Below are 70,966 nucleotides of genomic sequence, written 5' to 3'. Positions count from 1 at the left end.
CCGTCTGGGGGGTCACTGACGCCGCCCCGTCTGGGAGGCGGGGGGGGGCACTGACGCCGCGCCGTCTGAAGGGGGTGGTAGTGACGCCCCGCCGTCTGGGCAGACTAGGGCCAGCCAGGGCGGAGGGTCGTCGACTCCCTGTGGGCAGACTAGGGCCAGCCAGGGCGGAGGGTCGTCGGCTCCCTGTGGGCAGACGAGGGCCAGCCAGGGCGGAGGGTCGTCGGCTCCCTGTGGGCAGACGAGGGCCAGCCAGGGCGGAGGCTCGTCGGCTCCCTGTGGGCAGACTAGGGCCAGCCAGAGCGGAGGGTCGTCGGCTCCCTGTGGGCAGACGAGGGCCAGCCAGGGCGGAGGGTCGTCGGCTCCCTGTGGGCAGACTAGGGCCAGCCAGGGCGGAGGGTCGTCGGCTCCCTGTGGGCAGACTAGGGCCAGCCAGAGCGGAGGGTCGTCGGCTCCCTGTGGGCAGACGAGGGCCAGCCAGGGCGGAGGGTCGTCGGCTCCCTGTGGGCAGACTAGGGCCAGCCAGGGCGGAGGGTCGTCGACTCCCTGTGGGCAGACGAGGGCCAGCCAGGGCGGAGGGTCGTCGGCTCCCTGTGGGCAGACGAGGGCCAGCCAGGGCGGAGGCTCGTCGGCTCCCTGTGGGCAGACTAGGGCCAGCCAGAGCGGAGGGTCATCGGCTCCCTGTGGGCAGACTAGGGCCAGCCAGGGCGGAGGGTCGTCGGCTCCGTGTGGGCAGACTAGGGCCAGCCAGGGCGGAGGGTCGTCGGCTCCCTGTGGGCAGACTAGGGCCAGCCAGGGCGGAAGCTCGTCGGCTCCCTGTGGGCAGACTAGGGCCAGCCAGAGCGGAGGGTCATCGGCTCCCTGTGGGCAGACTAGGGCCAGCCAGGGCGGAGGGTCGTCGGCTCCCTGTGGTGCCAGCCGTTTTTTGCCTGGCCCAGTTTCTGCCCGGCTGTCCCCGTTCCGCGGGGCGCCGTGTGTGTTGGGGCTCAGCCCAACGTCCCGGCGCGTTCCAACCGCACCCTCTCGCAGCCTGCTCTGCCAGTATCCAGCTCCCTCCAGCTCCTGGCACTGGACTAGATACATAGACGTTACGGACTACGGAGGCCCGTGAAACTGTCTCGCCTCGCCCGTCGCTCGTTGTTTTCACCGGATGTGTCATCCAGTTTTTAAAAAATTTTCTCCTCGGGCTTTCTCGGTTTGTTTGCACTGCCAGTCCCGGTTAGCGCGCTGGCCGGGTGGGCGGCTCCGGTGGCTCCGTGTCTCTCCCCGGGGGGCCCACTGCTGATGTGCTGTGTTTTTTGCTCCGTTTGCCAGTTCACGTGGGCAGCGTGCGTCAGACAGCCTCCATCGTGCGGATGTCACAGGACAACCTGCGCACCGGCGACAAGGCCAGCGTCCACTTCCGCTTCATCAAACACCCCGAGTACCTGAAGCCGGGCCAGCGCATGGTGAGTACCCCAGACCGGGCCGGCGGTACCCCAGGCCGGGCCGGCGGTACCTGTACCGGGCCGGCGGTACCTGTATCGGTCCCGCGGTACCCCAGGCCGGGCCGGCGCATGGTGGATGGTCGCACCGGCGGCCGGACATTGTTGGGCTCTGTTGAACAATGTCTTCTTGTCTGTTTGGTCAAATGCTACCTTGTGGAGAACACAGAAAAACATAGGCGGAGCTGCCTGTGCAATTGGCGGGGAGGCTGCCCATGAATCGTGACTTTTGCCGCCACCAGCATTGATTTAATCATAATCATCATTGTGTTTCTCAGCTTCTGTCGCCATTATAAAAACGACTTTGATGCTTGAGCTGACCTTATGCCAAGGTGATGATCTGGACAGAAGCGTCATCTCTTTGAGTTCCTGTTACTGGGACAGCCACCCTGTATAGCGGTGATTGCTAAATCGCGTTCCAATGCGCTGATTAGTTTAATAACAAAGATTGGGGCAAGATTGATTGACAAAGTAAAGAAAATCGGTCCAGCGAAAGTAAAGATTGACAAAGATTGAATTGTATGATTGATGAATACACTCAGGAGCATGGAATGAGGTAATGCTTTTGAAGTGGGCTACGTCCCGGGCATTTGTCATTTATTCTCGGTGCGCTGGGTGATGTATGGTCCCCACTGGCAGCGGCGGCGGCTCCCAACTTGCCGCCTTCAAATCACCCCCATCTGTCATAATCGCCGGCGACCGGCGAGTTTTCGGCCAACTCATCCGGCCAACTCGGCCCGGCCGCCAAAGTCGCGCTCAGCCGCCCGGCGCGGCCCAAATAATAAAATAATTCCCACCAGAACCGGGTGCTTCATCAGACATTTAAACGATGACATATTCGGCCGTCCTAACGTATGTTCCGGCCCGAAACAAATCTCGAACACTCTCCCCTCTCCCTCTCTCTTTCCCCGCTCCCCGCTCTAGTTCAGACTATGATTAAAGACAACCCCTGAAGAGCTGTAGTCGCTGAACAGGAACCGTCGCGCTATTTCTAGGAAGGCAGAGAATAATCTAACAGGTATCGACACCACACACCAAACAGGACATCCATGTTAATCACAGTGTGTTTCTGCTGTGACCCTCTGTGTATCTCGCTGGGGCAGCTCCCACTGCCGCAGCAGCAGACCGGTGCTGTCGTCTGACCCGCGCCGCCCGGGTCAGCTCCCACTGATGACCCGCGCCGGCCGGGTCAGCTCTCACTGATGACCGCTGCTGTCATCTGACCCGCGCCGCCCGGGTCAGCTCCCACTGATGACCGCTGCTGTCATCTGACCCGCGCCGGCCGGGTCAGCTCCCACTGATGACCGCTGCCGGCCGGGGCAGCTCCCACTGCTGACCTGCTGTCGTTCGTCTGACCCGCGCCGCCCGGGGCAGCTCCCACTGATGACCCGCGCCGGCCGGGTCAGCTCCCAATGATGACCCGCGCCGGCCGGGGCAGCTCCCACTGATGACCGGTGCTGTCATCTGACCCGCGCCGGCCGCCCGACTACCCAGGTGTTCCGGGAAGGCAGGACCAAGGCGGTCGGCAACGTCACAAAAATGGTACCCAAGGCGCCGGCCGGCCAGCAGCAAAAGCAAAAGTCTCAGAAGGCCCAGCAGTACCACCACCATCAGCAGCAGCAGCAGCAGCAGCAGCAGCAGCAGCAGCAGCAGCAGCAGCAGCAGCAGCAGCAGCAGCAGCAGGTAGGGCTGAGGGGAGCCGAGAGCCGGCGCGTGTGCCCGCGCGGGTCACTCGGCGGGTGTGCCCGCGCGGGTCACTGGCGCTCATCCGGCTGGGCGACAGTTGCCCATCGTTTCAGGCTTACATTTGCCTCAACATTTAAGAATGAAGGTGAAGGTCTCAATCTTATGAATGAAAATACTCAATTAGCCCGCTGAGACTGCCTTAAACATTGTTCGCTTTTTTGCACTGAAAGTGACGCATATGCAAAATTCGAGTTTATGCCATGCCATCTCTCCATGTTTTATTGCAGTTGCCACCATGAGCCAATGTCGCGTTAGGACACACATGTCAACGGGAGATGGCCGTTTTGTACATACATTCTGTCCCGGTGATCAATACCTGACCGTCTGTGGCACTGCCTCGGCCCGTGTTGACGGGGCCGAGGCCGCAGCCCCTCCAAAATCTGAAACCGGAATCGGTCCCGCCACAGCGCTTGAAAACGTACCATTTTTTCATAGTCTCTGCTAGCTTCCATTTTATTCTGTACCTATTCAGTTGTGTCTTTCAGTAAAGCTGCCTCGGTTTGACATTCATGGCTGGGCTGTGTGGTGGGTCTCCTATTAATGGTGTGGGTTTTCCTGTCTCATTTCTCAGGTGCTTGTTGTGGAAACTGCAAGTTATGCTCATGATGTAAGGCTTTTCACTGTGGGGCAATTCTTTCCATCCTTATCTTTAGTCTTTCGTCCTTCAATGTCTAAATACATACAGCCGTTGTAAGATTGCTTGTCGTTATATTTTCACAAGCTGCGTTTCCGAGCTGTGCGCCATTGGCACCTCTGCGCAGTGACTGGTCGGCGGGTCCCCCTTTGATGGCCGTCGGTCGGCGGTTGGGCTCCGCCCGGCATTCAGGCCAGTGTTTGAACATTAATTAGCCAGCTGGGCCGGGGTGTGCTGCCGGTAAAAGTTGGGCGTCGAAGCCCGCCAACTGGGCTGAAAGTATCGCAGCGGGCCGCGCCGGCCGCCGCTCAGAGTCGCCCACTGGGCTGGGCTGTGACGCTCGTTATCTATTGATGGCGCCGTGTGCCGCTAACTCGGTGACGAGGGCCGTCTAATCTGGGGGCACGGCGCCGCCCCCAGAGCCGCCGGGCGCCGCCGCCGCCCCTCACAGCCACCACAGTAAACGGGGCGGCGGCGGGACACGGCGCCCCCAGAGCCGCCGGGCGCCGCCGCCGCCCCTCACAGCCACCACAGTAAACGGGGCGGCGGCGCGCTACTGCTGATACGTTCCGGGTGGGTATGTGTCGGACTAAATGGATAAATTGAACTCGCGCCCGCAGTTGACTTTTACGGCGTTTGAGGGATTGTTCGGAGTCGTTCGTACCCGTTCACCCTCCAACCATGTTATCCCCTATTGAGCCCGATCGTCACCGAAAAAGACGAGTGGTCTATAGCCCCGCCGGTGACCCCACTGTGACGCCACTGTGACGCTCTGTCGTTCTGCAGGCGGACGGCGCCCCGGCCGGCGGCGGGCCCAGCTCAGCTGTCGAGCCGGACCCCGCCGGCTCCGGCTCCGGCTCCGGCTCCGGCTCCGGCGGAGCGGGGAAGAGGCGAGGGGGACGACGGCAAGGGGCCGCACGGTGAGCCAGGGGCGGGGACAGGGGACAGAGAGGGGCGGGAGGGGACAGACAGAGTCACGACAGGGGTAGACATCTGTGTCGTATGGGAGTGGTGTGCGATTAGGACTAGCGCGTGCGTACAAACTCGTCATTTTCGTCATCGTTATCTGAAATCCATCCTATTACCATCTTTCGTCATATTGAATTGAAGGCGTCAGCCGTCTTCCCCGTTCGAGATATCGAGCTGAGGAATTCCGGCCATGTTCCGTCCAATTCCGACTGAGGTTACCCAGTACCCACGGGGCTGGGCTGTTACACTGAGGCAGCGACGCGGAGGGGCGGGGGTAGGGGCTGTCACTGGGCTGCTACACTGAGGCAGCGGCGGAACTTTGACGCTCGCCGTCCGACGGTAGCAGTGTGGTGATGCCCCTATATCGATTATGCGCTGCTCCACCAGGGAGGCTGAAGCCGCACTCAATATAGGATCACTCTCAGTGGGCGCGGTCGGTACCAGAGTTGGAGCCTGTCGGCGACAGGAATCAGCAGCGAAACGGCTGCCAGCTCCCGTCTGAATCCGTCCAGACGTTCTGTTTACTGGATTTTGCCAGGCCATTTTAGTCTTAACCCTTCCTGATCCTTTATTTGCCTGAAGCTCCCCAGCCATTTTGCCTGAATCCGGCTAACTTTGGTCCGGCCACTTGATTTTCCATTGTTGTTTATCGTCCCGTCAGTTTAGCGACCTGGCTGTGTGGGCCCGTTATTCACCCGTTATTGACCTGTGAGCTGTGACCGGTCGCGGCCGGCGGCGGTGGCTGTGTCCCGGCGCCCGGCCCCCCGGCGCGCCGCTGTTTTTCCCGCCCGCCGCTCCGGCCGTAACTTATCGGCGACTTTTCCAATCTGGTCCGTCTTTGATGGTGGCCTTGTGAACTCGGTTCGCCAGTCATAACTGGCACATCGCCGATATTAGGTTATCGCCGCCGCCGGGTTGGGAGCTCGGAGGGACGCGGCACCTCTGCTGAACCAATGGCGCCACTGTGCGCTCCGGCTGTCGGGCTGGGTGCGGCAAATGGAGGGATGGTCTCCTCGACCGGCGGACTATTATTTATTTGTCGGGCTGCTTTTGTTTGTCGTCTCTCTCTCTCTCTCTCTCTCTCTCTCTCTCTCTCTCTCTCTCTCTCTCTCTCTCTCTCTCTCTCTCTCTCTCTCTCTCTCTCTCTCTCTCTCTCTCTCTCCCTCTCCCCCTCCCCCTCCCCCTCCCCCTCCCCCTCCCCCTCCCCCTCCCCTCCCCTCCCCTCCCCTCCCCTCCCTCCCCCCACCCTGGCTGCTCGCTTCTGTCCGTAGTATACCGTAGCGTCGGTGCGTCACACGCCGCCCCGCTGCTCTGTTTCAGGGTGGCCCAGACGCCCGTCGAGGCAGCTGACTGCTAGTGGAGTCCGCGCAGAGGCTACGCGGCGGCCGTGAAGAGGCTACAGCCGGGGCTGTCACGTGGCCCGACCAAAGCACAACGGCGGCGGCGGCGCGTCGTCTGCCCTAACTGCGCTGGACCCGCTGGGGCGGGGGTCGGAGGATACTCTGCCCCAGGCCCGGTGGCCCGGTGGGTGTCCGCCAGCAGTGTGTGTGACCGCCGGGACTGCACCGCTGCACCCCTCTCCTGCGGCGGTGGCCGGGGAAGGGGAGCGCCGCCGTTCGGGGCGGGCTGGGCGGCGCGCCCCGGTGGACTGTGGAGTGGTGGGACGCCGGGGGGCCGCCCGGTGTTTGTTTCTGCGAACCGGACTGAGTGCCTCGGCTGGCTCCCGGCGGCGCGCGCCCGCCGGCCGCACTCGGAGGTACAAAAGGTGGGCGCGGTGAGGTCGGCCCTGGGGCCGCCGGCGGTGTCACCGCAGCGTCCGGCTGACTCCCGCGCCCCGCTCTGCAGTCGGGCCCGCAGTGACTCGGCAGTATGCTGTGTGGCCCGGCAGTTGTACTGTGTGGGGCCCGCAGTGACCCGGCAGTTGTACTGTGTGTGACCCGGCAGTATACTGTGTGACCCGGCAGTTGTGCTGTGCGACCCGGCGGTTGTACTGTGTGTGACCCGGCAGTTGTACTGTGTGGGGCCCGCAGTGACCCGGCAGTTGTACGGTGTGACCCGGCGGTTGTACTGTGTGATAACGGCCGCCGGTCGGGGTGCCTGTGCCCGGTGACGGTCGGGGTGCCTGTGCCCGGTGACGGTCGGGGAGCCTGTGCCCGGTGACGGTCGGAAGCCTGTGCCCGGTGTCGCCTGTGCCTGTGCCCGGCGCCGGGCGGCGGCGGGGCGCGGTCTGGTAGCGGTGGTGTTGCCCGGCGCGGGCGCGTTTCGGAGTATTGTGAGGGTCTGTTTTGGTGGTTGGTGTGGGGCGCCGTCGCTGGCTGCACTGATGTGCCGCCGGCCCGAGTCTGCCTGTCGGCGCGGCAGCCAGCACTGTTTGTAGAGACGAGATTGTATTTTCTGCTGGGAGCCCAGGGATCGAGACGTCTGCTTTTGTGAAGCCAAGAACAATAGACATTTTAGAATATGTTCATTCTTTTAAAGCCTTCGACATTAACCTTTATCTAAGGTAAATTTTTTTAGCAGAAATTATTTGACTATGATTGTTTATATTTCACGGCCTTGAACAGTGAGTTTTGTTTTAGGTAAATCTAGAGACATGTGTTGTTACTTACTTGTTCCAAGTAAATAGCATATATTTGACAGCTGCAATGCACATGTTAAATTATTTTAAGCATATTGGTCTCATATTTGACAGTACCATGTATTCAATCTGTTAAGTTTTAGAGCTGCTTCATTTTGCCGCAATAAACAGCACGCATTAAGGCGGTGCGTTTATGTGAAAGACGAATAGTGATGATATTGTGCCTTGTTTCCAGATTATCCGGTTCCGCGCGGGGTAACCGTGGTAGGGGTACAAAAACGCCCACCCCCTCCCGAGGTCTCTCGCCCACCTCATAATACACCTGTTCCACACATTGTCAACCCAGACCAGTGGAGGCCGGTTACCAGGCCTCGCCAAGTGACTCAACCTCGAATCTCGATAACAATCCGACTGTTCGTCATAGCTAAACCGCTCGTACGATTAACAGGAAACTCGGCGATTGATGATGTTGACAGGACGTAATCCGCGCCGTTATACCGTTATTATTAACCCGTGCCGATCCGGGGATTTTGAAACAGCCCCCTCCGGTTCTTCGCAGATAGTGGTGACCGCCGCACCGTCATTTGCGGCACAGCTGCTCAATGCTCATGCACTTTTTTCTGCACATTTGAAAATGTCAGAACCGGATCTCCCAAGGTCAGGTCACAGTAAGTGACCTTACCTCTGAAAAAAAGAATGCTCGCCATGGCTACACCGTCTTAACAATTACTTTGAAAATTTTAGTGAAATATAAGGGTGACACTACGCATGAAATGCGTATCTCGCAATTCTGACATCGGTTAGCTAAGGTCAGGTCAATTTGCGCCATCTTCATAATCCTTCGCACTGATGGGGGGGGGGTCGAACGACCCTCCCCCCCCCCCACACACACACACTGTTTTTCGCGAATAACTCGCGCAAAAACGGCCGATCGCTACGAAACTTTCAGTGTCCTTCAGTGAATCGTTTTTACACCTACTCTGAAAGTTCCATGACCTTCACCCAAATGACCTTTGACCTGTGAGTCCTGTTTCTCATGTCCGTCAAGACTCAAGACAGCCCATATTCAGCCCAGATTCAGTCCGGATTCAGCACAAATTCGGGACACCTCCGATCAAGCTGAAAATCGCACACAATGTAGGCCATGACATGCCCAATCCACAGTCCAAGTCTTTCGGCGGCATTCCCAGCCGTTTGACCTACAGAGGTCAGCAAAGGTCACGTGGCCCAAATTTGCACAGCAGATTGTGGCCCACCCAGTAGAGCTAGAGCGCTAAAAATGGCACCAATCGATTCGCTAGCATCTAATCTTACTTTCCCAACACTCATTTGACCTCTCAAGGTCATGCAATGACCTAAGGTCATTTGTGGGCTATGTCGAAAATACACTTGCACAGCAGTTTCCGAGTAGAGGAATTGACCGAATTCCAAATCAAAGCACATCATCGTAGTAACTTAAGCCGTAGGCCGTAGTAACTTTCCTTAAAAACCGCTTCTCGATATGTGACCCCGTTTGACCTCGGCAGGGCAAAATGTAACAAATAAACGACACTCCATACGTCGCAGCCCGGATTCAGCCCAGATTCGGGACATCTCCGATCAAGCTGAAACTCGCACACTATGTAGGTCGTGACATGCCCAATCCACAGTCCGAGTCATTCGGCGGCACTCCCAGCCGTTTGACCTACAGAGATCAGCAAAGGTCACGTGGCCGAAATTTGCACAGCAGATTGTGGCTCACCCAGTAGAGCTAGAGCGCTAAAAATGGCACCAATCGACTCGCCAGCATCTAATCTTCCTTTCCCAGCACTCATTTGACCTCTCAAGGTCATGCGATGACCTAAGGTCATTTGTGAGCTATGTCGAAAATACACTTGCACAGCAGTTTTCGAGTAGAGGAATTGACCGAATTCCAAATCAAAGCATAGGCCGTAGTAACTTTCCTTAAAAACCGCTTATTAACCGCTTATGTAAGATTAGATGGATGCTGGCGAGTCGATTGGTGCCATTTTTAGCGCTCTAGCTCTACTGGGTGGGCCACAATCTGCTGTGCAAATTTTGGCCACGTGACCTTTGCTGACCTCTGTAGGTCAAACGGCTGGGAGTGCCGCCGTATGATGACTCGGACTGTAGATTTAGCATGTCATGGCCTACATTGTGTGCGAGTTTCAGCTTGATCGGAGGTGTCCCGAATCTGGGCTGAATCCGGGCTGAATCTGGGCTGAATATGGGCTTTCTTGATCAACATCTGTTTCTCGATGATACCATGTTTGGCCTGAATCGCGATTTGGCTATGTCGGCTCACATTATCCACGCATTTCGAGTCTTTTTGTGATTCCAAATGCTCGAATTTCTGAAATGGTGTTGGTTCCATGCATTATTGTGGATATCAAGGTCAGGTCAAGGTACGGGGCTGGTACGGGGCTGTGCGGTATTAAATTAACTATGCCTAAGTACGGGAGTCTGCTGCAGGGTGCCGCTGCACCTGCCTGGCGGAGAGTCCGCAGCCCGCTGCTGCAGGAGCCGGCCGCCCACACCGGCTGGACGGCGCGGTGGCGGCCGGTGCCCCCGCCCCCGCCCCCGCCGCCGCCGGCAGCCCACGAGCTACTACATATTGGACCGAGTCGGAGCGTCACGAACTCGAATCAACCCCCTGCCTCAGACCGCCGTGTGATTGCCGGCAGAGCTTATCGGCTGCAATCAGCAGTGATATTTCTGGTTGGAGGTTCAAATGATTTGCACGTTCGGAGCAAGTATAAAATCAAGATTCGATATCCAGTTCGTTATCAAGCGTTATCAAGGATGGATGTGAAATATCATTGGAAATAGGTATTCAACATATAAATACACATTCTGTGCAAAGGCAAATTTTCACGACTGAAATTCCGGAGTCATAACCTAAATCAAACGCAGCTCGTTTTACCGCTCTTCAAATTGTTACTTGCAAGTAGCCAAAGGTCGATCTGGACAGAGCTTCCAACTTCAGCCAGCCGTGTTCAGGGCTCCAGCCACTTTAATTTCGGAGGCCAAGACTCGGTCGTATGCAAACGTCGACATCTTCGAATTTCTTTCGCCGCTGGCAAGTACCTCTAGGTGACAAATAGTTCAGTTCATCACACCGACAACTGTGAGAATCATACCAGACTGCCTTATAGGTGCGGTGTAGGTAACGTGGTGAAGTTATGACGTGTCGTCGCTATACTTCCTGGGGAGGACGGCGGCCGGTGATGCGCCGCGGGTGACGGCCGTGGCGGCGACATGAGGGTCACCGTGCTGACCCCGTCGCGGACCAAGATGCTGCTGGAGGAGGTGGACACGCTGAGAGACGTCAAGCGCCAGATCACGGCGCGCACGGGCATTCCGGCCCGCCAGCAGCTCGTCTACTTCAAGGGCCGCCAGCTGAAGGTTGGTCACCTGCCCAGGACGCCGTGAACTGGACGGCCCGCCACCGGCATCAACCAGGCAAACAGCGCAGCAATAGACATTTAATCACACGTTAAATGAAAATCCTAAGTTCTAGCTATTGAGTTGCCTCAAGTGAAATTCCCTAGAAACATGAATGGAATGGCAGATTTTATTTATCTACCTACTAATTTAATTATTTATTTATTTATTTATTTATTTATTTATTTATTTATTTATTTATTTATTTATTTATTTATTTATTTATTTATTTTTTGAATGGCAAAGTCGTGATTTACTGCTCCCAGATAATATTTTAAGCTGCTTATTAAGCGCATTTTAAGCTGCTTGTAGCTAGAAACCCTGCTCTGAGTCGCTGACAGTCGCTTGGCCCCGTGTGGCGCGCAGTGCTGTCGGCAGTCGCCGGGCCCCGTGTGACGCGTTGTGTTGTCGGCAGTCGCCGGGCCCCGTGTGACGCGCTGTGTTGTCGGGTCGGCAGTCGCCGGGCCCCTTATGGCAGTCGCCGGGCCCCGTGTGACGCGCTGTGCCGTCGGCAGTCGCCGGGCCCCGTATGGCTGTCGCCGGGCTCCGTGTGACGCGCTGTGCTGTCGGCAGTCGCTGCGGCGGCCCCTGGATTCGTACTGTGTGCGGGACGGCGCCACCCTCTACCTGGTCAAACGGCTCGGTGTCTGCCGCTGCCTGGCGTGCCGCAACAGCAGGTCAGTCGGTGCCACAGGTCGCCCCAGAGGCGCACCCAGGGGTGGCCATACCGGGGGCAGGGACACCAGCGGCGCGCCCAGGGGTGGGATACCGAGGGCAGGTCGCACCAGCGCACCAAACTAAGGAGAATAAAACTAAAGTCGTTTCTTTACGACAGTTATCTTAGGACTCATCTAGTCATATTTGGTGCGATTTGGTCAAATTTGGCTCATGGTTAGGTAATTCTAAACAGTTTTCAGCTATGGCTGCACTAGTTGCTTATGTGCCCGATTTATTAAGTTATCAGGATTCAGGAATTATTTCTAATATTCGATCAAAACATTTAAATGAATTTATGATGTGAAGATATTTGTTGTAGAAGATACTTTATTAGATTTGGACAAGTTTGGTGCATTCGCCAGATAGTCCGTCGTAAAAACGGCTAATTTTTAACCCTTCACCAGTACTCAGAGTCGCGGTCCGCCGTGTTCCAGCTGACAGTCCGGCAAGCCTTATCTGGCCTGTGTTTGTATTTGTATGTTGGATGCTCACCATGAGTCTAACGCTAGAGTCTGCGGCAAAAGCCTGTGTTTGTGTGATACACACGTCTGAGTTAGGGTGTGCGGCAGAAGTCTGTGTGTGTACATACGTCTTAGTCAGGGTCTGAGGCAGATGTCCATGTCTGCGTGTGTGTGTGTACATCTGAGTCAGAGCCTGTGTCTGTGTGTGCTCGTCTGAGCCGGGGTCTGCGGCAGGTACATCGAGCGGGAGGAGGCGGCGGAGGAGCGTCTGCAGCTGCTCCGGCTGCTGGCCGCCCCTGCTGAGGGCGCCGGCGCGCGCGCCGCGGAGGAGGCGGCCGGGCTGCTGGCCGGCGCCGAGCTGGAGCTCAGCGCCGGCACGCCGGACCGGCCCTCGGACGGCGCGGACGGGCCGGCGCGGGCCCGGCCGGCTGGGATCGCCCCGGAGGACATGGAGGGGGCCGCCGAGGGGAATGACGATGGCGCTGGGGCGGAAATCCAGGATCTAGAGGAGGACGGCGAGGAGCTAGAGGATGCTGACGGCGCAACAGACGATGCTGAAGAGGCTGAGGAGCCGGCGCTGGAGCTGGAGGATGCCGAAGAAGACGGGGAAGAGGCGATGGACGCGGTCGCCGGAGAGACGGAAGACCTGAGTGAGGAGCCCGAGGACGCAGACGAGGAGCTGGAGCTGGAGCTGAGCGGCGAGGAGCTGGAGGTGCAGCCGAGCGGCGAGGAGCTGGAGCTGAGCGGCGAGGACCTGGAGCTGAGCGGCGAGGAGCTGGAGGTGCAGCTGAGCGGCGAGGACCTGGAGCTGAGCGGCGAGGAGCTGGAGCTGAGCGGCGAGGACGCGGACGACGAGGAGGAGCACGAGGAGGCGGCCGAGCCGGAGGAGGAGGAGGAGGAGCCGGAGCCGGAGGACACCGAGGACGAGGCGGCCGCCGAGCTCCCGGAGCCGGCCGCCGAGGAGGAGGACGAGGACGAGGACGCCACCGTGCTGTACTCGCTGGTCACCGGCGGCGGTGCCGACCAGCGGCGGCCCTCCGGCGGCGGCAGCCACCCGGAGGCGGACCCGGACGGCGAGCAGGACGACCCGGAGGGCGAGCGGCGCCCGGACCAGCCGGCCGCCGCGCGCCAGCCGGCCTTCGAGGAGGACGGCGCCAACAGCGTCGGCGAGGAGGAGCCGGACCTGGCCGAGCTGGAGGACGAGGAGCCGGCGGCGGTCTCCGGCGGCGGCCCCCCGGAGCCGGTGCGCGACCTGCTGCTGGCCATGACGCGGCCGACGCCGGCCCCGGAGGACGCCGAGGACTCCCAGGAGGAGGAGCAGTACCCGGAGGACGACCCGCTGTTCGACCCGCCGGACGAGGAGGACCCGCTGCTGGCGCCGGCCGAGCACCAGGAGGACGCCGGCTACATGTCCGGGGACGAGATGGACCGACCGTGAGGCCGCTCAGAGCGGGCCACCGCCCGGCTGGCCGGCCCAGGGCCGCTCAGAGCGGGGCACCGCCCGGCCGGCCGGCACTCACTGCCTAGCGCAGCACCGCGCTTATAACAGTACAAAATCGCACTAACTATATCGCGTCTATAGCAGCACAGAATTACGTTTATAGCAGGGCGGTCCGATACTGCAATACGCGGCGCCTCAACAGCGCGATAGTTGAGGTGCCTGCATCTCTCTCTCTCTCTCTCTCTCTCTCTCTCTCTCTCTCTCTCTCTCTCTCTCTCTCTCTCTCTCTCTCTCTCTCTCTCTCTCTCTCTCTCTCTCTCTCTCTCTCTCTCTCTCTCTCTCTCTCTCTCTCTCTCTCTCTTCTCTATCAGCTGCTGAGAACGGTTTTCAGGAGTAGACTTAAATTACAGGGCTGAGCCTTAGAATAAGGCATAATGAACCTTCAGCGTAACATCTGTGAATTTTGATTTGAGAAAGATTTTTAAACATTTTATATTTCAAAATAATGTGTCTTAGACGTTCATTTTTCGTAGGTGGCTAACAAGCAACGTTCCTGTTGTAATTCTTAACCCTATTCCTGGCGTTGGGGGGGGGGGGGCTTTGTGGCGATTTCGTACTTCCTTTTATTAGAGGTCTTTGTTCCTATTTTATCACGCCTTATTTGATTCATGTTTATTTTCTTTTATTGTTGCTGCGCTCGTGAAAAACAATAGTTTTTTTTTTTTTTTTGCTCAGAAAACCGAGTCAACGTCGATGTTAGAAATTGTTTTTAGTTCAGAGTGTGCGGCCTACTTTCAAACTGCCATGTTCTTTATTTTCATCTCTCAATATAATTTTATCATATTTTATCTATTTGTCTCGGCCGCCACATTGGTGACCCCGACGTGATATGAATTTAACTTTTAAACAGTAAATTATTGATCTTCAAGATTTTATTTATCTATTCAATGTCGACGTCTGTCCTTGGACGCGACATCAAGAATAAGAACGAGGAAATGCCAATCATCGAAACGAAAGCGAAATACGATATTTTCTCATGCAACACGAACCATTATCAAACGATCACCTGAAGAATCGCCGGTGGTTTCGGGCCGCGCCGCACCCATGCCGCGCCGCCTCCCTCCGCACCGGCTGATACCAACGCACCGACCTCAAGCTCGCTTCTCCCAAGAGCGGCTCCGCTGACTTGTGGCCTAACCAAGGTGGATCCAGGCCGCGCTGAGCCACGCCGCCTGCTCCACCGCGGTGCTTCTTATCTTCGTACCTACCTACCTACATACCCAAGCGTTCGTCAACGACATGAACCCATACGTCGCCGCGAAACGCAGAACACAAGTCAGCGAGTCGCAAGTCGCCGTCGCCGGAGTTTCCGGGCTGCGCCGTTTTATCGCCGCTCCCGTCCGACGCGGCAGGCGCTGTGCCGCCATTAATAAGAGCTGGTCTGCGCCCATTCTGGCTGACAATTTGTGATCGATTTTGTTAAGCAATTTACTATACCTTATTTTCTAGCTCCGCTCTGGGGCGGGGAGTGTTGTGGCGATTTCGTACTTCCTTTTATTAGAGGTCTTTGTTCCTATTTTATCACGCCTTATTTGATTCATGTTTATTTTCTTTTATTGTTGCTGCGCTCGTGAAAAACAATAGTTTTTTTTTTTTTTGCTCAGAAAACCGAGTCAACGTCGATGTTAGAAATTGTTTTTAGTTCAGAGTGTGCGGCCTACTTTCAAACTGCCATGTTCTTTATTTTCATCTCTCAATATAATTTTATCATATTTTATCTATTTGTCTCGGCCGCCACAGCTTCAGGAGCCCCCCCCCCCTGAGGTTTTTTGGTTATTTCTCCCAAACGCGTTGAGCTAGGAAGCTCAAATTTTCTGACTTTTCCTAAAAGGCTTCTACGCAACATGTCTGAAAATTTTGAGTTGATCTGACCTCAGGTCAGGTCACCAGAGGCGGTTTGGTGACCCTACCTCAGAAAAGTTTGCAATCACGCCAGAGCTAGAGTTTTTGACCGATCAATTTCTTCTCTTCAGGGTTTAGTTAGGGTACCAGTATGTGCAATTTGTATATCTCGGAATTTTGATATCGGTGACCTAAGGTCAGGTCAATTTCGCGACCTCCCCATTATAAGTCAATGGGGGAAAAATCAACTCCCTGTTTTTACCACTAAAACGGGTCGGAATGGCCCCATATACCATACATGACTTCATATACGATCAACCTTCACTACCTTGAGGTCTGTTTTGCTGTTGGGCAGCTGTGAGGTCATGTGACGTCATCAAAGGTCACCAAAGGTTTTTGGCCAATAACTCCGTACAGGAACAAGATACAGACGCGTGGATGGTCTCTTTGTGTTCAGCTCGTCAAGACGCATCGAATGATATACATGATGACCTCGAGGTCACGTGACCTGAGGTTAACCTTTGACCTTGACCTTTCGAGGTCAACATATATATCATTCGATGCGGATTGACGAGAGGATCACGATGATGCCCTTAGTTTGTTCCTATCTTGACTAACTCGAAAGTTATTCGAGAAAAACTCTCTCCATATCTAGCGCCGCCATTTTGACTTTTTCGACCCCTGTGACGTCATCTTTGACCTGACCTGAAAATGACCTTAGTAAAAATTGTAGATCTTGGCCGTGCGTATCCGATGCCGTTTACCGCTTGTCGCTATCTTGCTTCGTTCTCGAGATCTCAGGGGGGGGGCCGAATCGGCCCCCCCCCCCCCCGCCAGTTTCTTGTCCCGGCGGAGCCCGCCAGGAATAGGGTTAAACCGTAATAAACATGTGACATTGAAACGGTTTGGACTCATATAAGGCACTGTGGTCTGTGAAGCGTACGAATATTTGCGATCGTCAAGCTAGATACCTAACAGCGAATCCTAATCCGACAACCGGAAATCTAAGATCCGGAAGCTGGCGAGTCTCCACCAATTTTCATTCAAATCAAACTAGGTCATCTGATAGAGCGCAACGTCTTGATTTTGAGAACCACGAAGTCTAAGGTCGGCCCGTCACATTAATGAAATTATTGAGCTTTGAATTTTTAGTTCATAGCGATAAGGTAAGTCATAGGTCATAGGATATAGGCTCGGTCCGCCATCATAACGCCAATCGGAATGGTGCCGTGACGTACGCCATAGACGAGGAGTGTCCCAAATAAGGATATCGATAGTAAGGGGAGAGATACAAAATGATTACGGAGGAAGTGGGGGAATGAGGCAGGAACGAACTTTGTAACAACGAACCTGCTGGAAGCCCGGTTACGGATTTCAGACCTGAGGCCAGTTTTACCAACAGAAAAATAGCCGCCTGCTGGAATTTTTTGCCTACACGTAAAGACCGCTTCACATACGGAGCGTAAACGGTAAAGCCCTATCCGCTTACGTGCCAAGCGCATTTACACTCCGTATGTGAAACGGTCTTTAGGCAAAAAATACCTGCAGGCGACTATTTTTCTGTTGGTAAAACTGGCCTCTGCACTCGATTTAAATCTCGATTCGCCATGATTCCTCACTAGTGACTTGGGCTGAATGCGGAAAGTAACTGCTCTTCACTAACCTGCGTATAAGGTGATAATTGACCCCAGTCGTGATCAATCACCGATAACTTACAGCTAAGGGAACATCATAAACGTGTGATGCCCGTGTCTCATTAGAATCGGCTGTAGCGTGCTCTGTATCGGGAAGCGCATGCTGCGCCGCACAGCAGCCGGGTTAAGCGGCACAGTATACCTCGCAGGCGCCTCTCGGCTGTGGTAGTGTGGCGTGCGGGGCGGCTGCCGAGCAGTGCAGCGGTCGCGGATCCTGGTCAGGGGGCCTAGCCGCTCAAACATATACCCTGGCTCAGGGACGTAGCCAAGAGGGGAGGGGCGGAGGGGGCGCCCGCCCCTCCCTTGGGGTTTTCAGGAGGCCCCCCCCCCCAAAAGGATTCAGGCCAACGTGGGCCGAAGGCCCACGTTGGCCTGAATCCTTTCGGCCTGAATCCAACGTGGGTCGAAGGCCCAGTTGGATTCAGAGAGGGCCTCCCTAGAGAGGAGGCCCCCTTAGAGAGGAGACCCCCTGAAGAGAGGAGGCCCTCTGCAAAAAGGAGGCCCTCTGTAAAAAAGAGGCCCTCTGTAAAAAAGAGGCCCTATGTAAAAGAGGCTCTCTGTAAAAAGGAGGCCCTCTGTAGAGAGCAGGCCCTCTGTAAAGAGGAAACCGTCTGAAATCAGAAGGCCCTTTGAAAAGAGGAGGCCCTCTGTAGAGAGGAGATCATCTGAAGAGAGGAGGCCCTCTGTAAAGGAGGACTCCCTAGAGAGGAGGCCCCCTTAGAGAGGAGACCCCCTGTAGAGAGGAGGCCCTCTGCAAAAAGGAGCCCTTTGTAAAAAAAGGGGCCCTCTGTAAAAAAGAGAGAGGAGATCGTCTGAAGAGAGGAGGCCCTCTGTAGAGGAGGACTCCCTAGAGAGGAGGCCCCTTTAGAGAGGAGACCCCCTGTAGAGAGGAGACCCTCTGCAAAAAGGAGGCCCTCTGTAAAAAAGAGGCCCTCTGTAAAAAGGAGGCCCTCTGTAAAAAGGAGGCCCTCTGTAAAAAGGAGGCCCTCTGTAGAGAGCAGGCCCTCTGTAAAGAGGAAACAGTCTGAAATCAGAAGGCCCTTTGAAGAGAGGAGGCCCTCTGTAGGGAGGAGATCGTCTGAAGAGAGGAGGCCCTCTGTAGAGAAGGAGTCCCTCAGTAGAAAGGAGGTCCTCTGTAGGTAGGAGGCCCTCTGAAGAGAGGAGGCCCTTTGCAGAGATGATCAGATGAGGTCCTCTGTATAGGGGAGGTCCTGTGTAGAGAAGAGACTCTGAAGAGAGGAGGCCCTACATAGATAGGAAGCCCTCTGTAGAGAGGAGGTCCCTGTAGAGACTAGAGAGGAGGCCCTCTGGAGAGAAAGACACCCTCAGCAGAGAGGAGGCCCTCTGTAGATAAGAGGCAATCTGTAGAGAGGAAGCCCTCTGTAGATAAGAGGCCCTCTGTGGGCAGGAGGCCCCCGGTAGTCAAAGACAGCGTCGTATATTAAGTACATAGGAGTGGAGGCCCACTGTAAGCAAATTACCTTCTGGCTTCTGTTCCCTGCTACTCTCTATAGAGAGCTCTCATTTCTCACTATAGTGAGAACTGAGAACTCAGGAAACTGTACAGAATAGAATCCCAACCGCGTCGCCGCCCACTGTAGGAAGGTACAGGGGAGGAGGTCCTCTGTAAACAGAAGGCCCTATCCTATGTAGACAAATTATTTGTATAAATGCGCTCAGAGAAATCTTGCCGGGTGCCGTCAACGGTTTTGCCGTCAACGGTTTTACCTGCAGTGGCCGCAAAAACTGCCAAAATAGCCGATATTTTCGGAAACCAGTTTTCGGCAATAACTTTCGTCTCAAAATTTGCACGAACTTCCCTTTACCAGCTCATTGTGTTCCTCTCGTCAAGACGTGTGGAATGAACTATCAACTGACCTTGAAAGGTCAACTTGAAAATTTGGCCTCAGGTCAAGGTCATGACCTGACCGATAAGGGCTAAGTTCCATATCAGTCCATCTGTATCGTCGAGCCAAACACAACTAAGGTGTATTCATCGCTCTAGCATGCCTCTATCAAAAGTTATTCGCGAAAAAGTCAGATACCATTGGTGACCTGAGATGACCTCAGGGTTATAAAAAGGGGTCACGGGTGCCATTTTCATGTTCAGTGTGTCAAAGATACTAGTAATTCAGTGTTTTAGAGTGTTTATAATGACTTCCGTCTAAAAAGGCGCTTTCAATTTAAGATCGCAAAATTGACCTGACCTTATGTCATCAATATCAAAATTCCAAGACTTACATTTTTTCATTTTGTCGCTCTTGTGCATTTGCATCTCTGAAAGTTTCAAAGCGTTTGGTCACTCCGTGTAGCTTTGGCAGACATTGAAACTTTTTATGTAGTGAGGTCATTTGACCTGACCTGGTGACCTGACTTTAAGTGACCAGGGTCTGAAATTTTCACAACATATGTAGAAATGATGTAGGATAATGTGTGCCGCGCCGCCGTTTTTGAGATATTCACGGTAAACTGCAGGGGGTGTTTAACACCCCCCCCCCCCCGGCAGGGCGCGGGTTAATGCATGAACACAGCAGTAGTAATTCGTATTCGTTTCGGGCTACACTGAGGTAAAAAATTGTTAAAAACCAATTTTTTAAAAAATTGGTTTTTAACAATTTTTTACCTCAGTGTAGCCCGAAACGAATACGAATTACTATCATTTACCTGAGGAAGATTAGAAATGACACTTCGTCAATACCTGGGGAACATAGCAGCCCATTTCTGTAATATATAGGTACCTGTGGCTATGTTGGTATTTTTACGATGGATGCAATTACCCAAACCATTTATCAGACCGTGGTGATATTCCCATAGCCATGCTTCGCACAACTCATAATAATTCATTTGACCGGGAAATTAATATATACCTATCCATCGATTGTTTGTTTCATCTACGGCGTAAATGAAGCAAACCACCTGGACCTAGGAAAATTTACTAACGAAACCATGTTTAACTTACAGCAAGTAAACGTGGCATCATTCACACAGAAAAAAAATGATAACCGTATAGTTTCAATCTTGCAGACGTCAGTCAGGTCAAAATCGTGACAAGCCTATTAGAAAATATAATGAACTGTGTCCTGCTTCGAGAAAACGAGTCAAAACCACCCAATTCTTTCTGAATTACGTCAGATTATCTGATCTGTAAACACCCAGGTGGCAGTTACTGACAGGGGCACCGGGAAGGATCATCTGAGGTGAGGTGAGGTCATCAACAGTTTTTAGCCAATAAATCACGACATGATGGGGCTAAATAGTTGTTAGTGTACCAAACCGTTCGCCTGGTCATGACGCGCCGATTGGTACCCAGTGTGACCTTCCCAGGTCAGATTTTGAAGTTGACCTATCTATGTAGGTCGTTATAAACCATGTTATTTGTTATGACCTCTGGCGACCTCAATATTGACCTGACCCAAAAAAGTTGTTTACAAAAGTTGTAATTCGCTCAACGAACTATCAAACGCCGTTGCCGTTTGTCGCTACGATTCGTGCTTTTCGAGTTCTGACGGGGGCCAAAAAGGCCCCCGCCCGATTCAGAGTCTTTCAGAGCCCGCCCGGAATACGGTTAAGCGCTTGAACGATATATGATAATACACCAAGTGTTACTCTGACCGTCATCCAGTATCCACCCATTTCTCGCAGATCCTCTCCCTCCTGCTGCGGTCCGGCCGCCGCCGCCGCCGCCGCCGCCGCGCCGGTGCCAGAGGTTTTTTTTTTGCCAGTTACCATGCCACTCGGAGACTTGTGATATGCGTATGTTTCTTACCGCTGCAGCGGTAAGAATAAAGAAACATACCAGTGCGCTGGCCATATGAAAGCTGAACAAAAGTCTGCATTATGTTGTATATGTAATTATGTAGGCATGAGACCCTCTGTAGAAAGGAGGCCCTTTAGGGAGGAGGCCCTCTGTAGAAAGGAGGCCCCCGGGATTCCTCCGCCCCTCCCTTGGCCAAATCCTAGCTACGTGCGTGCCCTGGCTCAAACCGTCTCCTGACCGGGGGCGACTGGGATTGCCGAGCTGGCATCGCTCTGCTTATCTCTGACGAGTGTGTGCACTGTGCATGCCGTGTTTCATTATAGACGTGAACCTGCAGGCGTTAACACCCTGCAGCCAGTTAGGTTTTGTTCTCGTGTAGGTCGGCTTCAGCATCGCCTTTTAAAATTAAAATGCTTGGAAGGGTAGATATCATGAATTATCTTGTGTCGTGTATTTGCTAGCAGAGTGATATAACCTACCCGTCGTTCTGCCGCAGAGTAACGCACCACCGTTGGTTTTCAGCACAGGTGTATTAATTAGTCCAGTGAGACAACATCAGTGCGCGGCCGCGCACCGCGGCGTCACTGTCAGTACAGCGGTATAACAGACAGCGGGGCAGACAGCGGCGCAGACCGCCAGACAGTGGCGCAGACCCGCCAGACAGTGGCGCAGACCCGCCAGACAGTGGCGCAGAGCCGCCAGACAGAACCGCCAGACAGTGGCGCAGAGCCGCCAGACAGAACCGCCAGACAGCGGGGCAGACAGCGGCGCAGAGCCGCCAGACAGCGGCACAGACCCGCCAGACACAGCCGCCAGACAGCGGGGCAGACAGCGAACGCCGGACAGAGTCGCCACACAGCGGGGCAGACAGCGGCGCCTCTGGACCGCGATAATGAGATGGTGCGTCCACTGGAAGTCTGCAGCATCCCGGCGACATATGGGAGGGACAGCGGCGAGTGCAGAGCCGGGCGGGCTCTGAGGTACATTAAAACAGCACGCTCAGTCGCCGGGGAGGCCGCCAGCGCAGCGCCACCGCGCCCTGGGGAGGCCCTCAGGCCGGGGAGTCGTCCCTTAAAATAGGGGACTTGTGTTGCTCATGGGAGCAGGGCGGCGGACATACGCGAACAACATGGGCGCGAAACACCGCGTCGATTGTGTCAACACCCGAGTTCACAGATAAAACGTCACAACTAGGACGTAAAATAGGTACACACATACAGAGCTGACGTCACAGTCTGCCGTCCTCGGTGACGTGTGGCCGCTGCTGTGGAGGCCGGATGGGCGGTATACAGGTGTACACCATGTGGGGGGCACGGAGGCCGTGATATGTGCATTGTGCGGAAGGAAGCGCGCTGACCCTCCCACGGCGGCTCAGCCGGCCGGCTCGACGGAGCCGCGTCTCAGCTCGACTTATCTCACACTCAGCACTGACCACTATCCATTATAACAATATTTATCAACTGGAAAAGGAAAACGAATTAAACCAGGTAGTTAGGTAGGTACAGGTCTCGCGGGTTTTAGCGGTAGGTTTTGCACCTAGAAAATTTAGTGTACCTACTTTAGGCTATATCTTCGTCGCCCTAAGCTTTTAACTGTTGAAGATGCGATCGACTTGTTGGTTCACAAGCCGGCCATGATCGTGTTGAATAGCTTCATCGTAGATCGATTAGTTTTTTTAGATATAAACGGAAATGTAAAAGTGCAAAACCTACCGCTTCATCTCGCGAGAGCCGTCCCTTAGGAAAGGGGCGCTTTATTCCGTTGTTATTCAGATAGACAGGCTCGTATCATTTGATAGGTATAAACAGGTAGGCCTACCTACTCAATGCTCAGTGCCTACCTACTGCTGAAAGTTACTGATGGAATAACTGCTATGAAATGGTTACCATGTCTGAAAGAAAATGAGGTACAAACTGCACGAATCAAATAAGACGTTCTGTCGAAAGTGTCACTGAACTAGTCATTGTGCTGTCGAGGCGCCCGCCCATGCGAACTGTACCGATTACCGGATATCCTGCATGAGAACAACCACTGATGGACAGAAAACGGGGCGATATGCATCCCTCACTGAATCCTCTAGGTGACCAGAAAAGAAGTGGATAGATAGAAGCGAGAAAATGGTTAGCGCACCTACGTGGAAGTAAACGATCATTGTCAAACGCAGTACATAAATATAAACATACATAAACACATTGACACATTTCATTTTGGTACGATGACAGCACAGTTAGCTATGCCTACATAGACACATTTTGTCAGTTTATCACATGGTCATTCTAAAAAAAAAAAAATACAAAACGCAATCGCCACTGACAATTCAAATGTAGTTATAATAGTATTATACCGGATATACAGGATAAAATGCGTATTTTGTTTTTACTCGTAACATCGTACTGAGCGACGAGCGTTGCGAATAGTATGTAGGGGAGAGTGGGGAAAGATGCCCAGGGTTTTACCATAGTGTAATAAATAACAAGTGAAGACACTTCACCAATGTATAATGCAAACTCATGTAACAACTTTTCTTCAGCTGGAAGTGGGCTATGTAGCTACTCACGCTGCAGTATGACGTAATAAAACGTCATAAAACGTCACTCCCTAAATCATTGAACTGATTAAACGTTATCCTCAGCCTACATCATCGTCTTCCATGCCCCGTCATGATGGATTTTTTAATTGACTTTGACATGAAAACCCACGTTTTTTATTTCACTAAATGAAGGTAAATAATCCCAGTCTCTTACAGAATGCCATGGTACACACAAAATCAGAGGACATCGATGTGCCACAGCCCGATGAAAGTCCTACTCGATCTAACTGCGCTCTAACATGCTGAACATCGTATCAGCCCTCACTCTTATTCCGTAACGTTACTCTCGAGAACCCACTGTTTTTATTGCATGTATGGTCGCTTACTGAATGCATTGTGACAGAACCGGTATGAAAATATTCAAAAACAGAGGACATCATAACACCACCGGCTCCTAAAAAGTGTAGGGTATTTTGACAACGTCTCTAAAACATAACCCATTTTGATCGGTCCTATGAATGACATAGACTCGAGAACCCATGTTTTTTATTGCATTTAATGAAAGAAAATAATCGTATTTTCTTATAAAGTGCGTGAAAATATTCAAAATCAGAGGACATCGATGTGCCACAGCCCGATGAAAGTGCTCTTCGATCTAACTGCGCTCCAACATGCTGAACATCGTATCAGCATTCACTCTATTCCGTAACGTTACTCTCGAGAACCCACTGTTTTTATTGCATGTATGGTCGCTTACTGAATGGAATTTGACAGAACCGGTATGAAAATATTCAAAAACAGAGGACATCATAACACCACCGGCTCCTAAAAAGTGTAGGGTATTTTGACAACGTCTCTAAAACATAACCCATTTTGATCGGTCCTATGAATGACATAGACTCGAGAACCCATGATTTTTATTGCATTTAATGAAAGAAAATAATCGTATTTTCTTATAAAATGCGTGAAAATATTCAAAATCAGAGGACATCGATGTGCCACAGCCCGATGAAAGTGCTCTTCAATCCAACTGCGCTCCAACATGCTGAACATCGTATCAGCATTCACTATATTCCGTAACGTTACTCTCGAGAACCCACTGTTTTTATTGCATGTATGGTCGCTTACTGAATGCATTGTGACAGAACCGGTATGAAAATATTTAAAAACAGAGGACATCATAACACCACCGGCTCCTAAAAAGTGTAGGGTATTTTGACAACGTCTCTAAAACATAACCCATTTTGATCGGTCCTATGAATGACATAGACTCGAGAACCCATGTTTTTTATTGCATTTAATGAAAGAAAATAATCGTATTTTCTTATAAAATGCGTGAAAATATTCAAAATCAGAGGACATCGATGTGCCACAGCCCGATGAAAGTGCTCTTCGATCTAACTGCGATCCAACATGCTGAACATCGTATCAGCATTCACTCTATTCCGTAACGTTACTCTCGAGAACCCACTGTTTTTATTGCATGTATGGTCGCTTACTGAATGCATTGTGACAGAACCGGTATGAAAATATTCAAAAACAGAGGACATCATAACACCACCGGCTCCTAAAAAGTGTAGGGTATTTTGAAAACGTCTCTAAAACATAACCCATTTTGATCGGTCCTTTGATTGACATAGACTCGAGAACCCATGTTTTTTATTGCATTTAATGAAAGAAAATTATCGCATTTTCTTATAAAATGCGTGAAAATATTCAAAATCAGAGGACATCGATGTGCCACAGCCCGATGAAAGTGCTCTTCGATCCAACTGCGCTCCAACATGCTAAACATCGTATCAGCATTCACTCTATTCCGTAACGTTACTCTCGAGAACCCACTGTTTTTATTGCATGTATGGTCGCTTACTGAATGCATTGTGACAGAACCGGTATGAAAATATTCAAAAACAGAGGACATCATAACACCACCGGCTCCTAAAAAGTGTAGGGTATTTTGACAACGTCTCTAAAACATAACCCATTTTGATCGGTCCTATGAATGACATAGACTCGAGAACCCATGTTTTTTATTGCATTTAATGAAAGAAAATAATCGTATTTTCTTATAAAATGCGTGAAAATATTCAAAATCAGAGGACATCGATGTGCCACAGCCCGATGAAAGTGTTCTTCGATCTAACTGCGCTCCAACATGCTGAACATCGTATCAGCATTCACTCTATTCCGTAACGTTACTCTCGAGAACCCACTGTTTTTATTGCATGTATGGTCGCTTACTGAATGGAATTTGACAGAACCGGTATGAAAATATTCAAAAACAGAGGACATCATAACACCACCGGCTCCTAAAAAGTGTAGGGTATTTTGACAACGTCTCTAAAACATAACCCATTTTGATCGGTCCTTTGATTGACATAGACTCGAGAACCCATGTTTCTTATTGCATTTAATGAAAGAAAATAATCGCATTTTCTTATAAAATGCGTGAAAATATTCAAAATCAGAGGACATCGATGTGCCACAGCCCGATGAAAGTCCTACTCGATCTATCTGCATTCTGCGCTCCAACATGCTGAACATCGTATCAGCATTCACTCTATTCCGTAACTTTACTCTCGAGAACCCACTGTTTTTATTGCATGTATGATCGCTAACTGAATGCAATGTGACAGAACCGGTATGAAAATATTCAAAAATAGAAGACACCATAACAGTACCAGCCCCTAAAAGTGTAGAGTATTTAAACAAAGTCTGTATTATAGGAGTCATTTTGATCGGTCTTTTCCTTCACTTTGACTTGAGAACCTATGCTTTTTATTGCGCGAAATGAATGAGAGTTATCGCATGTTCATTGTTCCTATTGAATGCATTATAATATGCAAAATCAGGGGACATCGATGCGTTTCAGCCTGGTGAAATGCCCAGTTAATGAATAGCTGTTTGGCCCATTTTAACACTGCGTCGGCATTTACACAGCTTCCGAACGATATGCCTGATAAGAGAACATGAATTCTTAGGTATTGCGAGCTGTGGGGCCTGTCCCTGTGTTCATACGCTATACCCATTCTGGCATAAAGAAGACATTCTTAGCTTGTAAAGATGTGTAGTAAAAATAGGTATTTGGTCTTCTCATTATGTTTAAGTGATATTTCATTTCAAGTTGCGTGTAGAGGGATTTATTTTCAGTGTTTTGTAGAAAATAAGGGTGAATTAGCTGTTAAAACCAACACTTATATAACTACAAGCTTGGATAGTAGTTTCTTGGGTTACAAGTTTTCACTATAGGGATGAAACTTTTGCACTACAATGACGAAAACGTCATCAATCGTCATCAGATATCGTTGATTTTCTGAGAGAGCACTTCCGGCAGAAGAAAACGCATTACACAAAATAATCGAAGTGTCTTCACTTGTTATTTATTACACTATGGTTTTACTATGTCAGATTTTATTCGAAAATGACGATCGGAAAGCAAAAACTTGGAGTTTCAACGGAAGCAGACATCATTTTTCTCCAAAAATATCACACTTTCGTGCCTGAAATATGATAACTTTTTTTAGCTATTAAGCATTTCCCTGAAGAAGTGAAAGGGGGCATCTTACCCCACAGGGTGGGAAAGACGCCCCCTGGCGTTGGGTAAGATGCCCCCCTGCACTATAAGTGACATAAATGGGCACGTGAATCGCCTGAACGAATCAGCAGTCCCTTCGAGCCTGCAGTAGACACCAAACGTCATCGTAAGGGCCCTCAAAAGTAGTCGTAAGGGGCTTCAGAGGTCATCGTTAGGGCCATCATAGTCCATCGCGGCCAAACAAGCCTCCGTGGTGGCGTTCGGAGACCACTGTGTGGCCCTTATAGGTCTTCATGATGCTTGAGGGCCCTCGAGCCCATCGTGGGGACCTCAGATGCCAGCGCGGCCCGTGGAGCCAACGTGGGAGCCCTCAAAGGATGTCGTGAGGGGCCCTGGAGCCAATAATGGGGCTCACAGAAGCCGTCGTGAGGGCTCTCAGAGTCAGATGCCGCCCAAAAAGTCGCTGTATGGGCCGAGAGACCGGCATGGGAGCACCCGACCGTACTGGACTCTCAATAGTCCCAGATCGGCTTTTGTCTCTAATCACAAGTATGTAATAAATGATTTGACGGGATGCTTGAAGGACAGCCTACGAATTTAGGGGGGCGTCTTTCCCCATCAGGACAGGGGGCATCTTACCCCAAGGTACCGAAGTAACATTAAATCAGTACAATTTGTTAGCCATAAAACTACACCTTGAACCAAACTGTTTGGGACACAGTACACGCATGTTAATGTATCACGACTAGGTATAGCAAGGGACGCAAAAATTATCTACCTTCTTTGATAGTTACAATGTTTTGACACCAAAATATTTTTTGAAAGCAGCAAATAAAAAACATGCAATCACCAGCCAGCCGTTGCCCAACTGAGCTTCGCAAATTTTTGTGCAGTTAACAAGGCAGGCTTCCGCTTTACGCTAAGAACATTAATTTCCAGGTTCGATTCTTTGTTTCGCCGCTAGAGGGGGTGGGGCGTCTTTCCCACCCTGGGCATCTTACCCCACTCTCCCCTAAGTGTCACATTCCGAAAGGTATGAGAGGAAAAAATATCATCAAAATAATGCTAATGAGAATAACCTGTTCAGCTGTCAACACATGGCTTGCCTTGTCTGACCCTGGCTTTCCAGCCGCTTCCAATGAATATGCATCATTATTGCAGATTTTCAATGAATGCCTTGTCGATGCCCTCCGCTGTTCTCCCATTATATCAGACACCGGCACCCTCCCCTGTTCCCCCGTCCCTCCCCCGACCAACCGCAGGAGACCGCCGGCCCCTGTGGGACTCCGTCACGTCAGTAGAAGAGCAGCCGCTGTGTCTCCGCAGCGACAGTAGAAGACGAGCTGGTCACCACGTCAGCAGAAGACGAGCTGGTCACCACGTCAGCAGAATAGGAGCTCGTTACCACGCCAGTAACGCGGAGGAGCCGCCCTCCCTGTCGCCGCCTCTGACCCCAGCAGACCGGTAGAAGAGAGGAGCCGTTTAGTAGAAGAGCAGCTGCTCGTCGTCCTCGCTCTCCATGGCCTGCTCGTCCGGCTGGTTCATGAACTCGTCCTCGTCATCCGAGGAGGTCCAGTGGTCGGCCTCCTCCTTGTGGTACTCGAGCGCGATCCGCGTGCAGAACACGTCCTCGCAGACAGAGCACCTGCCGGGGAGGAACACAGTCCTCACAGACAGAACAACTGCCGGGGGAGGAACACACGTCCTCACAGAGAGAGAGAGCACCTGCCGGGGGGAAATCAGTCCTCGCAGACAGAACACCTGCCGGGGGAGGAACACACGTCTTTATAGAGAACACCTGTCGGGGGAACACACGTCCTTATAGAGAACACCTGTTGGGGGGAACACACGTCCTCACAGAGAGAACACCTGCCGGGGGAACTCAGTCCTCACAGAGAGAACACCTGCCGGGGAAGCACTAAATCGCGTGATTTGGCCTGAATATATCATGATCAAAAGCATGCGCCCTGGTTTCCTCTGTTAGCTTTTTTACAACTCACTTCTAAGACCTCAGCAGAGCCGCCGATAAATTGAGCACCCCTCCGCTCACAAACGGGCATGTTTTTGACTGAGTGGACGGAGCGCAATAAGGCGCGTGATTCGGCCCAATGCCTAGTCTCGGAACACTTTGTCCGCGTTTGCTTCTGGTTCATGAAAAAAAAAATTGTTACATTTGCCACGCAAGTGGTCGGGGCGAGTGTTTGTCACTTATAAAGCTAACTGTAAAAAATAAAAATGCAGTTTCCACTATGAATAACTTGACATTGTTCGGAGCACTACAAACTATTTTCATCCAGCTCCTGAATCATGCCATCCTCGAGTCACCCCATGGTGTGTGACCGGCACAAAGTGACCCCAAGGTGTGTGACTGGCACACTGATCCTGCTGTGTGACCTTGCCGGGCACCGTTACCCTTCGACCGGAAATGGTCGGGGGTTCGGTCACCCCGCGTCAGCCCTTCAGTATATTCCGCGGCGGTGGAGGGGCTCGCCACTGGTCCGAGAAATACCACACTGAGGTCAACTCCAACTCCAACAGGTGTCAGCTCCAACTCCAACAGGTGTCAGCTCCAGTTATTTGTTGCCAATTATAGTCCTCTTCAAGGTCGTTCGAATGAGCCACGCCGGTGTCTCCGGTCGTCGCCGTTGTTCTGTGATAGTTACACGAATTCGAATAAGTACCTATTTCGTCCCAAGTGTCTTACTATCTTTATCTTTTGACTCGTTATTTTATTCCATAACTGTTTGGAATTCTACTGAAGCGTTTTTTCATGAATTGTATGATTATCGTGCTTGTGCCAATTTTAAGCCTCATTAAAGGGACTATCCCACCTTCTAAAATGTTGTTAAAACCAGTTAAATTGTGCCCGACTTTATAGATTGGATGACCAGGAACACGGTTCTGGCATTTATTTTTCATTAAACATCTTAGGCTTCCCATATTCCAAACACAAACTTTCAAATATGTGACGTCACAGCCCAAAATTACCTCCTTCCCCAGGCCACATTACTGTCATAAAGCTGATTCTTTTTACATACTCTGAAGGCACCACAACAAAGTTCAGACCAAGTTTTAAGCGATTTTTCAACGAACAAACCCATTTAAATCAGAATGACTAAACGAGGTGACGTCACACTAACGGTCGCTCCATGTTGAAGATCGGGCCTTGTACAAGGCCCATTTTCAAATGAAGGGAACGAATTTCTTCAACACCAAGAGGCCGCGGGGGTTGCAACCTAGATAGATAGTAGTTTCTAAACCTCGCCGCAAACTTGGCTATCTCAACTCAAACCCCATGTTAAAGGTGGGATAGTCCCTTTAATAGCTGAGCTGGAATATTTTTGTCTTGGACGACATACGCGGGGGCGCGGGGGCAAAGTGGACGGGGTAAAGTAGCCAGCCCCCAATTGGCCATAAATTGTTTCCATCTGGACAAGAAACGTTATTGATGCTAAAATGTATCGTCAGGCGTTTAGTTCGGCCACTTTTCGATTACATGAGTTACCAAAAAATGCAATGCAATGTTGTTGTTTTTTTCTTCGAATGCATTGTTGCATTGTTTAGCTGCAGGTGGGAAGATAACAAATAAACATCCATCATCCTCTTTTAAACCTTATTACCATCGACAACTCTAGTCGCGCATGAGGCACCTATTCTGTTTCTAATGTCAGGGCAGAGACATCGCCGGTGTCCACTTTGCACCGGGGTTTAGGGCAAAGTGGCCAGCATGAATAAGGTGGAAAATTTTGCCAATATCTCCTATAGTGAACGCCTTTAGAGTCAACACGAAGTTGGAATGAAAGGCAATTTAATAAGGAACATGTTGACATAGGAAGAATCTTTCCCAGTTTGAAAATGAAGAGTCGGCGTAGAAACGAACATTACTGTGTCTGCACTGGTTGCTTTTCCCTGGTTTCCCCTATAATGACTTAACCGACCCCATACCGTTAACTCACCCGTAATGGCGTTTCTTCTTCTGGTGGTATCGAAGGTGTGTTCTTGTGACGAAGGTCAGGTCACAGACGATGCATGTGCGGTCATCTTCTGCAATGATAAAATATTCCATCAAAGCATTATAGTATAGTCAGGTCAATAATAGGATGATATCAGTGCTGAAGGCAAGACAAATGAAAGCAAAATCACATAGGTAATAACTCAACATGATTTCAATCATTATCGAATCAAACACTAAACCGTGCAAGGAATGGTACGAACTTAATTTAACACTGAAGAAGAAAATTGATGGATTGATTGTAAAATTTATCAATTGCGTAGGTATTTATTTGACAGAGCAGTAAGACTGCTTAGTTATATGGAGGTAATAGAGCACCGACACCGCGCCAGCAGTGAGGCACAGTCCACAGCAGAAGTAATGTGGGGTTTCAGTCATGGGTATGATCTGCTTCTGAAGCTTAGGAACGATTAGCCAGACTACAATGAAACTTTGAATGTAGCTTACATATATGTATCTTCACCCTTGCAGCTGCAACTTTAGCTATGGACATCTTCTTTTCGATCACTCCGCATTAAACAATCGTCAGTCAAAGCCAACCGTTGAGATTGGTAAAACCCTACATTACTTTAGCGGTGGGCTGTACAGTGTACAGCCCTCTGCAAACTGCGTGGTAGGTATTTTTTTTTTCGAAAAAAACGAGCATAACGCGAATACTATGCTATTGGTCATTCGGAAATCGTGACAGCAAGACGCGCGAGACTTCGCACCTTAACCCTATTCCTGGCGGGGGGGGGGGCCTCAGGAGCCCCCCCCCCTGAGGTTTTTTGGTTCTATCTCCCAAACGCGTTGAGCTAGGAAGCTCAAATTTTCTGACTTTTCTTAAAAGGCTTCTACGCAACATGTCTGAAAATTTTGAGTTGATCTGACCTAAGGTCAGGTCACCAGAGGCGGTTTGGTGACGCTACCTCAGAAAAGTTTGCAATCACGCCAGAGCTAGAGTTTTTGACCGATCAATTTCTTCTCTTCAGGGTTTAGTTAGGGTACCAGTATGTGCAATTTGTATATCTCGGAATTTTGATATCGGTGACCTAAGGTCAGGTCAATTTCGCGACCTCCCCATTATAAGTCAATGGGGGAAAAATCAACTCCCTGTTTTTACCACTAAAACGGGTCGGAATGGCCCCATATACGATACATGACTTCATATACGATCAACCTTCACTACCTTGAGGTCTGTTTTGCTGTTGGGCAGCTGTGAGGTCATGTGACGTCATCAAAGGTCACCAAAGGTTTTTGGCCAATAACTCCGTACAGGAACAAGATACAGACGCGTGGATGGTCTCATTGTGTTTAGCTCGTCAAGACGCATCGAATGATATACATGATGACCTCGAGGTCACGTGACCTGAGGTCAACCTTTGACCTTGACCTTTCGAGGTCAACATATATATCATTCGATGCGGATTGACGAGAGGATCACGATGATGCCCTTAGTTTGTTCCTATCTTGACTAATTCGAAAGTTATTCGAGAAAAACTCTCTCCATATCTAGTGCCGCCATTTTGACTTTTTCGACCCCTGTGACGTCATCTTTGACCTGACCTGAAAATGACCTTAGTAAAAATTGTAGATCTTGGCCGTGCGTATCCGATGCCGTTTACCGCTTGTCGCTATCTTGCTTCGTTCTCGAGATCTCAGGGGGGGGGGGGCCGAATCGGCCCCCCCCCCCCCGCCAGTTTCTTGTCCCGGCGGAGCCCGCCAGGAATAGGGTTAAATTGACATCATCGCCGTATTCATTTTCCATCTAGTTCGGCATCAAAACCCAAAAGTTTATATTTGCCCCCAAAACAAACTTTTGCATTTTGTTGCCACACAAGGCGTTTATCTTGTTAAGTGATAGACCTAATCGAAGGAGTGGAGCATGGCGCATCTATTTGCAGTGAGTTCTGACCGACTGATAGCATAGCCTTTGAGTTATTATCGGTTTTGTCGAATAAAGAATGCCTACCACGCAGTCTGCTGAGGGCTGTACATACACCGTGCAATCCTATGTTCGATATATCATCTCACTTATTAAATATTTTAGTGCCTTGTAGGTATATGCCGTTTAGTAACAGTAATTTTTCCAAAACTAACTATGATAATATTGCAGCTATGGTAGCTATGTCAGCCGCAAAATTCCCCGCCGCCTCCCCCTAGCCGAATCTGATGATGATTTAGATCTATCATCTACCATCTGATATCATTACCTAAAGAATTATAGATACCGGCTCAATGAGACAATGAGACTGAACTCATCTTACCGTCGTCAGTGAGACTGAAGTCCTCTGAGTCGGGGGTGGCGTCATTGGCCGAGTGTCGCGCTGCCGCCGGGGGTGGGGCCGGGGGCGGGAGCCGGGACGGAGCAGCGGCGGCCGAGCCGAGCTCGGTCAGTCCAATAGGGCGGCCATCTGAGCCCAGCTGGCCTGCTCCAACATGGCGGTGGTCAGAGCCGAGCTGGACGGCTCCGATATGGCGGTCGTCGCAGGTGGTGAGTTTGTCGTAGCCGTGCGACGAGCTGCTGATGTTCTCTGAAACGGAGAGCCGAGCGGGCTGCAGGTGACGCACGCCGCATGGTGCTTATTCATCCTCGCGTGCCCGTGGCGGTGCAGTGTGAATAAGCACATCAGGGCTGTGCTATGTAAATATTCACTGAAAAGTTCATCAATTGTGGTGACGTGGTCAATGCACAAATATGGGACCATTACCTACCTACCGGCGTCAGTAAACCCCCAACTGCCAAGCTATGGGCGGAGCTGAAGGCACCGAGCCGTACTGAGCACAAAGAAACTGATGGTGGCGCGGCTGTGGCCTTCAGGAGTCCTCAGCCCTTTGGAAGGCTGATGCCACGGTATATTGGCTGACGCGAGTGAACAGGCGGACCCGCCCGGACCTGGGCAGAAAATCGCTGCCTCTTGTCTGGTGGAGCACTGGAGGCCAGGCGGCGCCGCGGTCAGCGAAGGACTGTCGCCTGTAACCGCACATTACGCAGTAGGTACATACTAACTAGGCATGCGACTGTCTGCATAGCATAGGCGAAGGAACAGGGGGCGGGGGCATAGCTCCCACTTTTCAGCCATTTTTAAAGTAAAATCTTTATTTTTGATTTAACTACAAAACTAAGAGCAGAAAATGATTCAGCAAGGTGAGATGAGCACAAAACTGCAAAGAATTTCTTCATAGGGGTATTGGGGCTCACACAGAGTGCCATTGAAGATCGCCTGACCAGTCGCCGGCAGTCGGCAGCATCCCGCGACCCTATCTCGTCCCGCTGCCGAACGCCTCGCCGGCCGCGCCGGGGCCGCTGTGCCGCGCCCTCTACCCCGGAAAGGTACTCCACTGAAATTATGCATCTGCCCTCAGCCGACTACTGATGAGGGCATCCAGATTTAATAAAAGTCCGTGCATGTCATATCCGCGGGCCCGTTCAGTTTTCCGCGAAGTCGTTGTCTAGTTTCCTATTGGTTTTCGTTCCGAGGCCGCCGAGGCGAGGCTTGGCGGGCCGGAAGCTGCCAGGGAGCAGCCGCCATCCGCCGCTACGACCCCCTGTCGCCTGTCGCTGGGTTTTCGGCGCTGCCAGCACACACACCATCAGCTGCGCCAGTGTAGGCACCAGACTCAAGACTGACCCTATCGGGCAGCTGCCGCCTCCAGCCGGCCGCCGTAACCGGCCTCCAGCGATCGCCGTGACCGGCCGGACTCCAGCGATCGCCGTGACCGGCCGGCCAGTCCAACTGGCCTGCGGGTCAGTGGAACAGTGCCCTTGGACCAGTGACCCCTGCAGTCCGGTAGGCTCTCGGATCAGCGGCCGCCTTTCTCTCCAGGATCAGTGGCCGCTGTTCTCTGCGGGATCCGGCTCGGCGCCTCTCGATCCCCAGCTCGGCTTTTAATTTCGTCGATCGGTTTGGGCGCGGCGGCAGAATTCCGATCAGGGCGGCGTGGCGGGGAGCGGGGACGGCCCCGGCTCACGGCGCGACTGCACCGTTTCCGGGCGCAGCGGGCAGCGGACAGCGGTCCCTCGGTATGGCTCACCATCAGTACCGGGCAGCGGGCACGGCTCACGGTCCCAGCGATACCGGCCCAGCGCTGAAACGGTCCGCGGTATCGAGGGCGGTATCGCACCGCACTGAGACCACTGCAGATCCGCTGCGGAGTCATTGGCCTCAGAAACCTGGGCGGCCAACAAAGTGTTCTGTCCTCACCGCTCGGCCTTATTCTACCGAGGTTTGTTTGTATTCCTTTTATCATGCCATGCTCTCTCTCTCTCTCTCTCTCTCTCTCTCTCTCTCTCTCTCTCTCTCTCTCTCTCTCTCTCTCTCTCTCTCTCTCTCTCTCTCTCTCTCTCTCTCTCTCTCTCTCTCTCTCTCTCTCTCTCTCTCTCTCTCTCTCTCTCTCTCTCTCTCTCTCTCTCTCTCTCTCTCTCTCTCTCTCTCTCTCTCTCTCTCTCTCTCTCTCTCTCTCTCTCTCTCTCTCTCTCTCTCTCTCTCTCTCTCTCTCTCTCTCTCTCTCTCTCTCTCTCTCTCTCTCTCTCTCTCTCTCTCTCTCTCTCTCTCTCTCTCTCTCTCTCTCTCTCTCTCTCTCTCTCTCCTTTACCTGTGTGCTTTTGTGAGTGTTTGTGTGTTATCACTCTGTGTGTTTATCTCTCCTTCGCCCTCTCCGCCGGCGTTCCGGCCGTCCTTTCTGACGCCACCCGCCCTCGCCAGCCACTCGTGGCCCGTTTTCCGCCGCCGCCGCCCGGAGTGATGCGATTACGGCCGTCGCCGCCCGTTCCGCCGTTTGGACAGCGGCGATCGGCCGCTGTCGCTGGGATTTGGCGCGCGCAGCGACCGGCTGCCGCTGACGAGGTGGCAGCACAAATCGAGTGGAATTCGGCCCGGAAATGGGCGCCGCTGATGGCGGAAACGGCGCGGCAGCGGCGATCGCGCCGCCCAACCCGCTCGGCCGATGGTTCTGCAGTGGTGCCCTTCTGCACCACTGCAGTGGTGATCGCGCCGTAATGTTCCTGCCCCAGAGAGCTGCCCCGGTCGGCCGCTGTGGGAAGTCGAACAGTCTGCCTCACTTCTATAGAGGAGACTGCACGGTTCGTCGGAAGGTCATTTCATGCTCAGAAGAAACGAAATATACCATTCGAAAGCTGACGGTGAGCTGATAAAAGTAATTTTTATCAAAATCCTTCGATGACCTTCTTTAAAAATTGCGTTTTTGTAACACATTTTTTTTTTTTTATTCAACGTGCTGTCCCGGCCATCTTTGTAATCATAGACATATTTTTTGAGGTCCGGTGAAAGCTGAATGCCAAAAGAGCAATATCTTTTTAGCGAAACGATATTTTCAAACATTAACCCTCGCCGGCCGAGGGGGGGGGGGCGGGTGCCGCCCCCCCCCCCATAGGGTTTCTTCGCGATAGCTCCGAACACGCTGGCGATAGAGAGCTGAAACTTGGAATACCTGACCTTTGATTCAAGCCGGATCTTTTGACACCAACCGCATTTTGGGTCAGGCCAGGTCACTGACCTATGACGTCATAAGTGAACCTCTGCACGGTCTTCAGATGTCGCAACTTCGCAACGCCCTCACTGCCAGAGGAGATGTCACAGGGAAATGAAACTTGCAGGATCTAGTATCCATTATGAGTCTCACAACTTGTATATCTCGGATTTTTCCTAAAGGTCATATGAGGTCAGGTCATTTTCGTGACCTCACCATTATAAGTCAATGGGGAAAAATGAAAACTGCTTTTCTGGCGCCGGGAACGATCTCCAACTATCTCAAGCACACGGACACAGAATCGTGATTTGATGCACTCCTTGCAAGGTTAGATGCGTCACTTTTGCAATGTTGACCTTGCGTGACGTCATTTATGACGTCATCAAGGTCATATTAGTTTTTCGTCAATAACTCCCGATCAAATAGGGCTAGCGAGTCGGGAAGGCCACCAATGGACTCAGGAAGACCTGCCGAATCGAATGATATGCGATATGACCTCTTCCGACCAACTTCGTGACCTGGAGGTGCTGACCTGACCTTGACCTGAGGTCAACACCCTAAGTTGACCTGACCCGAACAAAAAGTAGATCATTCGACGGCTCGACGCGCCTGAGCGAGGCGAACACGATACTGCCAAAATCGCGGCTCTGCGGCCGTTTTTTGCGAAGTTATTCACCAAAAACTGAACCGTACCTTGGGGCACTTGACCTGACCTCAGAGTTCACCAGTTGACCTAGGACCTTAAAATCGGGTACCAATCTCTGCGTCTCGTAACGGCGCACACACTCGTTTTTTCCGTGACGCGCTAGCTCCACCAGGGGCGAAACGGCGAGGGGGGTCGTCCCCACCCCCCCCCCCTCGGCCGGCGCGTATGTACATATGTAGAAAGCCAATAGGTCCGGCTAGGGTTAACCCGCGCACCGACGGGGGATGGATATCCGCCCCCCCTGAGGTTTTTCGTAGATAGCGGGAAAACTGCGGCGCGTAGCGCCGCGAAATTTGGTACATACGACTATTCTCTTATCAATTTTACACATGGTGTGCAAGTTTGAACCTTATAACTTTTAAGGTCAGGTCACCAGGTCACTTTGAATAACCCAACCTCAAGTCACTTTTTTGCAACTTTGTCACCGTGCCAGAGCTACAGTAGATGTCGGCGGCCTTTGAAAGTCGCAGGATTTTATAAGGTCATTAGTAGCTACAATTTGTATATCTCGGAATTTTGATATCGATGACCTAAGGTCAGGTCAATTTCTCGACCTCCCCATTATAAGTCAATGAGGGAAAATCAACTCCCTGTTTTTGCCACTAAACGGGTCGGAATGGCCCCATGAACCATACATGACTTCATATACGATCAACCCTTACTACCTTGAGGTCTGTTTTGCTGTTGGGCAGCTGTGAGGTCATGTGACGTCATCAAAGGTCACCAAAGGTTTTTTGCCAATAACTCCGTACAGGAACAAGATACAGACGCGCGGATGGTCATTGTGTTCAGCTCGTCAAGGCGCATCGAATGATATACATGATGACCTCGAGGTCACGTGACCTGAGGTCAACCTTTGACCTTCACATTTCGAGGTCAACATATTCGATGCAGATTGACGAGAGGATCACGATGATGCTCCTATCTTGACTAATTCGAAAGTTATTCGAGAAAAACTCTCTCCATATCTAGCGCCGCCATCTTGACTTTTTTTACCCCTGTGACGTCATCTTTGACCTGACCTGAAAATGACCTTTGTAAAAATTGTAGACCTTGTCCGTGCGTATCCCATGCCGTTTATCACTTGTTGCTATCTTGCTTCGTTCTCGAGATCTCAGGGTCATCCGCCCCCCCCCCCCCGTCGGTTCTAAGTTGGCGCAGACCCCCGTCGGTGCGCGGGTTAAAATATATCACGGCGCAACGGGGACCATTGTAACATTCTTGCAGGGGTCAAATATAGCAGGTTATAAGTCAGAGGCCATTAGGTCAAGGTCATTAAATTTTCAAGGTATAGATAAAATATTGCTAGAATTAAGAGAACTATAAGTTTTGTGCCAAATCGGCAGCTTTTTACGCGATTTATTTGCGAAAAACCGAGGGAGAAGAGGTCCATCTAACCCCCGGATAAGTGTGAGGTTTTAAGTTTTTTTTTTTTTCTGAGAAGAACCGTTCTGTTCCAGTCTGGGAAGATGAACAAGTGTTCAACACGTTTGTTAAAGCAAAGTTTTTGGAAAAAAATGTGTTGCTGTAACCATGTTAGTTATAACATGGTAAAATTGTCCCCGGGTGGTGTTACTTTTGATCCCGTATCTGGGGTGAATTGTAACAGCTGAATTGACTTTTTCGGACCACAATTTTGACCCGAAAAAGATGTTATTTCGGAACTGTTTTATTGCATTTAAAAGAAAAGATAATAGTTTCTGAAAATAAAAGAAAGAGCTTATAACTGCAAACGTGTTTGCACCAGATGATAAAATGCAAAAAAAAAGAAGCTACAATTGACCCGGTCTCCCCTACTATTAGGTATTCAATTTGCCGTTTATTCCGCAATGTCAACTGCTCAGGCCGTTTATATGTAAGAATCTTGGTTCATACCACCGGATGTCTGTGAATTTATCTTCAATAGGCCAAAGTATTTTTGGATGTCTTTATCAGGCAGGAGCCGGGCGGGGCCGGGCGGGGGGGGGGGGGCGGGGGCGGAACCGAGCCTTGGGACGGGGGTGGGGGCGGGTGCCGTCTCGGCTCAGTCGCTCGGAAAATAGGTGCCGGCGCGCGCCCAGGCAGGCGCCGCCTCTTTGTCCCAGGCGCGCAGCAGTGCACTCGGCCCCAGCAGGTGGGGGAGTGAGAGGGGCCGGGGTGCTGAATGGGGCTAGCAGACACCCCTGTGGTCTCTGCGGCCGACCTCTGCAGCGGGGCCGCAACATCCCCGCAGTCTGCAGTGGGTGTGTAAAACCACCATAGTGCGCTATTCAACCACTTTCTTTTTCATTAAAAAAAATCCAGGATTCGGCGATCTTTTTTTCAGCCCAGTACCGAGGTGCCTTGCGCAGTGGTGCGGTTGCCATGCCAACAGAACTTATATTGATGAGTGGTGTTCGGTGACCCGCGTTCCAGCGATAACTCATCGCCGTGAAATTACTTGCCCGACAAGCGCAAATAATCGTGGACGGAAATAATAACACGGCGATGTCTATCTAACACATGGAGCTAGAGATTTATCGCTACGAGTATTTGCATGATGAAGCCTAAAGCGGGGAGGCGTCAACTGTTCAGTATTGGTGGTGGGGACCGGGGGGCGACAAAAACCGATCAAAAACGTCAAATCGCGGCAAAAGTGTCATGCGTAATATGGCATCCGCCTTTCCCTCGGCTGGTGAGGGTTAAATACAAAATTAAAACTTGTTTATCAAATAATCAATGACTTGACTGAGTGAATAAGGTCATGTTTAGCGTGTCGGTTACTGCGTGTTGATACGAGGTTCAGGGCTCCCGGCTCGGGCGCCGAGTTGGAAAGGGCGTAAAAGCGGCCCTGGCGCCCCGACGTGTTACCATCCCCGGTACCTAGGGGAGAGTGGGGTAATTTGGCCGCTTTTTTTAGAAAACGATATAACTTAAAATTGACGACACATTTCTGCATTTTCTCAACACTGGCAGGTGTCGTATTCATTTTACTTTACTGGACAGTGAACTTGAAATGATAGAGTAATTACTTATATTGAAATTGTGACGTATTACAAAGGTCTGCAAGACGGCCAAATTGCCCCACTAGCAGGGTTATTTGGCCGGGGGTGTGGGGCAATTTGGCCGGTGTTAGTTTGCGGTCGGGATTTTCTGTTATATTGCGAGTCAGCTTCAGATTCAGCAATGACGTGTGTCCTATGACGCATTTGCCGCATTTTGGAAGTTGACTCAGGGGTCACAGGGGTCAAAATAGCCAAATTAGCGGCTCTAGATGCGAAGACAGTTTTTTACGAATAACTTTTGAAATAATCAAGCTAGGCCAAAACTTCGAGTACCATCGTAATTCTCTCGTCAGTCCGCATCGAAAGATATATGTGTTGACCTTGAGAAGTCAAGGTCAAAGGTTGACCTCAGGTCACGTTGCATATGGTCGCTTGACCTCAAGGTCACGTGATTTCAAGGCCATCATGCATATCATTCGATGCGCCTTGGCGAGCTGAACAGAATGAGACCATTTGTGCGGCTGTACCATTTTTATGTAATGATTTATTAGCAAAAAACGTTTGGTAACCTTTGATGACGTCACATGCTCTTACAGTTGACCAATCGGAAGTAAGGCATCAAAGTAGTCAAAGTTGGTCATGAATCATGTCATTTATGGTACAATTGACCATGAAAACTCGGCCGTCCCAGCATATAGACCATGAGCGCACCGGCCAAGTTGCCCCGCTAGTCCCGGCCAAATTACCCCATGTTGTCATTCTGAAAATTTTTGTCTATAAAGTCATCACGGCTATACGGAATTAGATAAAATTGCTCTTGGAGCCGCTGAACACCCCCAAGAATGGCGCTATAATGTCTGAATTCGTTTTTAGCCCAAATACTACATGTTATACACCTTTGTAAACAGAAGTAAAAGTTACCATTTTCTAATGAAATTAACGTTTTATTAATTTTGAATAAAACTACGAGGCGCAAAGTTTTGACATTTGTCCTCCAGTTATTTCTACCCATGACAAATGAATAGAGACTAGAGCTATTTCACTCACTTTTATTAGACAGCGTACAGGTGGGGGCGGCCAATTTACACCACCGGCCAAATTACCCCACTCTCCCCTACTACCTTCCTGGCGGCGGTTAGATTTTGGAGCCACGAGCGCCCGCAGCTGTCTCCCACACTCCTTTACGCCTCCGACATTGCCCTGGACCCAGGGTGTACCTGACCCGACTTTAAAAGTCAAATTCACGAAATCTAGAAAGGAGCTCATTCCAGTGCCCTGTTACGGCCCACAGCTACATTTCAGTGCATCTCTTACTTTGATGAAGTTGGGGATTTACCACCAGAGTCCAAGTCAGAGGAGTCTCGAGCCTACACAGCTCCGCCTCACTGATTCCCGCGTGCCAGCCAAAGTTGGACGTCCTGCTGGAACGCTGCCGGCCCACTCTGACATCCCGTTTGTCCGCCCACGGCCCAGGATCGGGCTGCGCGGGGTCAATTAAGCCGATCATTCGGCCTCTGCTGCGAACCACAAAGGAGGCGGCTGAAGCCGATGTCATTAGTCGATACGCTATAGTTTGGCTGCTCTCCAACAACAATCCCTTTGAAGCTGACCGTCCAGTTCCTCTCCTTTGCAGGCGAGTACCTATTCAACCCTCGCACTCATATAGGGGGCCGAACGAGCCTCATGCGGTGTCTGAGTGCTACCATATGTCGTATATAGGTACCTATTGTATGTATGTCGGTATGACAGTTACATATTCAAAATACACGTTAAAAAGGAAAAAGGAGGTGGTCCGAGCCCTTATAAGGGCTCGGACTCAGGAGTATGAGTGTCGTGAGTGCACGCTGCTCACTCAGGGACCCTATAGCCCCACAGTGGACTGAATAAGGGCCCCAAGAGATGGGCTGGGCCAAGGCAGTATATACTGCCTCGGCCCAGTCCGGTGACCAAGGGTCACCTCACCAAAGTCCGGTTGTGAGGTGACCCTTGGCGACCCCGCCGGGTAATCGTGATCACCGGACGGTGGCGTCGACCCAACAGGTATGTCAGCAGCTATACCAATAAAATAAATTGAAACTCATCAGTCAAGATGGCCATCCGCTGTAGTGCTCTTGTGTTTTTGAGCAGGTGCGAAGAGATACGTATGCTCGTACTTTCACCCCCTGTATGCGGAATGCAGCTACACACCGTGCTCCTACCTTTGCCGCTGCTTGTGTATACTAAGAACAGCGTGCAATTAGTGACCGTAGGTGAGCGCATACGCCGCAGGCATTACAGTTTTATCGCTCCCGTATTTGCTCCGCTACTCAGCACTCCAGTTTGGCCGCCGGGTGTGGCGGGCCGTGCTCGGCGCTGGGACTGGAGACGCGGCCGGTCTCTCCGGGCGGCGGCTGCTCGACGGGAGCGCGGCCCAGGAGGGCGGCCAGCGCGCCGCGGCCGCGGCACCTGGCCAGCGCCTCCAGCAGCGCGTCCACGGCCGACATGGCCGAGACGCCCAGCAGGAGGCTGACGTAGCCGCCGGCCTCCACCAGGAAGCTGGCCAGCGGGTAGGCGCGGCTCTCGATGCTGACCTCCTGCGGTGGTGCGGCGGCGCGCACCGTCACCAGAGTGCTGTTCCGGCCGGCCGGCCGGCCCGTCTCCGCGTACGAGAGCGTTGTGCTCAGGCGGCGCGCCGTGCAGGCGAGCGGACAGCGCGCGGCGCACTGCTGCAGCCGGCTGCCGAGCTCGGCGTCGGTCCGCGGGTCGGCCGCGCCGGCGGGGCACTCGGCCAGCTGCGGGAAGCTGCCCAGCAGCTCGCCGGTGACGCAGCCGAACGTGTCGGCCAGCAGCCGGTCCCAGCAGGCGGCGCGGCACACCAGGTAGTCGTAGCCGGCGGCCGCGCGGCACGGGAACGTGCGCCGCTCCAGCCGCTCGATGACGTCCGTGCGCACCTCCAGCGCGGTGACCAGCTGCGCGCGCCCGATGCGGAAGCTGCGGTCGGGCCGGACGCCGCGGCCGGCGGTGATGGCCCGCCGGCGCGGGTGCACCATCACCTGGTGCTGCCAGGAGCGGCTGCCGACGGCGGCGCGCAGCACCAGCGCCAGCTCCAGGGCGCCAGCGCCCGCCCAGGTGGTGTTGGTGACGAGTGTGTGGCAGAGCGCGCCGTCGGCAGAGCGGGCCCAGGAGGTCCACCGGCCGACGGCCACCGGCACCGGCCGGCCGCCCGGGAACGGGGCGTCGGCGCCGGGCGTGCACCGCGGCCGGCACTCGGCGACCAGCGCCGTCAGGGGCGGCGCACCGCGCCACACGGCGGCCGCTGACCGGGGCGCCGGCGCCGCCTCCGGCGCGGCGCACACGGTCACACTTGGCAGCTCCACGAGCGGCAGCTGGGTGTAGGTGCGCGCGACGGTGACCGGCTCCTGGTGGAACAGCGTCCACAGCGTGAGCACCTGGTTGGCGGCCACCACGGCCAGACCTGCGGCCAGCGCAGAGCGCAGCAGGCGGCGCGGCGGGCAGCGCGACGGCATGGCCAGCCGCTGCCGGTCTGCGGGACGGCGCGCCGTGTCCGGGCCCGGCGAGCCGCGCACCGACTGGCCGCCGCCGCCGCCGCCGCCGCCGCCGCAGGCCGTCTTTGTCCCCCGCCGCCGGGGCGGCCGTCGCCGCGTCTTTTCAGGAGTCCGACGACCCGCCTGCGTGCTCGCCGACAAAGGCGCCGCGCGAGCGCAAACAGCTGGGCGGCTGGAGGCGGTGGACGCTCCGCTGCTGACGGTGGTGCGGCGGCGCGCAGCGCAAACAGGCGCGCCCGGCCGCGAGCTGTTTGATCGTGCCGGCGCGCTCCAGAGGCGCACTCAAAGAACAGCAGACACGATCGGTATCGTCAAATACCACGCGAAATATTCAGGACTGAGTGATGTTTCTAGAGCATAGGCGCGACACATTTCTTTGCGAACTTTTCCCTGAATGCCGTCACCCAGCTTAGCATTGCATGCCTCCAGTCATTTGACCACAAAGCCTGGATGCCAGCAGCGATGGCCAATGGCTATTTCATGGATGCATCTATTATGTATTTTACAATTACGTCAGTACTGCACACCGTTAGACGTTCCTCCTTTTAGCAAGCTGTCTATTCGGGAGCCCTCCACAGGTCTGTGTTTCTTCACAACCTTGCGCTGTTGTTCCTTTCAGGATTCTATAGTGCCACACCTGCATCTGATTGATTGCGACTACGTAAATGCACACACCATAGAATCAGGATTTATGTCATATGTTGCTATTCACAGTGAAAATTGTGTTAAAAGGTATAGGTAGAAAATCCATGGATACTTAGGTACAATGTAATTGACGTACCGTGAGGTGCGACTATTTAAGACAGTTGGGCTATTTGAGACAGCACTGCAGCGATCTAGGGAAATCGATATAAAATGAGACCATCCGATATTTCTTTGTCATTTTTGTGCAAGGTGGCGTAGAACTTGAACAGGGAATGCTGTGGATAGTCTTTTTTAATTTTCAAGAACTTTTGAAATTAGTCGATGTTTCAATGCCGTTGACTTAGAACCAGTCCATTGATAATCATTCTGTCGTTTTGAAAGTTTTGGGTCGCATCAGTCATCACAGCCCTAGCATAAGGTGATGCAACTTTTTAACTGACCTAAGTGTTGTGTCCTACGAAAACAGAAAAGTTTGATTATATTGGTAATAAAATAGAATACCTAGCTAGGTAGGTATATAAATTTATAAAAGCATTTAAAAAAGTTTCAAAATTTAATTTTGAATTGCATGTTCAAAAATATCCCTAGCGGCCTAGCGTGACCGATTCTCTTCAATTACTTAATAGCCCCACCAGCTGTGGGCCGTGGGGCTATTTGAGACAGGCCTCAGCTGAAACAAAAACTTTCATCAATATCACTCGCTGCACCACAATGCGCCTATATGACAGAGGTCAAAGATAACTGCTTTTTTTGTAAATATTGATATTACTGTTCATTGCTCTGGTGTAGAATAACAAAAAGACGTACACGGTACAAAGCCCTCTCGTCTTCGTCATCAGGGATTGAACTATACAGAAATGAGAAAGGTTACCTACATATCTAAGCGCTGAAGAGAATATCTACAATGGACGAATACGAAGATGAAGACGAAGACGATATAATAGACGAAGACGAGAGGTCTTTTTGAAACCGGTTGGATTTATTAAAATATGCTGCTCTGTGCCTCAATATACGTCTTTTTGTTACATTTTTTGTAGTTTACATGCTATGGGAAATATGAACCATTTTAAAGGGAGAGGCAAAAAAACTGCAAATCCTGCAAAAAAAACTGCAAAGGTCAGGTCAACCGGGTAGGCACATATCCCCGAAAACCAAAACTGATATTCGCAGCCTGTGACACATGTTTTATGGGTAATTTGGGGCGTAGAACACGATGGTTACATTCATTTTATCATATGTGTACGTGTTTGGCTAAAAAAGTTCAATTTAAGAAATGCATGTATCATGGTCGTGAAGTAGTCACGAGAAATTGCCAAGATTCAGTTCAAGATTTTGGAAAATGCGGAACGATAATCAATAATCGAAGATAGCCATTTGATTGTTCATGGTATTGATAGTCTAATGGCGTTTACGGCATGTCTGTATGTCTATTCTGTGATTTTATATGATTTTTTGAACATATGCCGTTTTTGGTCGAAAACTCAGAAATCATGACGTCACTAAAACCTGGATATCTCAAAAAATTTTCCGACCGATTTCTTTTTTTTTTTGAAACTTTGTCACAATAAACTACCATGATCCATCAATTTCCTACAGGTACTCAAAATTTGGCGCGCCTGCGGCGCGCCGTTTTCATGCTATGGCCCGGCGAAAAAAGTGAGGGCGTTTAACGCAACCCCCCCCCCCCCCCAGCAACTCGCGGGTTAACAAGGGTGGAGCTTTTCCAGGGAAGCTGGTGGGGCAAAAAGTCGTCAAACTTACGATGTCCAGTTGTTGAGTTAGATAAAGTGCAACACTGAATCGATTATTTTTATTACAAAGATATTGTTTGACATCAGAAAGACATTTCAAAGCTACCCAATGCGGAAAAGATTGGTTAGCTAATGCAACAAAGTCCTAAAAGTCAGCTAAAGTTGGTGGGGCAAACGCTTATTGGTGGGGCAAAATGGCCACCAACTGAATAGGAAGCTCCGCCCCTGCAATTTAAGCTGAGTGACCCACACTACCATCTAACATGCGAGTCTGCATGTTTTTAGCTTGCGACCGACCTTGCATCGCATTCCAAAAGTTGATTTTGAGTAAACTTTCGATTTTCCTCGCTGCGAGGTCTGCGAGCTCTGCGAGGTTTGCGGGTTTTTCACTGGAGTCGAATTTTGGCTCGTTGCGCCGGTAAGAGCCGTTTTCACGACGGTCTTTCCGGCGAGCGCACCTAATGTGACCAAATCTGCACCTAATCTCTTTTACAGGAAATATCTTCATTTATTGAATTTATTTCAGTGTTTTAATCGATGATGCTCTCTGATAATACGACAAAGCAGGCATACAAATTAGTGTAACCCTAGCTGATGCTATCTAAGAGACACACTGAACCTGATTTGACCAAATCTACACCTGATCTGCACCAGATGTGCACCAAATGTGTACCAGATGGCCGTCGTGAAAACGGTTATTGCGACTATATGTAATTTTCTGAAGGTGTACCGGCTTCATTGCATTCATGAAGTTACCATAAGGGAACGATCTAATCACTCTATGAATTAGTATTATGCCCGCAAACTCAAAACCCGCAAACTCGCAACCCGCAAGCGAGGTCCAGTGTGGGGCGGCCTTAACCCTATTCCTGGCGGGGAGGCCTCAGGAGCCCCCCTGAGGTTTTTTGGTTATTTCTCCCAAACGCTTTGAGCTAGGAAGCTCAAATTTTCTGACTTTTCCTAAAAGGCCTTTACGCAACATTTCTGAAAATTTTAAATTTTTTGATCCCTCAGGTCAGGTCACCAGGTCAACCTAAATTTAGGTCATGAAAAAGTTTGTCCCCTCACCACAGCAAGAGTTTTCGAGCAAATGTCTTTAAACTTCCAGGTTCAAATAAGCTTACCGATATGTGCAACATATGTTTCGGTTGTTGTTATATCCTTGACAGGTCATGACCTGAGGTCACCAATGCTTACCATTACGGTCAATGGGGAAACGATTCAAACTAACATGTTTGGGGTAAAACAACTTATATGCATGAAACATTCATATCGTCTTCATATAATGATAAAAAGTAAAACAAATATGATAAAACACTTCTTTTTATAACAACATGTTTCCCTAGTCATGACGTATCGAATGATATGTTACTCGCCTATACTTGCTCAGGTCAGGTCAACCGTAACCTGAGGTCAAAATTGAGAGTGACCTTAGTAGGTCAAAATACAAACCATTTGTTTCGCATTTATTAGAGAACTGCAACGGCGTTTACCGTTTCAGGCTATCACTAACGGTTCAGAAGTTATTGACGCAAAAGGGATGTTACTAAAAAATACGCTTTTAGATTTTTAACTCCTAGCGCCTCAAATATCAAAAATAGCTTAAATCTGTTGGCAGCTATTCGAAAGGAAATTTCCTCAGCTATCAGCTGCTTTTTTCCGTTTTGCTCTGACTTTCCTAGATACTGAGCTAGACCTCATTCTTTGAAAACTTTGCCAAATCGGAAAATTTTGGCTTTTTGGGGGTCTCAGGTTTTTTTTTCGTTTTTGATATTAAAAAAATGTCTAAAATGTAGTTCACGTTGAGAGCAATCCAATGCCGCTTACCGGATCAAAATCCGTCCATTAGTTTCCGAGATCTCGGGGGGGCCTAATCTGCCCCCCCCCCCCGCCAGTTTCTTGTCCCGGCGGAGCCCGCCAGGTAGGGTTAAGGCCGCCCCACGGTATATGTTATTACCGAGCGAGCGAAGTGAGCGGAGTCTTTCCTTAGGTCTAATCTAATCAAATTATATCTTATCATATCTAATCATAATCACATCTAATATCTATCTAATCATATCATATTTAAGGACCCAATCATATTCAAGACGTTCCTCGCTCGAGCACTTCACAATATTACCAGCCTGAAAAAAAATTATTACTTTTTTATATAAACGATTTTTTTTTTTAAATGCCATCATACGATTTTGATAAAAAATACCTTTGTGGAATCAGCTCTCCGCCAGCTTTCGAGTGGTACCTATATTTCGTTTCTTTTGTGGATGAAATGACTTTCCGACGAACCGTGGCACAGCAGTGCGCGCTCGGACTTTCGGAGCGGGTCCTGCGGTACAGCATACCAGTGCAGGCGCTGACCGCTGCTGCCACCTAGCGACAGTGTCGGTAACGGCGCCGCCGGCCGCGGCTAGACCGGACCGGCCGGCCGGCCGTGCGGACGCTTTTGAGAGGCTTAGGTATATCTCAGCAACCAGTTGACCGATTTACATGCGGTAATTTTTGTAGGGTAGCTTCATTCCTTCTACCAAGTATTGGACTATTCCCGATGCATGTGGGTGACCCCTTATGCACGTGCCACGTGCAAAACAAAACGAAGAGGTGTCAGTTTTGTAATAGTTGCAATATCTCGGTAACTACTGGGCCGCCCGATTGCGCTGATAGTTGGCATGTAGGTAGGTACCCACTAGTTGGTATATATTACGGTATATATTATTGGCAGCGTTCGGAACGATTCACTTTTCAACTACAGTCACGGTGAATAAATCAAACTTATGGCGGCTAGGAAATGTTGATATTGTCCCTGACCGAGTGACTGCAGTTAAATGGTCTGGTCGATGCCCCCCCCCCACCTTTTCTCCTACCCGACGGTTTCATATTGGTGATTTTATGACATGCTTTGCTACAGCAACCCCCGGGGGGGGGGGGCTGGAGCGCTTTACCCCCGCGCCAATTAATAATACTTTGTCACCTGACGCACCGACAGCGTAAGTGACGCAAACTATGTTTGGCAAAAACAGACAAGTAGCTCCCATGAAAACTATGGCAGTACGCTTGCGTGCATCCATTAACCCTCGCCCATGTAGGGGGGGGGTTGGTGCAACCCCCCCCCCTGAGGTTTTTCGGAAATAGTGCGCGCCGCCAAATTTTGGGTACCTTATGGGGCAAACCTTGCGCATCTTTTGATAAAAAAAATTTGACCGGGTCATGTCAGGTCACGGAGTTATGACGTCACAAAGGGAACAGCCTCCGGCCGGATTTTCACAAACTGAGTGCCAACGCCCGAGGTTTCCTGCCGGTGGTACGGACATCGGTTGATGGATCGTGATGAAACTTCCCATGCATGTTAAGGCAAGTATTGGCTATCATATGGTATAAGAAACTTGACCGGGTCAGGTCAGGTCACGGAGCTATGACGTCACAAGAGGAACAGCGTCCGGTACTATTTTTGAAAAGCGCCCGAACCACTATTTTGCTAATTCTTGTCACCTCAATGGGAATATGCAGCAATATTAGCTTCTATAGGGAGCAAATGGACCTTCCAAATCCAAAAATACAATCAGATTTCAAAAGTTTAAATTTTGATTTTTCGAATTTCTGCCGCCGACTGTGACCTTGCCGACTTCCGGCGCTCCCAACGCGCCATTTTTAGAGCTAGGGAAACGAAATACATACCAAACGATAGAGAATTGATCAAGGAACACGATAGTGAAGGTTTCAAGTCGATATCTCCCACCGTTTTGCCGCAATCGCCGCGGAAAGTTGAAAAAAGTCTGTTTTCCGAAAATTTGACCTTTGACCGGTCAAAAGTAGGTCAAATGTTGACCTAGGACCAAAAAATATACCACCAATCGCGAGATCTCGGCGAGAGCAATCCGTTGGTCTTTTCCGCTAAGCTCTACGACGCTCCGTTTTCAAACGCCAAGGGGGGGTCGCACCAACCTCCCCCCCTGCATGGGCGAAGGTGGCAGATCGCCGTTTACGGGCGAGGGTTAAGTCACGAACTCACTAGGTAAAAATGTCGTGAATATTGTATGAAAATCACATAAAACAAAGTTTACCTCAGAGCAGCTCCAACTTCCGGTCAATTCTGCAAAAAAAAAAAAAAATATTGACACAGCAGAAATCCTAATGGACGTGATTCTGGAGAGCCTGTTCATTAGTCGGCAGTAAGTAACTTTTAAAATATGTGATATTGACGTGGGGCGCATTACCCCGGGGGTGCGCGCCGCCCCCGGTCCACCCTATCAGTCTGAAAATGGCACATGTATTGCTTATTTTTATAACCAATGGTTCAACACTTCAAAATATAAAAAAGCTAAGAAATCACCGTATTTTTTTGTGGCGTAATGAGCCCCGCTGATCAGCTTCTTCGGAGAGCTGAGGCCAAAAAGGAGCCTTCCGGTAGTGAAAATCAAGGTAGCACTGCGGGCTGGCGGGCTGGATCGACAGCACCGAGCTGGTGCTCACATGGTGGCGCCACGCGGACTCGGAACGCCGGCCGGGTGGTGGTCGCTGACCGCTGCGCCGCCAGCTGAGCGCTCCTCCCCCCCCCCACCCCCACCCCGGATAAATCGCCCGCGCCGACCGGTCATATAGGGTGAGCACCCCCCCCCCCCCCTGGGACCAATCGCCGGCGGCGATCACCGGCCGTTCAGCTGAGCGGCGGCTCAACGGCCATCGTCAAAATGACACGTGACCACCAGCCGGTATTAGGTCCCGAGCGTAGGACGTGACACGTGACCAACGGTCGGTATTGGGTCAAAGAGCGGCGCAGCTGTGCTCCAGGGGGCACCTGAAGCTGGGCCACGTGGCCAGATGGCGGGACGCCTGCCACTGCGAGCCAAATCAATTCGGAGGCAATTCCAACACCGACCACATTCTATTTTATACGTAGGCGTACTTTCAATATGTTCAACTAAACGCAAGGCTTTATAATAAGTAAGACTAGCAATAGTGATAGAGGCAGTTTCGGATTGCTATAGCTAAGGGAAATTACACGTATATTGTTCATTTTGATAAATGTTTAGTTCAATGAAAAACAATATCGAATTTTTATCTGTAGGGGAGAGTGGGGCACATTCGTGCAAAAAATGGATAAACCCATATATCTGTTCTTTGGTTAGTGCAATGGCAAAATTGTTGATTGTAGTATGGAAAGGAACTATTGCAGATAGTTTTCCTCTTTAAAAGTTATCCTCTAAAATTATTGCTTCCATTTGAAAAAATGACTTTTAATAACTCTGAACATTTGCACGAAACTGCCCCACCTATGGGGCACATTCGTTCAAGAGGTGGGGCACTTCCGTTCACCCTGCAAAGTTCGAGAAATTAGGGGAAGCCGGGGGAAGCCCGGCATAGTAAGCTCTTTTTCATTTTTATTACATACCATACGCGCTGTATAAAATGTTGATATCCTGTTAGCTAGCTAAGTTCATTGGCCGTGTTTTCCCAAAAATTCGGTTTCGTGGAATAAGTATAAGGTTGAGAAAATCGAGTTTTAAAAAAGTGTTGATTTTTCTGGGGTAAGCCCGGCATAGGGGTAACGCCGGCCACCTCTCCAACGCTTTACAACGTGTTGATGAAACCATTATGTGTCTTCCAAATATTGACGGAAAGTGAAATATTAAGGTACTGATTAGCTCTGGACATCTTAGAGTTTATGGCACTACTGGTATTTTAGCTAGCGTCTACCACATATACAGTACAGGTCGATGAAAATCGTGATGCAAAATTGACAAAAAATGTGTCTTTCACAATTCCTTAAAATCTATTTTTCTTTTTACCTTAATGCATCATATTGCATATCATTCGACTCGGCTGATGAAGAAGAACACAACGACACCATTTTTGAAGCTCTAGCTTCATTGTCTGTCGCGTTATCTGCAAAAACGTAGTTTGACCCTAGTTGACCTTAAGTGACATGACTGGCTTTGTCTATGATAACATGTTTATTTTCGAAATTTATCTTTGATCTAGGTGTAAACCAAACCTGCTCAGTACCTATTATCTCATGGAAAACAGTGGTTTAGTGGCATTGCTCTCGGTTGGGGGTAAGCTTGGCCACTCGCCCGCGGTTACCCCAATGTGCTAATTTTTATTTTAGAACAGCGATATTCGAAAAAAATGTCATACTTAAGCCAGCCTGCCTCGTCACCCCTCACTACAAACACTTAAACGGTCCTTACATAACATTCGTATAAATGTCAGTACTGTATGGTATAACATTAACAGTGCAACATATCTCACTTTTTAGCTAAAAACCCTTAAAATATCATTTTTGCGCTATAACTTTAACAATATGCAATTTTTGTTAGCCTTAACTTTTTGCTGGCGTTACCTTAGCTGCCACGCTGAAAGGACAAACAGTTGAGCATTTTATTGTGAATAACTTAGCCGGAAACGGGGTGGCCGGGCTTCCCCCGCGCCCGGGCTTCCCCCGGCTTCCCCTACCGGGCATTACCAGAAATTTACCAAAGGAAATTGACAGGGGGTCATTTCACTTGATTCCTTTCGACAAGAATGCATTGCACAACATATGTAGAAAGAATGGGCTGGCCAACAAGAATGTGCCAACTGCCGGCCTCTGTGACCTCGCCAAGTTCGCGTGAATTGCTCGTCACGACGTCGCAAGCAGTCGAGACTGAGTCAGGCGAGCGTCATTAGAGAAACCTACTACAGATAAAGTCATAAATCGCAAAAACTAACAAAAAAATATACACGAATGTGCCCCCAGGCAGTGCGTACACGAACCTGCCCCACAACGTTATTAGTAATATATTTCAAAATTTCTTTTTGAAAAAATGACACTTTTTCAACAAACAAGTTTGCAGCAGTTCCGTGAATAGAGTGAGCTTCTTCATCCCCAATTTTGAAAAGCTGAACCACATTTCCGAGTCAGGATCACGAAAATGGATAATATGAGAAAAGTTTGGAAAGCTCACGAATATTACAAATTTGCGTTTTTATCAAGCATGACAGCAGGTACAGTGTTGTCTTCTACGGTGAACGAAGGGCGGCAATGATAGACATATTTCCATAATTTACCTTGAGCTCGTGCAGTCACTCGTGTTCCCATAAACTGCTGAAAACGAATGTGCCCCATGCACGAATGTGCCCCACTCTCTCCTATTCGCGTTTACAAAGGGAAAATAGCCTTCAGACCCCCTCCTCTTTCTGAATGCCTAAATGCACGGCAGCAAATGTCCAAAAGGCAAAAGTAGGCAGCTGAATCCTACTTGCAGTACCTCTAGGCCCTAGGACAAGCCACGATTGAGGCAGCCAATCAGGTGCGTGCAAAGGCTTATCTTTTGCAAGCGCATTCTGATTCATTTGATAGATAGGTAGGGGATACCTACTTGAATTTTGCTCAAAGTGGGACTACCTATAGCGCCGAAAAGAAAAACAACCAAAACAGAAGAAGTAAAAAGCCAGTCAGAAACTCTGGCTGTTGAGCTGTCGATTTCTTATTCGATCGTTTCCGCCCACGGCCGACATTTATTCATTTGGAGGGGAACGTCAGCCTGTTTTGTCCACTCTCTCCCGCCCCTGTCGGCTACCGAAGCGGCGTCTCCCCTGGGACAGCTGGGTACGAGCGGCCCCGGAACCCAATCCCGGAGCTCCCACCGGAGCGGACGGCCTACCAACTGCGACCCCAGAGCCGCCGGAACACGTAACCTGTCCAGTGTCCACTGCTGTCTGCTGTATCCCATGAGGCGGCGCGTTTTGGAGGGCTTGGCCGGCCTGGGCGCCGTTATCCGCTCCCTTTTTATTGCATTGGAACTAAAGAGTGACATCAATTTTTTCTCCGATCAATTTTTCCTCCTTTGTAATCGTATGCGCGTGATATCGCTCCTCGTTCGGCGCGGACCAGTTCTGACTAGTTTGGTGGGTGCTTCCACTAACCGGAATGCTTCGCATGATACTGGCCGTAAAGAACTTCCTTCCCGGAGTTTCAATGACTACCCTCAGAGTAGTTTAGCTATAGCGCTGGACAGGCAGAGCTCTCGGCCCGCGGCCGTGAACAGCCAGGTTATTGGCGACTTCTGCTTGCCCGAAGCTGGCCCCCGAGCTGTTCTCTTGGGATAAGAACAACTGTTTGATGTCTCTGCACTGCCATTACCAGGGCGTGGACATCATCCATAGGTACTGTTCAGCTTTATCAAATATCAAGCCCACTTGTTGCAATTTCTAAATAAACGATAAGTGTTAATTAATTGTTGGCTCCCATTTGGCATTGAAACTCCTAACCAAACAAGCGCTGCGCCAGCCTTATGCTCCGATCAAATTTTTATGGTGCCTCTCATAAACGTGCTACGTGAGTCGTGAACGCTCCAGTTCTGAGGTCATTGGTGCAAAACTTTATTAAAATACCTATTTTGTTTGTTTGTTGGGGGTTAGGGGCGCGCCGACGGAAAATAGGTACCTATTTTGTCTTTAAAGCGTGATGACTACGTTAAAGTGATATAGGTAATAGGCTCTTCTGTCATTATCGGTAAGAATCAAGTCAGTCTTTTATTACAAAAAGACTAATTGGGACAGTGGCGCGGGAACCGGGGGGGCTAGGGGGGGGCTGAGCCCCCCCAGCTTTTCGGCTGGGGGGGCTCGTAATGTATTTGAGCCCCCCCAGCTGGAGGAATCGAAATCGGAAATCTACCAACATAATTTCATAGATTCATACATAGGCGTGGGAACCGGGGGAGGGGGCAGTGGGGGAAGCTTGCCCCCACAACTCTGCGGCCGTGGGGGCGGTGCCCCACAACGTTTCATGAGGCCAGGAACCGTCGGGCAGCTTGTCCTCCCCAAATTAGGGGTTGTGGGTCACAAAGGAAGAAAGCATGTAAGTAAAAAATCCATCTATTTCACTGGCTCGGCAACTCATTTGGCAGATTAAAACCTTTACTCCAGGTTGCCAAAACGGTAGTTTCTTCACTCAGCTGAGACGGAATACCTCACTTTTTGAAAATATTTTCGTTTTTTTTTTTGTTGAAAAGGCCAAGGTCTGAAAAATAAGTGGCCTAAAACCGGTGAGAAAACTAGATTTGGGGGTACCCTAGGTTGATTTCTATTATGGTTCAGCCCCCCCAGTCTGGAAGAAGTTCCCGCGCCACTGAATTGGGAGGAAAAATCCAAAACGGTAGCGCTTAGTTTAGCTTCACATATACATTTTATCACAAGCAAGATATTTCAACTAAACATAGCAATGGCATTGGCATCAACATATGCTGACTTCGATATCACCCAAAATTTATTAAATTCGGTACTATTTTAGAAATGGTACGCCCTTTAACCCTCGCCCGCACATGCCATTTTCCCATCCTAGAACGCACATGGGGGGGGGGTGGTTGCCACCCCCCCGCGCCATTTCGTTCCTGTTGGAGATAGAGCTTAGCGGTAAAGACCAAAAAGATTTTTTGGGAAGAGACGAATCCAATGATACCCAGTTTTACCTTCTCAGGTCAGTCATTGACCTTCCAGGTCAGGTCAAACTAAAAAATGTTGCTGTTTTGGGTCACCGTTGGATATCAAGTGCGCTGCTTATCATATACCGATAACGATGCTGTTTTCTGGTGCCAAGCCAGCTAGAACCTCTTTCTCACACTACCCGACCAGGTTTTTGCTGCTGAGGTCATTTCAGGTCAAGTTAGGTCAAGGTCAATTATATGTGTTTGTATGTCTGTGTGTGTCTGTGTGTATACTGATGTGTGCACCGATTGTTTATGTGTCCATATTACATGAAATCATGATCTGAGAAGCTTTTACCAAAAATGCAGTCAAAAAACTTCACAAAAAGTAAATTCCGCTTGCCTAAAACGCAATTATCTTAGATGACCTAGGTTGACCTTGACCTTGACCTTGACATCTGTACATCGTCGAACAACATGTTCCATGATGGGTGGGAGGTAAGACTGGTAAAAAAGGCCGAAATCAAGGTGTCAAAAGCTCACAAGGCCCATAGCCAACGCAAGATGTCGAGAATTGGCCATTTGGGTCATGACATGACCTGAAAAACAAGGTCATATCTCCGAAACCAAAGGTCACAGAAACTTGAAATTTTCAGTGGACATCAAGAAAGGATAGAGGAGTAGCTATACGAAAAATCAGCCTTCTAGCTCTAAAAATGTTGAGTGCAGAGCAGAAAGACTACCTGGGGGGGGGTGGCAACCACCCCCCCCCCCCCATGTGCGGGCGAGGGTTAAGTTTGGAACGCTCTGTTATGGGCCATCTGGTAATTTATCTGTCGGAGTTCGGGTGATCTGCTTCCGTCCGCCGTCATCCACCCCCTGACGAACAGGTCAGCGTCGGCGTCAGCCAACACACGGCGGCGAGCGGAGCAGCGGGCGCGCATCACTCCGCTGTCCATCAGAACATCAAACGGGCGACCCGAGTCAAACCGAGGCGGCTCAGCGGGCGCCGTCAGGGCAGCCACCGGAGCTCAGCACATATCCGGACCACGGCAACACTGCGCCGGCTCGGACGCCCGGGTCGTTAGCTATGCAAACAGCTAATTATCGTGTTCAAACAGCGCGCTGTCGTTCGAACCCGGCGCTAATCACATGCACCATATTACCTTAGCCCGAGAGAGACGGAGCGCGGGCGGGCCATCCCTGACGAAAAACAGACCAGCAACATTGGCACGGTTGTAAAACGATCTATGAACATGCTTATTAAGGTCACAAGCATGCATGTCTAACAAATATAAAACACACTGCGTTGATTATCAATTCACTTGTGAAAATAGTCAGCGTGACGAAACGCAAAGAGCCAGTTGGAGAGACAAGTGATCGAAATAAAAACGGTCATGATTTAACATGATTAACTATATATGTATAGGTATGTATGTATGTATGTATGTATGTATGTAGGTAGGTAGGTATGTATACCTATAGGTAGGTATCTACATATGTGGGCATAAAATCAAAACTCGAAAACGGCTTCAGCTAAAGGGAATGTCATTTGTTTATGAAGCAGGCAGGTATAATCAAATAACCGGACTACTTCGCAAGTCCCGTTCCCGCTCGAAAAGCGGCCGTCCCAGGCCGGTTTTCTGGCCATGTGCGCGCGGTGCCGTTCCAGTCGGGCTCCGCTGACTGCCCGTCACCCCTCCCTCCCCTCTCCTCCCCCGCGGCAGGTCGTTCGTCATCCGCCGACCGGCCATTTGGCGCCGGGCCAGGGCGGCACAAAGACCTCACGGGGAGTCGGCCCTGTGTTGACCCAGCAGTCGGCTCCGGCCAGAAGACGGGGCCGGCGCCGGCGCCGCGGGGCGCCCGGGTTGGGCGCCGCGGGGCAGGCAGGGGGGCGCCGCAGGGGTGCCTGGTTTGGGCGCCCCGCGGGGCAGGTTGGGGACGCCGCAGGGGTGCCTGGTTTGGGCGCCGCGGAGGAGGGGAGGATAGGGCGGAATAGATGGAGAAGGCTGATATCGACGGGCCGTGCCAGGCAAACACAAAAGACGACAAAGGGGCCAGAGACGGACAGGCGACAGACAGGGCCAGAGTCACTCGCAGGCTGCGGCGGGCGGCAGAAAACAATGCCATTTATACGGAAAATAAATACGAACTATGAGCACAAACCATTAATAAATGATCATTCCATGCTTATGGAGTAGCAATTTATCTCCAAGATACATAGGATGCATGTGAGGTAGGTATGTACATAGTACCAGTATAGCGCCTTTTGGGGCGACTAACGGAGCGAGCGAGAGGGTGAGCCTTGCACGTGCGAAATTTCGAGGGGGTACCTCCAACTGACTTGTGCACGGCACCCTACTAACCGGTCTCTAGCAATGTGCCAAATTTGAGCACAATCGGCCCAGCCGTTCTCGAGATCTGGAAGCGGCACCCTGCACGTGCGCACGTGCAGAATGGGTCCCAACTGACTTGTGCACGACACCCTACTAACTGGTCCCTAACCGTGTACCAAATTTGAGCGCCATCGGTCCAGCCGTTCTCGAGATCTGGAAACGACCCCTGCACGTGCGCACGTGCAGCAGCACCCCAACTCTGGCACATGGATATGCAGTGCCTAGTGGGTGCCTACCTACATGCCAACTTTCAGCACAATCGGCCAAGTAGTTACCGAGATATTGCAACAATTACAAAACTGACACCTTTTCGTTTTGCACGTGGCACTGGCCGGACTGCTGGCCGCCCTGGCCGCTGCAGCCCTCCGCCGCTGTGCTCGGCAGGCTGAGGGCCCCGGGCGGAGGGCTGCTAAGGGTGCTCGGCAGGCTAAGACTCCGCTCGCTTCGCTCGCTCCGTAACCAGGTATGTATGAAGCACATACCTAGGTACCTATATATGATAGACTTGTAAAGAAGTGAAAAAGCGAAAAAGGTAACAGACTAATGAGGATTGAAACAATAGTAATTTGTTCGGGTCGGAGCTTACGAGATGTACCTATTTATACAACTTTTCAACGAAGTTAGGTACGTTATTACGGAGCGAGCGAAGCGAGCGTAGTCTTTCCTTAGATTAACGGAAATTTCTGAGTATGAGCGGCCGGCCGGCCGGCCGTGGTCACGCTTTTGCGAGGCTTATATCTCAGCAACCACTTGACCGATTTACACGCGGTAATTTTTGTAGGGTAGCTTCATTCCTTCTACCAAGTATTGGACTATTCCCGATGCATGTAGGTGACCCCTTATGCACGTGCCACGTGCAAAACGAAGAGGTGTCACTTTTGTAATTGTTGCAATATCTCGGAAACTACTTGGCCGATTGCGCTGAAAGTTGGCATGTAGGTAGGCACCCACTAGGCAATGCATATCCATGTGCCAGAGTTGGGGTGCTGCTGCACGTGCGCACGTGCAGGGGTCGTTTCCAGATCTCGAGAACGGCTGGACCGATTGCGCTCAAATTTGGTACACGGTTACGGAGCAGTTAGTAGGGTGCCGTGCACAAGTCAGTTGGGACCCATTTTGCACGTGCGCACGTGCAGGGTGCCGCTTCCAGATCTCGAGAACGGCTGGGCCGATTGTGCTCAAATTTGGCACATCGCTAGAGACCGGTTAGTAAGGTGCCGTGCACAAGTCAGTTGGAGGTACCCCCTAGCAATTTCGCACGTGCAAGGCCCACCCTCTCGCTCGCTCCGTTAGTCGCCACAAAAGGCGTTATACTGGTGATTATGTATGTAGATGCTGCAAATCCCCGTTGTGACGTGTGAGCAGGCATTTGGATCGAGACTAGCAACACACCTGACGCACAAACCTGACGCCGCCCCCGAGTCTCCGCTCCCAACCCCACTCGGCACTCGACACCGAGGGTTCTTTCCAAAAGCCAGGAGCGCTTTGATAGGATTTAATCTGCAGGGTGGCTCTACCCTTGAGGAGTCCAATATATCCCAGTTGGGGCTGCTGAAGCCCCGCGGATGCAGGGCGCTGAAAACCGCCACCAGCAGCTTTTAGCTGTGCTGTCTCCTGATAAGAATTTCTCCGTTAATTGGCTGCCGGCGAATGGAATGGTCCTCGTGGATTTGTCAATTTAGACGAGTTGGCTTTGATATTCGAAGGCCATATAATCTGGCGCTTTCAATTTTCTCCCCATTTGTAAAACAATGAACTGATTTCGTTTTACTCTGACGGGTACTATTTTTGAAGCTCCATCCCAGCCAGCAATTCGCTTGGGCTGAACTGTGGCAAACGTCGGGCAGTTTGGGCTTAGCTTGGGTTTGCCCACTTTGATCAAAACCAATGTATTTCTTACTAGGGCTGAGCTGGGGCATGCCGCAGATATGCCCCCGTGCGGATAGCAGTACCTCAGCCCGACATCTGCCCGCGCATCCAAAACAGGCTTAACTTGGGCGGAGCGCGGGCTGATCAAGCTGGCTGTGTCCTTTGGCTAACTGGAGTAAAGCCGGAGCTTAGCCATACTTGTTCGGCTGTTCGCGCATGCGCAGTTTTGCGCCAATCATGTGCAGCGTTTGTGACAGTCTGCGCGCTGTGCGACGAAACCACACACCGGTGTTGGGCATTTGGTGGTTGATGTTTGGGCGCGTGTGACAGCGCGAAGAAGAGATAGTGCTCACTGCTCTTATCAAGTGGACTGGCATGGAGTTTTACGGTAGGTAAGTGTATTGAATGGTGCGCTTAATCGTATGTAAACGTCATGATTTTGACTGAGTTTCACGCGGCATCAAACATGAAGCTGAATAGCTCTTCAGCCTGGCGACTTATACCCTCGCTCAGAAAAGCCGCATTGCTGCCTTTATATCTTTGTGAAATACCAGCACTTCTGAACCAGGAAAACGAAATACAAAACACAAATATTTATCTACTTATCACCGAGCACGCTCATTCTCTGTCCGCGTTGAAAATCGAATGAACATTTTATACAGATCAATGAGAAGTGCTTTTACAGTATTAATGCAACAATAAATTATTTGTCAAGCAAACATGCAATGTAAATTAAACCAATTAATCTCTTTTTCAGGTACGTACCATTAGAGCAAATGGTTCCAAAAAATGGAATAGTGATGCAAACCAGGACCGGGTGGACGCCGCAGTCGCCCTCGCCAAGTGGTTTAGCGTAAACTGCCTGCTTATAATTAAGTAGACATACCTACATATACGGAAACTGCGCCGAAAGCTGGCCGACCACCTACTGCAGATGTTTGTGTGTGGAGGAGCCAGACGGCTCCAAAGCTCCCATTCACCAGAGTGAAGTTCCTTATAAGCGATTGTTTGCTAATTGCTTTATATTTTATGAGCGATTACTTGCTGTCCTTACTTTATGCTTTCGGTTGAGTGCTCAACCAAGTATTATGAACGGGGAGGGAGGCTAGCGGGCCTTGTGATTGTTTTATAGTTTTGATGGCGCTTTTTCATGACTCATGCCATATTTTTGCTGCAGTTTGCAGTCCACTGTTTCATGTATTTGTGTTTCATTTGACGTGTCTGTAGTCGTTTGAAATATACATTCAATCAAAGTCAACCACTACTTTCCTTTCGCAATGCTCGATGACCGGTTAACAGAACATATGAGTGACCGTAACAATTTTAAATATGCATTGAAACCGCACAACCTGCTGAAAGTGCATTGGCTGCTCCTTGCTACCTGATCAAGTGTGAAGCAAAAGCAAGATTAAGTCAAGTCGAGACTTGAGAAAACAGGAGCCGTCACTCGAGCCGAACCCGAGCAAAGCCACAGCAGTTTGCACTGTATAAACCCCATTCACTTCTATGGCTTAAGTCGGGATAGACAGGGCACACAGAGTGGGCTTGCCGGAGTTCAGCCCGCTCGGGCCCAGAGTAATCTCCATTATATAAATGGATTCACTGCTCGGGCTTACATCGGGCTAACGCCAATCGTCGTTCAACTAGGGCTAAACTACGGCTGTCCGGAGCTCGCAGAGCGGGCATACCTCCGGCAGAGCATGGGCTTTAGTCGGCGTTTTTGTGTCATACGCCGACTTTAGCCCAAGCCCTAGCCGACTTTAGCCCGACTAAAAATATCGGGCAATCCGCACTTGAGCCTGCTTGGGCCCGGAGCAAAATTGCTGGCTGGGATTAACCCGCGCCCTGCTGGGGGGGGGGGTATTTGAACACCCCCCTTGTGGTTTTTCGCGAATATCTAAAAAACGGCGGCGCGGAGCGCCGCCGTTTTTGGTACACCTTATCACACATCAATTCTACACATGTTGTAAAAATTTCAGACCAAGGTCATTCAAGGTCAGGTCACCAGGTCACTTGAAGTGACCTCACCTCATAAAAACTTTCAATGTCTGTCATAGCTACACCGAGTGACCGATCGCTTTGAAATTTTCAGCGATTGCTAAGAGCAATAGCATGTACAAAATGTTTATCTCAGAATTTTGATATCGATGACCTAAGGTCAGGTCAATTTTGCGACCTCCCCATTATAAGTCAATGGGAGAAAATTGAAATGCGCCTCTTTTGGATGAAAGACATTATAAACACTCCCAAACACCAAATTACAAGTGGTTTAGACACACCGAACTTGAAAATGGTGTCCGTGACCCTTGTTTATGCCCTGAGGTAATCTTAGGTCACGAATGGTATCTAACAGTTTTTCGCAAATAACTTTTGATAGAGGTATGCTAGAGCGCTGAAAACGCCTTAGATGTGTTCAGCTCGACGATACGGATCGACTGATATGCAACATGACCGTTTCCGGTCAGGTCATGACCTTGACCTGAGGTCAAATTTTCAAGTTGACCTTTCAAGGTCAAGTCATAGTTCATTCGATGCGTCTTGACGAGAGGAACACGATGCCGGTAAAAATAAGCTCGTACAAGGCTTGGGTCAAAAGTTATTGCAGAAAACTGTTTCCGAAAAAATCGGCTATTTTTGCAGTTTTTGCCCCCTGCAGGCAAAACCGTTGACGTTAGGTCAAATCTGAGAGAATTACTCAGAAAGGGCGTTAATAGGGCTATCGAATGCGCTTTTCCGCGGCGCTGTAGCTCTATTGGTTCCCGAGTTATGCGTTGGCTTCTTGGAAATTTTCGACATTCGACCTGGAAATCGGCGAAATTTTGCCTTCAATGACCTCTGGTGACCTGACCTTTGACCTGACCAAAAAATTGACCGAAGTGGTTTCGTCATTATTTTTGACGCTCTTTCGAACGCCGCCTTCCGCGTATCGCTACGTGGCCCAGGAGCCGAGTTACAAGGGGGGGTGTTCAAACACCCCCCCCCCCAGCAGGGCGTGGAAATCCAGGACCCCCAGCAGGGCGCGGGTTAACGTTTCGAGGAGCGATGGTAATCGGACACTGCCGACGGGTTTTTGCGGAGGAGAACGCCGCCGACGGTTCAACAGCGGGCGCACTGTAGGCCGGCAGCCCGAAAAAGCGCTAGAAATTCCCCCAAACTGACTGTCCGCAATATGAACAAAATAGGTATCATTTAATCCCAAATTGATCGAAGAATACGATTCCGATGCCATTTTTGCCCTAAGGTCGAAATTGAGGTGGTCAGTTGTCACCAAACACAAGACTATTTAGACTCGCTAGTGGCCACCACATTTGCCGATTTTAATGCTAATCTTTAGTTGATATTTGTTAGTTGACCAGTTGTCGTTTTGAACGTAATTTTCTGTCAGACTAGTTCAGGGCACTGTTGTTCACTGTACCAACAACATTCTTACATATTGCATCGCTTTTCTGCAACATAAGCTAGCTTTTTGCAAGCAGCTGCAAGACCTAAATAAAAATCATATCTAAATTTTTAAATAGACTTTTAAAAAAACGTTATTTCGAGCAGCTAAAAATAAACATCTTATACTAGCCGCTGATTACTCATCTTTCGTTCCATATAGGTACTTTGCTGCTTTTCCCTGCTACTTTTCGAGATATGCGCCAGTAAACCACATGATGTAGGGGCAATTGTCACCTCGCCGCTCTACTGAATGCCCGGCGCTCTTTATAGCGCTGGAAGTTGTGAAAAACTAAGGCTTATAATCTGAATAAAATATATGTCCCTGAGCTCAGAATTGATCAACGCACACAATGCTGTCAAAATTTTTGGGCCCAACTAAAAAATTCAATCATTATTAACCCCCAAACACAAGTTAGTGATAATCAACAACAACTTGCTCTTAAGTTAGACTTTTTGAGAAATGTTATTTCGAGCCGCTAAAAATGACCGTGCCATATAAACCACTAATCATCTTTCTGTCATGCCCTACTCGCAATTTTTGCTAATGCCTGCTACTCTTCGAGGTCACGTGACATCACCATTAAAAGTAAATGGGGAGATAAGGAAACTGTTGTTTTTGCGCATGGAATGATCTCAAACTATCTCAAGCACACGGAATCGTGATTTCATGCACTCCTTGCAAGATCCGATGCTTTACTTTTGCATTTTTGACCTTCCGTGACGTCATTTATGACGTCACTACGGTCATAGGAGTTTCTTGTCAATAACTCATGATCAAATTGAGCCAGCGACTCGGGAAAGCCACCAATGGACTCGGGAAGACCTCCCGAATCGAATGATATGCGACATGACCTCTTTCGACCAACTTCGTGACCTGGGGATGCTGACCTGACCTTGACCTGAGGTCAACACCTTAAGTTGACCTGACCCGAACAAAAAGTATACCATTCGACGCGCCTGAGCCAGGCAAACACGATGGTGCCAAAATCGCTGCTCTGCGACCATTTTATGCGAAATTATTTACCAAAAACCAAACCCTACCTTGGGCTTTTTGACCTCACCTCAGAGGTTACCGGTTGACATGGGACCTTGAAATCGGGTATCAATCGTTCCGTCTTGAAACGGCGCACACGCTTGTTTTTTCCGCGAGGCTCTAGCTCCATTAGGGGCGAAACGGCGAAAAGGGGTCGTACCAACCCTCCCCCCTCGGCCGGCCGAGGGGGTGGGGGGTCCGACAACAGGTCCGGCGAGGGTTAAGCAGCCCCACTTCGTTTTTAGCATGTTTGCTTGTCGCTGAGATCAACAACTCAATCACAAATAATTTCTAGCACTTTTCCGGGCCCCCGGCCCAGTGTGGGGCGGCTGCCGGCCGTCCGTCACTGAGAGGGTAGACTGTGCCGCACCACCGGGCTGCTCTCCGGCACAGCCTACCCGGCAGGTCCGCCGCGCCGCGCGGCGGGCGCCTCCCGCGCTCAGCAGTCAGAATCGCATCGCCGGATCAGAGGGCGACTTTGTCCTTCTAGCAGGGTTCACATTCAACGAAGTCTTGTCGTGTTCTTGCAAAGACTGAAACTTTACACTCGTTCAAAGAAGAAGAAAAATTTCCTGCACACCAAAGCATAGCGATTAGCGAAGCAGAAACAGATGAGTTTTCAAAAATTGGGTAGCTTTTTGGGAGTATTTCTTCCTAGCAGTGTCCATCACCAATTTAGAGCCGACGAATAACAATCCTCCTCTGCAAACCGAATCGCGCCTACCCGGGCTGGCGGTGCCTATAGCCTGCTTCATTCAGTTCATTTTCTCAATCCTCCTTCTTACCTGAATAAAAGCCTCAGGCACCTGTATACATATGTGCAATAATTTTAGGTATACCTGCTTTACATTCCATCGGATGGCTTTTACCGAATCTAATGCTAACCCTGGTATGGCCTTTTAGTGGATTTAGGTCGTGCCCAGAGGCCAGCCCAGCTAGCAGGAAACGTTACTTCAACGTTGTCACAACGTCGTGTTTCGGTAAGTTGCGAAATTACGTTTTAATTACGTTGTAGCAACGTTCTAAACGTTGTGAAGCCATGGTTTGGTCCGAAAGTCGTGGTAAAACGTGGTGACAACGTTTTATTGGTACGTTGCAGCAACCGCGCACTTGCAGCATTATATTTTGATAATGCATGGTGACATATATGGCCATATAATGCATTTCCTTTGACTTTCAATGCGCATATTCAGTTTTCATCGTTAAATTTGACATGTTTTAACACTTGGACTGTTCACGTTGTCAGCTGGTGGTCGCCAACACGTTGTTAAAACGGTTTTTCACAACCTTGACATTATAGGTACTGAATAATTAGCGGGTGTTTTTACAAGTAAATTCTGATACCTTTCTCTCTCTATCTCTCTCTAATATATATATATATATATATATATATATATATATATATATATATATATATATATATATATATATATATATATATATATATATATATATATATATATATATATATATATATATATATATATATATATATATCACGTTGTCAGTCAGTATATATATATATATATATATATATATGTATATATGTCAGTATATATATATATATATGTATATATATATATATATATATATATACATATATATATATATATATATATATATATATATATATATATATATATATATATATATATATATGTCAGTATATATATATATATATGTATATATATATATATATATATATATATATATATATATATATATATATATATATATATATATATACATATAAAATGTGTAAATTGCAAAGCGTCATTGGCATGTTTTGCAACATCGCGGAGCTAGAGGCTTGCAACTATCCCTATGTAAACGCGGCTGTTATCCGCGGCTGCCAGCAAGCCACGCGGGCCGCCACTCAGGCGAACGGTGGCTCGCGCCCTGACCTCGCCTGAGGGGCCGTGACGTCAGTGTCACCGGCCGGCGTTCAGAGCCAGCCGGCCGAGCCGCAGTCTACGCGGCGCGAGCGAGCAGTGAGGGCCGGCGGCGGGCGCGGCTGAGATAGCTGGAAGATGAAAGATAGCGCCAGTTGTCTGCGTTTGATGCGATTGTTGTTTTGACTGGTAAGTCAAAGTACCATTTACGAGTAGCATTTGCAAGATTGTGCCTTGTAATATCGTGCGGTCTAGGCTATAGTTCATTGTAGCTCTAGCCTCTAAGGTGTTGACATGTTTGATCTAGCCTGTCGCACTGTTACGGAAAGTGGTGCAGGTATTTTTGTGATTTTTTCATGAATTGAATGTCTGATTTTCCCTCATGTCTTCCCGCAGACGTCCTGCAACTCGTCAGCGCGCCTTGCGGCAGGCCTACTGTCGGCAATGCGGTAGCGAAGTGGCTGTCCGGAAGCTGCGACCGGAACGGGGGGTGCGCAGACCGTCTAGTCAGGCACTGCCAGCTGCCTAGGGACATCGAGGCCGCAAATGGGCCGGTGCCTAACGGTCCGCCGAGTGATCCTCCCAGCGAGGGTTAGTGAAGAAGTGAACTTCCACCAGTTCTGGCGTGCTAGCGGCTAGCGTCAGAGCCGGTAGAACCCAATTCCGTCCCACGAACCCCATGGGGGCGCCCCTGGGCCCCATGCCCCATCACCGATGCCGCCGCCGTCGTTTTGTTTGTTTGTTGTAAATTGACCTGTATGATGTATTGAAATATACACTTCTTACATGCCTTTTTTTACAACTCTAGAGAACGGGAAGAGAGCGTCGGAAACACATTCTGAGTATGTTGCGAACACGTTGAGAGGGCGTTGCGAAAATGTTTAGGACGTTTACTCAGGGTCGCAGGGACGGCAATGCGAAGTAGCGACAACGTGGTGCGCACGTGATAAAAACGGCGCAGAGACGTTGCCAAAGCGTTCTATACTCCTTGTAGTCACGTTGCGGAAACGTGGTGACAACGTTCCAGAAACACTGTTGGTACGTTACAGAAAACATTTCATAACGTTGGCGGGACGTTGTAAGAACAGTTTTGGGACGTCACGGCCACGTTACAGAAACGTTGTGATGACATTCAAATGCATGGTCGGATGACGTTGTCACGCCGTTGTCTGGAGTCTACAAAATTACGTTGTCACAACGATAAATCGGGACGTTGTGGTAACCATTTGACAACGTTTAAACGACGTTGTAACAACGGCAAATTGTTAGCTGGGAGACCAGAGGTTTACAGTTTATTTCATGTCCTTTATAGGTGCCCGTCCGTCGTGTGCAGTTTGTTTGCCAGTCTGAATTATGATCGGTTCCATGCCACCAATCTGAGTGTTTTTATCCTCGTGCGCCTTTTCTTCGCAACCATGATCGATGATCTTTCTCTGCACCGCTGCGAACCGCGGAGTCGGGTAGGGCGCTGGTGAAAGGTGGATTCCATTGGGGAGGTGTTCAGGACGCCACCCGCACCCGGGAAACATACAGAAACAGCCGGAAAACAGCCTTCAGCCTACAGCGGCTCCCGCCCTGGAAAACTGGGCCTCAACAGCCTAGAGACAAATAATATGTAATTATGAAGGCATAATGAATAGGTGCACTTGGCTGTCGTCAAACCAAGCTGTTAATGAAGACAACAAGTTAGCCGCTTTGTCACACTATCTTGCTGTCTCAATCGGGCACCTATATCACTGGTGTGGGCTGTGTCTGTGCCGCCGTGCCAGTCAGCCGCGGCACGGTCCCACACACGGTCCGCTCAGCTCCTCCCGCCTCCCACTCCCGGCCGGCGGTCCGGGGGGGGGGGGGTCACTCGGAGGACACTCGGCGTCTGCCGTGCATCACTCGGAGGACACTCGGCTGTCCCGGCCGTGCATCACTCGGAGGACACTCGGCTGTCCCGGCCGTGCATCACTCGGAGGACACTGGCCGTCCGCCCCAGCGGCGGCACACGGGATTAATAGTGGGCCAATGAACACTAATGGATGGATGACGGAGCACCAGGCCCAGGGCACAGCACGCGCTTCGGTCGTAGTTGACACTATGAGTTGACTTGACTATGAGTAGGCAGATGTATGCACGTATGCACTGAATTTGGTTGAGGCTTACAGTTAGGTACTGAATACACTAAGAGAGAAAATTATCAGGGGTATACCAGCCCTCGACAGTCACTGCAGGGTTTGAGACCAGGTCGATACCACAGGGTCACACTAAGTGACCCTCTGGTACCACTCTAATTAGGTGCTAAGTAATACCTATTTAGCACCAGGTAAACCGATAAACGGATGGCACCACTTTACAAGATATACCGATACGTTTTATCTTTTAAGCGAGTTCAATAGGTACATACATGACAATAGGTAATTACCTATTTTAGCTCTCAAATAATAATTCCATCTCACCTCGTTCATCAATAAACAAAGTTTTGGAAAGCGTAGGTACTGTGCAATATACCTATCCATGGGCCATTGGGCCAATGACCTACCTAGCCCTATATAAAAAACGGTTTTTAATGCAGAACCAGTTTCCTGAAATGGATCTAGGTAGAGCGGAAGGCGGCGAGTCGGTGGTCCAGGGCTGGTCTGCCCAGTCCATTTCACGGACCCGTACCTAACTACACGGATCGGTAGCTGAATGACGGCTGGCTGACTGTACGGACCGTTAGCTGACTGTACGGATAGCTGACTGTACGGATAGCTGACTGTACGGACTGGTAGCTGGCTGTACGGACCGGTAGCTGATTGTACGGGTAGCTGACTGTACGGATAACTGACTGTACGGATTGGTACCTGACTGTACGGATCGGTAGCTGGCTGTACGGGTAGCTGACTGTACGGATTGGTAACTGACTGTACGGACCGTTAGCTGACTGTACGGGTAGCTGACTGTACGGATTGGTACCTGACTGTATGGACGATTAGCTGACTGTACGGACCGGTAGCTGACTGTATGGATCAGTAGCTGACTGTATGGATCAGTAGCTGACCATATGGATCAGTAGCTGACTGTACGGGTTGCTGACTGTACGGATAAGTGATAGCTGACTGTACGGATCGGTAGCTGGCTGTACGAACCGTTAGCCGACTAACACCCACCTTTGTTTCCGTTGTGCGTCTTCATGTTGTTGAAGAAGTTGATGTTGAACGTTGGTCGTTTCCACGGCCACAGCAGTTCCATCATGTTCGATCTCGACTGATTGATTTCGACAGATTAGCCCCTTCTCCAGTGTCCAGTAGAAGTGTCAAACACTTCCCAAACAAGCCGCGCTACATCACCAGTCCATCTCGGGCGCAGAGCGGTCTTTAGCTGCCTTTCCACAGGTACACAGCTCAGCTGGCGCGTCAGTCCTGGTCGGCCCCGTCAGCTGCTGAGGTCAGCCGGTCAGGTCAGGTGTTGAGGTCAGCCGGTAAGGTCAGGTGCTGAGGTCACCCTGTCCGGTCAGCTGGTGAGGTCAGGTGCAGAGGTCACCCTGTCCGGTCAGCTGGTGAGGTCACCCTGTCCGGTCAGCTGCAGAGGTCAGCCGGTCAGGTCAGCCGGTCAGGTCAGCTGCTGAGGTCACCCTGTCCGGTCAGCCGGAGACCTGGCTGGGTCCGCCGGTCGGCACGGACAGCGGGACTGCTCACCGGACGGCGGCCGGCGCCGGACTGAGCTGCCTCCGACGGCCCGCCGAGCTCCCGCCGCCGCGCGCGCTGCTCTCTCCTCCGACCGCCGCGCCGCGCCTCAGAGGAGGGCCTCCCACCGCCCCTCAGAGGACGGTCTCCCGCCGCCGCCCCTCAGAGGAGGGTCTCCCGCCGCCGCCGCTCAGAGGAGGGCCTCCCGCCGCCGCCCCTCAGAGGAGGGAGGCCCACCGTCTGAGGGGCTCCGTTCTCTGAGGGGCTCTGTCTGTTGGGCTCCGTTCGCCGGCCTCCGGTGACTGCTGACAGACGGTTACCGTCCGCTGAGCTCCGGTAACCGTCCCCGCTGAGCTCCGGTAGCCGTCCGCTGAGCTCCGGAGCTCCGTCCGCTGAGCTCCGGAGCTCCGTCCGCTGAGCTCCGGTAACCGTCCCCGCTGAGCTCCGATAACCGTCCGTTGAGCTCCGGTGACCGTCCGCTGAGCTCCGGAGCTCCGTCCGCTGATCTCCGGAGCTCCGTCCGCTGAGCTCCGGTAACCGTCCGCTGAGCTCCGCCTGCTGAACTCCGGTAATCATGTGCTCCGAGGACGCCCACAGCCACCGCCGCCACCCCCAAAACCACTTTTGTTGATATGAGGATTGTAAGTATACAACTACGGACTACTCTTGTTCCTACGAACAGAGCTTTGGTGTGTGCGTTTCCATTGTTATCCCCACCACAGTGGGCACTGTTATTTCTTTGATGCATGAATACAGCCTGTTTCTGTGTGTTTGACGTCTTTGATGTGATGTTTAGTGGAAGACGAAGTGTAACTGGGAACTATTGACTCGCCATTAAAACATGCCGAATGTTTGCTCTGTCGAAGGCTGGGGTCGGTTGACGAGGTACTCAAGTTCAACAGAAGCACTGGGCAGTGGGCACCTACAGGGTGTCCCATAAGTTCGTTCTCACCTTATATTTGCATGTAAAACAGAGTACATTGCGTTTTGATATGTTTATAACCCCTCAATGTGCTCCCCATTTCATAGGCAAACACATGAATACATGCTGCGACATGCCAACCGGCATGTTTGGCAGCATAGCAGGCTTGAAGTTAGCCCAGACTGACTTGGCATGCGCTGTGAGCTCCTCAATGCTGGAACACCGCTTCGCTTCGACGAGCCTCGATTTCAATATTCCCAACACATTTTTATGAAATTTGGATCCGATGAGTTGGCTGGGATGTGATCTTTCCACACACGCCTATCACAGTCTCCTGGCACTGCTTCTAAGCTTTGCTTGACCTGTGCACTGATGCACCGTC

General features: G+C 50.5%; 3 protein-coding genes across 11 annotated transcripts in view; 2 read left to right on the top strand and 1 right to left on the bottom strand.

Moving 5' to 3' along the window:
• The window catches only part of LOC122388275 (GTP-binding protein 1-like), a 44,701-nt gene extending 37,111 nt beyond the window's left edge, over window positions 1-7,590 (top strand). For 5 of the 8 annotated variants that reach the window (XM_043379200.1, XM_043379202.1, XM_043379203.1 and 2 more), the window contains exons 13-16: window positions 1,312-1,445; window positions 2,976-3,164; window positions 4,648-4,781; window positions 6,151-7,590. In XM_043379200.1, the coding sequence (XP_043235135.1) occupies window positions 1,312-1,445; window positions 2,976-3,164; window positions 4,648-4,781; window positions 6,151-6,187 (494 nt within the window). In that variant the 3' untranslated portion in view covers window positions 6,188-7,590. Of the gene's footprint in view, window positions 1-1,311; window positions 1,446-2,975; window positions 3,165-4,643; window positions 4,782-6,150 lie in introns of all 8 variants that reach the window. The other 3 variants (XM_043379205.1, XM_043379208.1, XM_043379206.1) reach the window with 1 other exon arrangement.
• Window positions 7,591-10,185: 2,595 nt separating this feature from the next.
• Window positions 10,186-13,593, top strand: LOC122388289 (sodium/potassium/calcium exchanger 1-like). Of its 2 annotated transcripts, XM_043379242.1 has the most exons (5): window positions 10,186-10,813; window positions 11,426-11,529; window positions 12,265-12,901; window positions 13,205-13,468; window positions 13,509-13,593. In XM_043379242.1, exons 1-4 carry the CDS (start codon window positions 10,667-10,669, stop codon window positions 13,466-13,468), a joined length of 1,152 nt encoding a protein of 383 aa, XP_043235177.1. In that variant the 5' UTR covers window positions 10,186-10,666; the 3' UTR covers window positions 13,509-13,593. The 2 variants fall into 2 exon arrangements, with proteins under 2 accessions (XP_043235177.1, XP_043235176.1); XM_043379241.1 differs by lacking the exon at window positions 13,509-13,593 and having other exon boundaries at window positions 13,205-13,498.
• A 14,662-nt stretch (window positions 13,594-28,255) lies between these two features.
• On the bottom strand, window positions 28,256-69,393 carry LOC122388291. The gene is made up of 4 exons (XM_043379245.1): window positions 69,147-69,393; window positions 33,148-33,414; window positions 30,846-30,933; window positions 28,256-28,534 (listed from the first exon to the last, which is right to left on the bottom strand). Exons 1-4 carry the CDS (start codon window positions 69,229-69,231, stop codon window positions 28,372-28,374), a joined length of 603 nt encoding a protein of 200 aa, XP_043235180.1. The 5' UTR covers window positions 69,232-69,393; the 3' UTR covers window positions 28,256-28,371.
• Between the last annotated feature and the right edge of the window lie 1,573 nt (window positions 69,394-70,966).

This window comes from Amphibalanus amphitrite, unplaced genomic scaffold (genome assembly GCF_019059575.1).
Source record: "Amphibalanus amphitrite isolate SeventyFive unplaced genomic scaffold, NRLGWU_Aamphi_draft 000316F_arrow, whole genome shotgun sequence".
Taxonomy (NCBI): domain Eukaryota; kingdom Metazoa; phylum Arthropoda; class Thecostraca; order Balanomorpha; family Balanidae; genus Amphibalanus; species Amphibalanus amphitrite.
This window is presented reverse-complemented; position numbering and strand designations above follow the sequence as displayed.

Coding starts and splice junctions, on each gene's coding strand:
- LOC122388289 (XM_043379242.1), top strand. CDS start 10,667: ATGAGGGTCACCGTGCTGACCCCGTCGCGGACCAAGATGCTGCTGGAG. Junction 10,814..11,425: donor TCAAGGGCCGCCAGCTGAAG/GTTGGTCACCTG, acceptor TGCTGTCGGCAG/TCGCTGCGGCGGCCCCTGGA. Junction 12,902..13,204: donor ACGAGGAGGAGCACGAGGAG/GCGGCCGAGCCG, acceptor GTCGGCGAGGAG/GAGCCGGACCTGGCCGAGCT.
- LOC122388291 (XM_043379245.1), bottom strand. CDS start 69,231: ATGATGGAACTGCTGTGGCCGTGGAAACGACCAACGTTCAACATCAAC. Junction 33,415..69,146: donor GACGCACAACGGAAACAAAG/GTGGGTGTTAGT, acceptor TCTCCGTTTCAG/AGAACATCAGCAGCTCGTCG. Junction 30,934..33,147: donor CTTCAGTCTCACTGACGACG/GTAAGATGAGTT, acceptor TTATCATTGCAG/AAGATGACCGCACATGCATC.